Source organism: Sorex araneus, chromosome 6 (genome assembly GCF_027595985.1).
Source record: "Sorex araneus isolate mSorAra2 chromosome 6, mSorAra2.pri, whole genome shotgun sequence".
Lineage (NCBI taxonomy): Eukaryota > Metazoa > Chordata > Mammalia > Eulipotyphla > Soricidae > Sorex > Sorex araneus.
Window position 1 is genome coordinate 105322263 of NC_073307.1, and position 72089 is coordinate 105394351.

The window sequence follows — 72089 nt, forward strand, 5'->3', positions numbered from 1 at the left end:
TGGTGCCTGTTCCAGCAAATCCATGAACAATGGGAGGACAGTGCTACAGTTCTACAGTGCTACCCACCTTTTGCACATATCTCCCATCCAGAGCTATCCCTTCCAACCATCATTGTCATAATGGTCCCTTCTCTACCTATGGGAAAACTTTTACATTTCTGTTAAAAACTGTCGAGAGTTCTTAATACCTAAACCTTAACTTATAACTGAGAAGCTCTTACATGTCACCTCTAACAGATAGGTAAGTTCCCTGAATTTAAAATCCAGACTTTATCTATATAAATTCAAAGAATTTCAACAATTAATCATAAATATTTTCTTTAAAATTGCTTATATGTATGGCTCTATCTCATCAATGAGCATCTTTCATTCTGCTTGGACACAGTTTACAAATAACTCAATTTCTAAAGGTTATCTTTCTGCATCCTACACTGCAAGCTGATAATGTTTTGAACATGGATCTATCAAATGAATATCAGTTTTAATGTACTAAGTGGAGTTTTAATTTGCCACTATTTCCATAGGAATATGTAGAATTAAATCTTGAAAATTTCCCATTCTTACCTTTGACTCTCTCCCCCTAAAGGTATAGATTTTTTTGACTGATAATTGTGTGGAGAGAAATATGGAGATAGATAACTTGAATGAGTTGATAATAGTACTTCATCCATACGAATTTTGTGTAATATTGGGCTTACTGCTGCTGTAACCTAGGATAATGAAGAGAATTTCTGCTGAGCCAATTAATGATATCTTCTGTAATACAACAGGAACATATTCTAATGCTTTAACTTTCTTATAGGGACACACTATGAAAATTTGTATTATACCTCCCAATGCTTCATTTCCACTTAAATAACAGAAACAAAGCAACTATTCTTTTCTCATGAGAAGTAGTTCTATTAGCATGGTGTAGGAGCAATGCCTCAACACTTTTCTGGACCTCTTATCTAATATTGCCAGAGAAGTGAAATTAATCTTTTAAAATAGAAATTTCCCCAATTCAACAATGATCATGAATATAATGTGTGTTAAATTTGAAATTATATTATTATATTAGGTGATCAAGTGATCAAATAATTAAATATTAGAATACAAATTTCTTTATGCTTATTTTGGATTTTTTACATGTGAGCTTTGATCTGTATGAACTTATGAATTCTCATTTGAAAGTTATTTGTCATAAACAGCTGTTTCAATGTCATTTTTTAAAACATGGTCCAGTGAATTAGTTTTTGATTTTGAAGGGTCCACACCCTGCTCCTATGTGGTGCCAGAGACAGAGACCAGGACTTGTCTGGTATGGGCTCTATCACTTAAGCATCTCTCCAATTATTGATTCATTTCTTTCTTTTTTATTTTATTTTATTTAATCACCATGTGGAAAGTTACAAAGTTCTTAGGCTTATGTCTCAGTTATACAATGCTCAAACACCCGTCCTTTCACCAGTGCCCATATTCCACCACCAAAAACCCCAGTATACCTCCCACCCCCTACCCCCCCACCCCCGCCGGCGTAACTGATAAATTTCACTTCATTTTCTCTTTGCCTTGATTACATTTCATAATTCAACACAAAACTCACTATTGTTGTTGGAGTTTCCCCCCAAAAAATACAGCCCTACTGAGAAGGAAGCATTTGATAATTAGTTTTCTATTGCTGAAAATGAAGAGATATGCAGTTTAGGATTTCTGTATTTTAGTATTTTAGTAATTAAGTTCATTGGTTCATTTCTAACTAGACATGTCTGTATTTACCTCAGGCAGTTAAAGGAGTTAGTCAAAACAAACTGCCTGAAAAGACTCTGAAATTTATTGGAGATAATTTTCTTTAACTCTTCTTTCCTCCATGCAGTTTAAGATTATGATTTTATCCCAAGGATGTACAGCAGTGGGCCATAAAAAAAATTCTACCTCTGATTTAGCTGTGAGGGGAGTACAAGGGTTTTTCTGTCTTTTGACCAGTGCCATTTTTAGTGATCCCCATGTATATATAGCTATTGTCTAGCCAGGCTAATATAGTTCTTAGTTGCCCTGTTAAAAAAGAAAAAAAAAAGCTGCCCATTTATGAAGAGTTAGGGTATATATGAATGGACAATAGACATTGACTGCTGAAATCTCTTCTACCCCAATCTCTTTCTATCTCTCCCTCTCTCTCTCTCTCTCTCTCTCTCTCTCACACACACACACACACACACACACACACACACACACACACAAAACCTTGTAACATAATTCTGTAATAAAAACTACAGATTCATCACTGTATCACTGTCATCCCATTGTTCGTCGATTTACACAAGCGGGCACCAGTAAGGTCTCTATTCCTCCCTGCCCTGAGATTTTAGCAGCCTCTCCTTACTCGTCTTTCCCAATGATTGGAGGCTCTTTCAGGGTCAGGGGAATGAGACCTATCGTTACCGTTTTTGGCATATCAAATACGTCATGGGTAGCTTGCCAGGCTCTGCCCATGTGGGCACAGATTCATAAAAATTTTTTTTGTTTAGTTTTGGCTTAGATTTGGTTTTTGGAGTATACCCAGATGTATTTAGGGATGTCTCCTTGTGGTGCTCAGGAGACCATACATGATGCAGGAGTTCTCACAGGGGACAGCTGCATATAAGACAAATACTGTAACTTCGACATTAACATTTTGGTATTTTATGAATAGTTTTGTGAAATATAATTTTAGTGTTTTTTCCATCTTAGTTACATTTATTGCATAATCTATTATTTTCATTATATTAAGCAAATAAACACGACCTCTGATAGCCTAATTCTCTCTCTTGGACAACCTGACAAACTACAGAGAGTCTATTGCCCGCTCAGGAGATCCTGGCAAGCTCCCTGTGGCATATTCATATCCCAAATACAGTAACAGATATATACATATCTCTCAGAGAGCCCAGCAAGCTACCGAGAGGATCCCACCTGCACGGCAGAGCCTGGCAAGCTACCCGTGGCGTATTCGATATGCCAAAAACAGTAATGATAGGTCTCATTCTCCTGACCCTGAAAGAGCCTCCAATCGTTAGGAAAGAGGAGTAAAGAGAGGCTGCTAAAATCTCAGGGCTGAGTGTAATAGAGACATTACTGGTGCACGCTTGAGTAAATCAACAAACAATGGGATGACAGTGATACAGTGATAGTAAGCAAATGCTTACAGATTGTACATATTTCCTGTTTTCTTCAATCTTTACCAAATACGCACCACTTCATCAGTGTTTTTAGTTCTTTTAGAGCATTGAGCTTTTTTGAGGTGAATTTACATATCTTTTTTCTCTACTTTTCCTAATTTAAAAAAAATTAACATGCTTGAGTTTATTCTCATCCATGAATGTGTGCTGTTCCTTTTTGTAGTTTTATTGATATATAATTGACAAGTAAATAATGCATGTTTAAAGTGTATGTGATTATTTGATATACATTTTTAAATGTTTACACAATTAGGTTAATTAGAAAATACATAATCTAATATAGTGATATTTTTTGTGTGGGTATATGGTAAAAAGAAACTTAAAAGTTACTGATAGTAAATTCCAAATATACATTGTAGTAGTTTTTGCTGTAGTCATATGCTGTTCATTTGTTATCCAGAATGTATATTTACAAAGGAAATATGTACTCATTCAATATCTACTCCATAGATATCCTCTGTTCCAGGTCCCTGGCATCAACATTTCATGGGTTTAACATATTATTTTGACTGTCACATGTAAGTGATAGCACACAATATTCATCATTTCTTTATGGCTCATTCACTTAAATACCCTTTCATTCATATGAAATGAATGAAATGGCAGGATTTTCTTCTTTCTGGTGGCTAAATAATCTTACGTTTTTCGTGTACATGTGCTATATACTGCAACCATTTTTCTGTTGATGAGCACTTGGGTTATTTCCATTTTACTTGTCTATTTTTAATAACCAATGAATTTGAGAATTCAGGTATCACTTCAAGAGACTGATTTTTCCCCACATCTTTATTAACATTTCTATCATTTACTTTTTCAGTAATAACTCTGTTAATAATCAAGATACTGCACTGTGTTCTTGATTTATATTTTGCTGATCAATAATGGGATTTCATTACTTTTGAATTTATCTGTTGCATGTTTAAGGGGGAAAGCCTATTTAGATATTTGCCAATTTTTAATAAGATCATCTTTTTGCTTTTGTAGTAAATGAGTTTCTTATATGTTTCAGATATAAACCCCAAGTCAAATATGTTTTTCAAATTTTTCCTACTCTTCATGTTATCATTTTGCTTTAATGTTTCCTATGCTATGCAGATACATGATAGTTTGGTGTAGTCCCACTGGCTTAATTTTTGTTGTTGAAAGAGTTCTTTCAGTACCATATGTTTAAAAAATATAAATGGAACCTTTTCCCTATCTTTCTTCTTGGAATTCTACAATTTCTTGTCTTATTTTAAAATCTTATCTTTTTTTCTTTTTGCTTCTACTTTCTCTTCTACTTATACTTCACAGAATTTTCACTTATGATGTTCTAAATACATGAAAAAATGGGAACATGCATATGTTTGTATATAATAATGTATGTTTAACAAATTGCCATTGCTACAAATAAAATGTCTACACTCTTTGTGTCCAAAGAACATATATTTTCTATCAAAAAAATATATTAAGAAGACAGAAAGAGTACAGCAAGTAAAGTACTTGCCTTGCATACTGATGACCCAGTTTTGATCTCTATATTCCCATAGAGTTTCCTGGACCTCGCCAGGAGTAACCCCTGAGTATAGAGACAGGAGGAAGCCCTGAGCACCATGTGTGATCCCCAAACAAGCAAAATGATTATATTGTCATTATATGTTTACTAGGCTAATGGCATGTGAATGGAGATGAGACATTTTCTTTTTTTTTTATTTATTTTTTTTTATAATTTATTTATTTTTAATTAGAGAATCACCGTGAGGGTACAGTTACAGATTTATACACTTTTGTGCTTATACTTCCCTCATACAAAGTTCGGGAACCCATCCCTTCACCAGTGCCCATTCTCCACCACCCGTAAACCCAGCGTCCCTCCCACCCTCCCCACTCCCATCTCCCCCCCACCCCACCCTGCCACTGTGGCAGGGCATTCCCTTCTGTTCTCTCTCTCTAATTAGCTGTTGTGGTTTGCAATAAAGGTGTTGAGTGGCCGCTGTGCTCAGTCTCTAGCCCTCATTCAGCCCGGAACTCCCTTCCCCCACAGGGCCTTCAACTACAATGTAGTTGGTGATCGCTTCTCTGAGCTGCCCTTTCCCCGAACGTGAGGCCAGCCGCGAAGCCATGGGGTCAACCTCCTGGTACTTATTTCTACGGTTCTTGGGTATTGGTCTCCCACTCTGATATTCTATATACCATAGATGAGTGCAGTCTTTCTATGTCTGTCTCTCTCTTTCTGACTCATTTCACTCAGCATGAAACTTTTCATGCCCATCCACTTAACTACAAAATTCTTGACTTCCTTTTTTCTAACAGCTGCATAGTATTCCATTGTATAGATGTACCAAAGTTTCCTCAACCAGTCATCCGTTTTGGGGCATTCGGGTTTTTTCCAGATTCTGGCTATTGTAAACAGTGCTGCGATGAACAGACATGTGCAGATGTTGTTTCGATTGTACTTTTTTGCCTCTCTGGGATATATTCCCAGCAGTGGTATTGCTGGGTCAAATGGGAGCTCAACCTCTAGTTTTCTGAGAGTCGTCCATACTGTTTTCCAAAAGGGCTGAACTAGCCGGCATTCCCACCAGCAGTGTAGAAGGGTCCCTTTCTCCCCACATCCTCTCCAACAGCAGTTGCTTTTGTTCTTTTGGATGTGTGCCAGTCTCTGTGGTGTGAGGTGGTATCTCATGGTTGTTTTGATCTGCATCTCTCTGATGATTAGTGATGCAGAGCACTTTTTCATGTGCCTTTTGGCCATTCGTATTTCTTCCTTGGTAAAGTTTCTGTTCATTTCTTCGCCCCATTTTTTGATGGGGTTGGATGTTTTCTTCTTGTAGAGTTCAACCAGTGCTTTATATACCATTGATATCAACCCCTTATCTGATGGGTATTGTGTAAATATCCTTTCCCATTCTGTGGATAGTCTTTGTATTCTGGTCACTGTATCTCTTGCGGTGCAGAAGCTTTTTAGTTTAATGTAGTCCCATTTGTTGATCTCTGTTTTTACTAGATTGCTTAGTTCCGTGTCACCTTTGAAGATACCTTTATCTTCAATATCGTGGAGGGTTTCGCCGACCTTGTTTTCAATGTACCTTATGGTTTGTGGTCTAATGTTGAGGTCTTTAATCCATTTTGATCTGACTTTTGTGCATGGTGTCAGGTCAAGGTCTAAACCCATTTTTTTGCATGTGGTTGTCCAGTTGTGCCAGCACCATTTGTTAAAGAGGCTTTCCTTGCTCCACTTCACATCTCTTGCTCCCTTATCAAAGATTAGATGGTCATACATTTGGGGTTGTGTGTAGGGATATTCCACCCTGTTCCATTGGTCTACGGCTCTGCCTTTGTTCCAGTACCATGCTGTTTTAATTGTTACTGCTTTGTAGTAAAGTTTGAGGCTGGGGAGGGTGATGCCTCCCATCATCTTTTTCCCAAGAATTGTTTTAGCTATCCTTGGACGTTTGTTATTCCATATGAATTTTAGGATTGCTTGATCCATTTCTTTGAAGAATGTCATGGGTATACTTATAGGGATCACATTGAATCTGTATAATGCTTTAGGGAGTATTGCCATTTTGACAACATTGATTCTCCCTATCCATGAGCAGGGTATATGTTTCCATTTCCTCATGTCCTCTTTGATTTCATGGAGTAGCGTTTTGTAGTTTTCTTTGTAAAGGTCTTTTACTTCCTTGGTTAAGCTGATTCCAAGGTACTTGATTTTCTGGGGCACGATTGTGAATGGGATTGCTTTTTTCATGTCCCTTTCCTCTGCGTCATTGTTTGCATATAGGAAGGCCATGGATTTTTGGGTATTGATTTTGTAGCCTGCAACTTTATTGTATAAGTCTATTGTTTCTAAGAGTTTCTTAGTAGAGGTTTTAGGCTTCTCTAGATATAGTATCATGTCGTCTGCAAATAGTGAGAGTTTGATTTCTTCCCTTCCTATTTGGATGCCCTTAATCTCTTTTTCTTGTCTAATAGCTATCGCAAGTACTTCCAGTACTATATTGAAGAGGAGTGGTGAGAGTGGGCATCCTTGTCTTGTGCCCGATCTCAGAGGAAAGGCCCTTAGTTTTTCCCCGTTGAGGATTATGCTTGCCGTAGGCTTGTGATAGATGGCTTCGACTATCTTGAGGAAAGTTCCTCCAAACCCCATTTTGGTGAGGGTTTTCATCATGAAAGGATGTTGGATCTTGTCAAATGCTTTCTCTGCATCTATTGATATGATCATATGGTTTTTGTCTTTACTTTTGTTGATATGCTGGATTATGTTGATTGATTTCCGAATGTTAAACCATCCTTGCATCCCTGGGATGAATCCCACTTGGTCGTGATGTATGATCTTCTTGATGAGTTGTTGGATCCTATTTGCTAGTATTTTGTTGAAGATCTTCGCATCGGTGTTCATCAGGGAAATTGGTCTGTAATTTTCTTTCTTAGTGGTGTCTTTGTTTGCTTTTGGTATTAGGGAGATATGTGCTTCATAGAAACTGTTTGGGAGAGTTCCTGTTTTTTCAATTTCCTGGAAAAGTTTGAGGAAAACAGGCAATAGGTCTTCTTTAAATGTTTGGAAGAATTCGCCAGTGAAGCCATCTGGGCCTGGGCTTTTGTTTTTGGGGAGGTTTTTGATTACAGTTTCAATTTCCTTAACATTGATGGGTCTATTCAGGTATTCCAGGTCTTCTTTCTTCAGTGTTGGGAGATTGTAGGAATCAAGGAATCCATCCATTTCTTTTAGGTTCTCCTTTTTTGTGGCGTAAAGACCTTCAAAGTAGTCTCTAATGATCTTTTGAATCTCACTGGTTTCTGTTATGATGTCCCCCTTTTCATTTCTGATTCGATTTATTAGAGTTTTCTCTCTTTCTTTCTTTGTGAGTCTTGCTAGCGGTTTATCAATCTTATTTATTTTCTCAAAGAACCAACTCTTTGTTTCATTGATCTTTCGGATTGTTTTTTTGGTTTCGATGTCATTAATTTCTGCTCTAATTTTTATTATTTCTTTCCTTCGGTCTGGTTTGGAGTCCTTTTTCTGGTCCTTTTCTAAGGTCTTGAGTCGTGAAGTCAAGCTATCTATGTGGGTCCTTTCTTCCTTCCTGAGGAATGCTTGGAGAGCTATAAATTTTCCCCTTAACACGGCTTTAGCTGCATCCCATAGGTTTTGGTAGCTCGTGTCTTCATTCTCGTTAGTTTCTAAGCATCTTTTGATTTCTTCCTTGATTTCCTTCCTGACCCACTCATTGGCCAACATTGAATTGTTTAGTTTCCAGGTGTTTGATTTGATTTTCCGTGTTTGTGAGTGGTTAGCTTCTATCTTCAGCGCATCGTGGTCTGAAAAAATGGTTGATACAATTTCTATTTTTCCGATTCTATTGAGGTATGTTCTGGGGCCCAGTACATGGTCTATTTTAGAAAATGTTCCGTGTGCACTGGAAAAGAATGTGTATTCTTTCTTTTTGGGGTGTAAGGCCCTGTATAGGTCTATTAGGCCTCTCTCTTCTATTTCTTCTTTCAGAGTCAGTGTTTCCTTGTTGAGTTTTGTTCTTGTGGATCTATCTAGAGGCGATAAGGCCGTATTGAAGTCTCCGACTACAATTGTGCTGTTAGTGATGTCCTCTTTGAAGTCTGTTAGGAGTTGTTTTAAATATTTAGCCGGTCGTTCGTTAGGAGCATATACGTTTAAGAGTGTGATTTCTTCCTGTTGTACATATCCCTTGATAAACAGAAAATGACCTTTGCTGTCCCTTTTGATCTTTTTCATCCTAAAATCTATGTTGTCGGATACCAGGATGGCCACTCCAGCTTTTTTAAGGGGGTTGTTTGCTTGGAGGATTGTTTTCCATCCTTTGACTTTGAGTCTATGTTTACTCTGTTTGTTCAGGTGTGTTTCTTGCAGGCAACAGAATGTTGGGTTTAATTTCTGGATCCATTTAGCCACTCTGTGTCTCTTGATAGGTGCATTTAGGCCATTGACATTGAGAGAGATTATTGTGATGTGGTTTTGTGTCATCTTTCTGTGGGATTTGTTATTCTTATGGGGCTCCTCCTTGTCTTACAGTAGCCCCTTTAGACCTTCTTTCAAGATTGGTTTTGAGTCTATGAAGGACCTGAGCTGTTGTTTATCCGAGAAGTAGTGTATGGTTCCTTCGAGTTTGAGTGAGAGTTTAGCCGGATAAAGTATTCTTGGTGAGGCATTCATTTCGTTGAGTTTTTTCACTATGTCCCACCATTGTCTTCGGGCTCGGAGGGTTTCTTCTGACAGATCGGCCGTAAATCTGAGGGGTGCTCCTTTGTATGTGATTTCCTTCCTTGACCTTGCTGCTTGCAGAATTGTGTCTCTATCCATGGTATCCGTCATTCTGACTATGATATGCCTTGGGGTCTTTTTATTCGGGTCTCTTTTTGCTGGTACTCTTCGGACTCCTTGTATCTGGATGCCTGCCTTGTCCAGCTCTGGGAATGTCTTAGCAATGATATCTTTGACTGTGTTTTTTTCATTGGGGTTGCTTCCCTGCGGTTCTGGTACTCCAATGATTCTTATGTTGTTCCTCTTGAAGTCATCCCCCAGGGCTCTGATTCACTCTATAGCTATTTTGAGGTCTTTGGCCATGATTTGTTGTTGTCTATAAGCTTTCTGCAGGGAGATGAGACATTTTCATCTAGAAGTACAGATATTGTGTAAAAGTCTGATTTCCTTTCTTATTCAGAAAATAAAAGGTAAGTCTTTTAACTGCCATGGTAAAGGGAAGTGGTCTCATTGAACTGGTGAATCCAAGGTTGTTTATAAAGTATAAATTGACTTTTAAGATAAATTAAATATGGAAGGAAATCAGGTACCAATAGTCATTGACATATGATAAATACCACAAACAGTTCTGCATTGACTGATGTGGTCACTGAATGACTCAAGATGACCAGTTGGATGGGTAAATAGCTAATATAATAACTATAGTGTAATAATTAGTAACTAAATAAACGATGAATCAGATATTGTGATGTTATATAACAATAAATTGTGTCATATGAATTATAATATAATTATATTATATAAATATAAATATGACCTAATAAATAATAGAGCTATTTTATCTTGCTGTGATCTCTTGTCAAAGAAATTTGGGTCCACCAATGCATCCATTAATCAAACTTTAAATATACATTTAAGTCTATGTATGTTTTCTATATTATTGGTGATAGAAATTTATTTTTTCTTTTTATTCCTTCTTAAGTGACTCTACTTACCCACATTTTATTTTTCTTTATCAAGATTAAAAAATAAATTTTAGTTCACATCATTGCTTTATTTTACCCTACACTAATATTTACCCTTTATATTACATTAATTCATTAATATTTATCATATGCAAATTTGTAAAACATTGCTCACGCTATTAGTACATGTTAGAACCTGAACTTGATGCTATTAACAAATTAATCAGGCAGTCAGAGTGAAAATCCAGAACCTTACAAAGATATTGTAGAATTCCTGGTTCTACTATGATGTATAAACTACTGTAATGTTTGGATATGAAAAAAAAATGCTTTGAATATTTTTGAAACATTCAAAATATTTTTGAAATATCTTTAAAACATTTTTAAAACTAAAATGTATAAAACTAAAACTACATTTTCGCACAGCCGGGGCCGGTGCTCGGCTCCGGCCGGCCGGGTTTTCGGCCCGGGTGCCCATGCCTCTGCAGAGCCGGTGGATGTGGAACGAGCGGGAACCAGAGACAGCTTTAGGAATTGGGGTTCCAGCAAGTGCTTGCACCCATGTATGGAGACTGTGAACTAACTTTGGCTACATGCTGTTCCAGGAAGGGAAATGATTCATTTTCAAACTTAAATCTTCGCGGACTTAATTACTATAATACAGAAATTGTAAACCGCGCGGCCGCTACCACAGCCCTGCAACATTTTATCTTCATTCTCATCAGTGGAAAACTTATTATCAAATATTTCCCCGTTAATAGAGCTGTATTCTTAGGGGATAAATTCCAACAAAAATAGTGAGTCTGTTTTGAAACTCTAACAACAATAGTGAGTTATGTGTTGAAATCTGGAATGTAATCAAGGTAAAGAGAAAAGGAAGTGAAATTATCACTCATGTACGGGGTGGGTTGGGGGGTGAGGGGTGGGATGTATACTGTTTTTTTGTTTGTTTGTTTGTTTGTTTTGTTTTTGCTTTTGTTTTTGTTTTTATTGGTGGTGGAATATGGGACTAGTGAAGGGATGGGTGTTTGAGCATTGTGTAACTGAGATATAAGCCTGAGAACTTTGTAACTTTCCACTTGGTGATTCAATAAAATAAATTTAAAAAATAAATAAATAAAATAAAACTACATTTTCTAGTTTTCATTAAAGTTTCATAATAGTATAGAATAATTATAAAGAATTTTGATATCTTAATTTATTGAAATAAAAAATATATATAATATCCTACTCTGAGAATTTAATTTTTCACTGGATGACTGATTAGGCTTTCACTTAAAATTATAATGAAACCAAAAACCATATATCTAATTAATAAGGAATTTTTTTACACTTTCTTGGGAGCCCCTGGCTGCTAGTACAATCTAATAAATACTATTTTATAGTCTAATATACAATATTAATTTAAAGAACTAGTGTAACCAATCTAATATTCAGTTTTAATCTAATACGCACAATGAAGTTGCCCTGGCCATCAGACTCCAGGTTTGTATCACTGGGCCCTCTTTGGAAAGAGCAGATGAATGACTTTGTCCCGAATCTGTTTTGTCTTTACTCCATAGACAATAGGGTTGAGTGCAGGTGGAATAATTACATAAAGATTAGCAAACATGATGTGAAAAGTAAGGGGCACATTATGTCCAAAGCGATGTGCGAGGATAGAAAAGAATGCTGGTATATAGAACATGAGGATGACACAGACATGGGAGCCACAGGTGCCAAGGGCCTTCTGGCGGGCATCTTGGGAGGGTAAGTGAAAAACAGCACAGAGAATAAGAGTGTAGGAGAGAGCAATCAGGATCACATCTGTAATCACTGTCATAATAGGAACACAAAAACCATACCAGATATTAAGGGAGATATCAGCACAAGCAAGCCGGGCAACACCTATGTGCTCACAGTAGGTATGACGAATGGTATGAGTCCTGCAGAAGGGCAGGCGATTTACAAGGAAAACACAAGGAACAAAAACACAGAAACTTCTGAGAGAAATTCCCACAGCAATTTTGAAAATGGTCCTGGGAGTCAGAATTGTGGTATATCTCAAGGGCGAACAGATGGCCACATAACGGTCAAATGCCATAGCCAGCAGTATAGCTGAGTCCAAGACAAAGCTATAGTGCAAGAAGAATAACTGGGTAAGACAACCTGGGAAACTGATTGTCTGGGGACCAAGCCAGAAGATCGTAAGGGTTTTGGGAATACATGTGGTAGACAGTACGAGGTCAGTAACAGCCAACATAGAAAGGAAGAAAAACATGGGTGCATGAAGACTACGCTCTACTGCAATGAGGTAGAGAAGGATGCTATTGCCTACAATGGCCACAAGATAGATAAAGAGGAAAGGGATGCTGATCCAGATGTGGTAGTCCTCAAGTCCAGGGATTCCCGTAAGGGTGAAGGAATCTTTGTTGTAGTCACTCAGATTGTACATGATCATCAAGGGCTGGTGATTTGCTTCCGTATCCTGAAAATAAACTATGTAGAATGAACATGAGAGAGAGCATTGTTTAGTAATCCTCCCTAAGTCTCCTTTGTGCCAGGTTTCTTCTTTCCTATTGCCAAGAAAGAATCTTTATTAAAAGCAATACTCGTCAGGAACGATGTCATAGAACCAGTACTCTGGGTTAAACCCATTCATTTACTCCATTATCTTCTTCAAATTATTACATAAGATATTGTTTACTTATTTGTTTTCCCAGGATCAATGCAATTGATTACTATAACATATAAATATATATTACATCTATAAACACGTTTAATCATATACAGAAAGAAGCTAAGAACTTAAAGTAGAGAACAATTGAGAAAATTGCTAAAGGTTTCTATTATGCGTCAGACTTTTTATGTAGTATTATCTCATTTGAAACAACTCTAGATGTGAGCAGAGAGAAAGAAAGAAGTACATGTTTGAAAGAGAAGGCAGGCTTCTCCAGAGTGGAAATAGGCAAGCAAGAAATGTTGAGACAAGAAAGTGAAATACAGGGGGCCGAAGCAATAGCACAGCGGGGAGGACATTTGCCTTCCACACGACCAACCCAGGTTCAATCCCTGGCATCCCATATGGTCCCCTGAGCACCACCAGGAGTGATTCCTGAATGCAGAGCCAGGAGTAATCCCTGAGCATCTCCGGGTGTGATCCAAAAAGCAAAAAAAAAAAAAAAAAAAGTGAGATACATATTCAAGAGAGAATACTGGCTTGAAGAGCAAGCCAAGGGTTTGTGTTCTTGCAGTAGGTATGTAGAAGCGGGATTTCTGGGTCACGTATGTTTTAATTCCCTGAGAAGTTTCTGTACTATTTTCCTCGGGAGCTGAACTAATTTATATCCCAATCAATAGTGTTTGAGGATTCCTTTTTCTAAATAGCCTCTCCAGTACCTATTTCATCTCACAGTTACAGCATGAATATTTTATTATTGTTTTAATTCCCTGATGTTAATTCATAATTAACATTTTATGAACCTGTTTTCCATCTTTATGTATTGTTTGATGGAGTATCTATTTAGCTTTTCTCCAGCTTTTGATGGGATTGTTTTATTGGTGTTGAGTTCATGAATTATTTCCATAAGATATCAACCCCTTGACAGAAACATGGTGCACAATATTGGGAAGTGTTTTGCTGATAATTTCTTCAGTATGTTTTATAGTTTTGAGTATAACATCTAAGTCTCTAGTCCATTGTGAGTTAACTTTTATGTATGGTGTGAGGATGAAACCAGTCTTATTGTTTTGCATATTGCTGATTTTTCTATATACCATTTACTAAAGAGAACTTCCATTTTCCATTTCATGCTCTTGTTTCTTTTGGTGTTAATTTACTGCTTTTCTATTTGAGGGTTTATTTTTGTGCATCCACTTCTAAACCATTCCCTTAATTTAACCCAAGACCACACTGTTGTTTACTCTATCTTTATTATGTAGTTTAAAATCAGGAATATGTTATCCTCTATTCTTTTTTTCCTCAGAAATACTTTCGAAATCTATGAGGTCCTGTGTGGGGACAGTCTCATGGACAGTAAGTGTCATCCATTGAGACTAGCCAGTTACTGCAGGTGTAGTACTAGTGTGTGTTTCTCTGAGAGGGTGCAAATGAGGTGCAAATAGGTTTAGGTTGCAAATTGGATAGTTACCAAGAGGAAAATGACAGGAAAAATGGTCGTTTCATTTCTTTACTTTATAGGAATTATCTCTGCTTTATACTGATTTCATAACCAAGTTGGTTAGGTTTGATAAAGAGGGAATGAATTTTTTTTCTAAATTGAAACACTGTGGTTTACAAACTTGTTCATAACACAGTTGTTTTAGGTATTCAGTGCTCCAGCATCAATCTCAGCACAGGTGTGACCTTCCCTCTGTCATTGTTCCTAGCCACACCCAAGCCTACCCCCTTAGTAGGCACAAAAATCATTTTTGTCACTTATTTTTTATCACTTGTTACAATAAAATAAATAATTGAATTATAAAAAACAGTTCAATGAAAGAAAATTTGTAAAAATTGTTAAATCTAAAAAAATTAAAATACTTTGGATATTTGGAAAGGTAAGACAAAACTAGAGCAATTTTATGGCACTAAGAATCTGAAAGACATGATGGGTATTAGTATAAAAGTAAACTTCTGCCTAACATGGGAGAAAATAGAATACCTGAAACAAATTCATTACAAGCAAGAAATTTAAAAGTTATCTAAAGATTTATCCCAAGCAAAAGTCTTGTTCCCAAAGATTTTATTGTTCCACCAAGCATTTGGAGGTAACCTATTAGTTATTCTTCTCAAGCTCTTTCAAAAAATAATTTTTCAATGAAATGATTCCAAGCACTTTTATTAAGGCCAATAATAACCTGACACCAAAAGAAGAGGCATCACAAATAAATATACATAAGTATATATATATATATATATATATATATATACATCCTTGTGAACATAAAAGCAAAACTCCTCAAAAAATAGTAAATCAAACTCAAAAATACGTTAAAAGTTTCATCACACATCACAATCAAGAGGGATTTATTCTAAAGATGCGAAGCTAGTTTAATCTGACCACATATTAATGTAGTATGCCATATATAGAGAGAGAACACTTTGGCGAGATATTTTTCCTGAGATTTGTTATACTTGCAATAACTTCTTTAATATGTATTTTCTCTGCTAAAATCTATAGACTAAGATCACGCCAATTCTATTTATTCTTGAGGGTCTTTTGTTCAATAGTATTCTCAAAGTCTACACAATGGTACATATCATTAAATCATGTGACCCACATAACCAGGCAAGTATCACCAACGGGACACTCAGACACCCTGAGCACTCTTTGGTAAGCAAAAAAAAAAAAACTGCAGTAAATGTGTAGTATTATTACTAATAAGTCAATGCAAAAATAACATTGACATTGTCTCTGAAAATATCTGAAATTATAAAATAAATTGACATTATTGCAAACTTAAAGAAAATAAATCTCTGAAAACTGAAGCCAATAATATACTAAACCAAGAAAATGCTAAAGCTACTTTTACTGAAAACAAAAACATGAGCATTATTATATCCTTTTAAGTATTATTGCTAAGTAAGTTTTATACAGAGACATAAAATGTTTTGTGATTATGTTTATTCCTTTTCACTAGACTTAGGTGAAAATTTCTTCAGAAAGCTTTGTCTTAATTTAGAAGTATATGTCCCTTACACAAAGCCTTAGAATGACTTAGATTCTAAAGAAGCACTTACAGTAGTTTATAGCATTGGCCTATCTTCTATTTCTCTTGCATATAAGAACCTTTTTGTATTTGTAGCTTTATCTGCTGACTCTTGTTCAATTTCTGTACCTTTTAAATTTAATTGAATAAATATTCAAATCACTGTACACAACTTCCTTTTTGATGTGACACTACCTAATCAGCAAGATTTCTCCCATCCCACCTTTGATTTCCTTTCTATTTACTCTTGGCTCCGTTTAAGTGCTATTAAAGGAACAAATGGATAAAGTAATAAACAAATGAATGAATTAAAGCATATGTGCATTTACACAAAACCCCAAACAAATCCAATCCAAGGTAAACTCTGTATAAAGTCACATACTAGCTATTGCTTAAGAAGCTGGGAATCAACGTCATTATTTGTACTTGAATTTGGTCCATGCCTCTCTCTCATTTTTTCGTCTTACCAAACAAGTTATATGATCTCTTGAAAAGGCCTGTTTCTCGCAGAATTTTTATGGGGATTATAGGAGGAAATAGCCTTACCTCAGTGACTGGAAAAGTAGGTTAATCTTTCAATAAATAGCAACTATTATGTAATATCATTATTATTATTACTAACACATGCAAATACACTTGAATGACAGAAACTCACGCTTGACAGAAAAGTTTCAAATCACATGGAGACCACAGCCTCTGCTTCTAGCTCTCAGACCATTTGGTTTGGGCTATGTCCTCAGGAAAACCCCAGTCTTCCTTATTCTCATTTTCTGCCTTTTTCAAATCGACGTGGTGACCACTAAAACAGTGACCATCGGACACCTAGGTCTCTAGCTTCCATTTCACAGGGGAACCTGGACTGCTCCTCTTCTTGGGTTCTCTGCACAACCTTCAGTTTGACTCCCCAATATCTGGCCCTGAGCTCAGCCTTTGGCTTTCCAGCTACTCTCATCTTCCCCAAACACTACCACTCACCAAACCCAAACTTGTCATGACAGAGAATTCATGAGATCACTCCTCTTATTCCTCTACCTGGGCTTGAGAAAGGTCACTCAAATACACTGAATCCTGAGTCACCAATGACAAAGGCCTTATCTGTGGACTTCCAGACTATGCTGTGAACACAATGCCAGAGATATATTCCCTGAAATCCCAAGGTCTCAAAGGCTGAGACAGACAAGTCCCTAAAGGCACAATTCTCCTGAGGCAGGCAATATTCTGAGAAAGATTTTTCCAGAGTTTTCAAAATGATGAATGTGCTCTCCACTGTGGCAAAAGCCATCTGTTGGGAAATCTCTCTGTGTTAGTTGTTGCTAACTAACAACTAACAACTTTGTTAGCATGTATGAAAGACTTAAGTAGACTTAAGTATGTCTGTAAATTGTTTTTGTTTTTTTTTTTTTGCTTTTTGGGTCACACTCACAATGCACAGGGGTTACTCCTGGCTCTGCACTCAGGACCTGATGGCGCTCAGGGAACCATATAGGATGCTGGGAATCGAACTCGGGTTGGCTGCGTCCAAGGCAAACACCCTACCCATTGTGCTATCATTCCAGCCCTGTAAGTCTGTAAGTTGTTTTCTTAAAATGCAACATTTTAAGTATAATAATGAATTTAGTATAAGATGCAAAAGAATCTAAGAAAGATGTATGAATTTTTTATGTCTAATTAAAGCCTACATCACTCTCTGGTCACAGAATCTCCTGCCCCTGCACCAGGCTGTCTTCACTGGGCCCCCCTCCCAGAGGGGGGTGGGTTGAGTTTCCCTCCCCGCCCCAAGCGGAGCCCCAAAAACCTCTGTCCCTCTTGGAAAGCCTGGCAAACTACCCGTGACATATTTGATATGCCAAAAACAGTAACAATAACAGGCCTCATTCCCCTGACCCTGAAATAACCCCCAATACAGCAGCGTTGGGAAGGACGAGTTAGGAGAGGCCACTATGCTCCTCATGTTCCTGGAGCAAGCAGATGCCATTGGACTACACTAGCACATGACACGGACAAATGGAGACATTACTGGTACCTGCTCGAGCAAATTGATGAACAACGGGAAGACAGTGATACAGTGAATAAAAGCCTAAAAAAGGAATAACCTAGTTATCAAATATCATTCATATTGGTCAAACATTAAATTTTGATATAAATTCTTAATATACACACCCTTCAGAGTAGTACACTTAGACTTCAAAAAAATCCTCAAAATCAATTTTCTCCTTTAGTGAGCACACTAGTCCTGTGTCACTTTTGATTTGGGGTCCTTGTTGATCAATTTAATTAACTCATCTAAAGCCATAATAATGTTTCTCGTCATTTTTCTGAAAAGAGAACTTACAATAAAATAAATGCTTGCTGATATAACATACAAGCTGTAGAAACCTGAAGTCCCTGGTTTACTCTTCAATCTCTTACCACTTAACATCAAAATATTCAAAATTTCAGACTAATGTCTTTGAAATTCCAAACGCAGATTATTCTTGTCTAAGACCAATTGTTTTCTTTCTAGAACAGTCTCCTTTTTCTTTCCTTCTCTGACTCAACTTAAGGCTTATATCACCTCATTTGGAAAACTATTGAACATTTCTATGCTTATTGTTGTCTTAGCACTAATTATATCATTTTACATTATCTGTTTAGCTCTCTGTTTCTGTTTCCCAAGGGCAGATCTCTTGATAACAAAACTTTCTTAATATTTGCCATGGATTTACATTATTCTCAAAGCATTCATTAAATCTGTGCTCCCAATTACTAGTGACAGAAATATTGCTATCTCTTTTCACTACATTTATTTATATAGTATGTTATGTATTGAAGTTATTATTATAATCAGTTAAGTGGAAATTCTGTAATTCTCATGTATTTGTAAAAGGTATCACTGTATCACTGTCATCCCATTGTTCATCAATTTACTCGAACAGGAACCAGTAATGTCTCTATACACTCAGCCCTGAGATTATAGCAGCCACTCCTTACTTGTATTTCCCAATGATGGGGGTTCTTTCAGGGTCAGGGGAATGAGAATTATTGTTACTGTTTTTGGTATATAGAATACGCCACAGGTAGCTTGCCAGGCTCTGCCGTGCGGGCGGGGTACTCTCAGTAGCTTGCCGAGCTCTCCGAGAGATATGTATATATCTGTTACTGTATTGGGGATATGAATACGCCACAGGGAGCTTGCCAGGATCTCCCAAGTAGGCAATAGACTCTGGTTATTTTGTCAGGTTCTCCAAGAGGGAGAACTAGGCTATTAGATGTTGCGCAGCCACATTGTGGGAGCTTGGTTTTATAGTCTCTGGATGTTGTCTGTTGATGGGATTACACGGGCGCTAGGGGCAGTTTCTGGGTGTGACTGCCTAGCTATTGGAAAATGGGGGATCTGGGTGGAAGAGGCCCAGTCCTGAGCCAAGCAGCCTTGGAGATCTCAGTCCCGGGTCCCGCACACCTGGGTTCCTCCGCCGGCTCCCCCATGTGTGAGGCTTATCTGAATGTGTGGAGAGTGGCCCTGAGCATGGCCGTGGCTGGATTCTGGAGGTCCTCAACTGTCAAGGCTCTGCTCAGGAGATGGGGGGAGGGAAACGCAACCCTTTGAAAAAGGTATGAAATCCATATTTTATTTATTTAGTTATTTATTGCTTTTGGGGCCACACCCAGCAATGCACAGGGGTTACTCCTGGCTTTGCACTCAGGAATTACTCCTGACAGTGCTCAGGGGATCACATAGGATGCTGGGAATGGAATCCAAGTCGACCATGTGCAAGGCAAATGCCCTATCTGCTGTACTACTACTCCAGACCAGAAATCTATAATTTATATCATTTACAAATATACTCACTCTTCAGTTCTTGTCACACTGTCATACACTTGCTGGAGTACAAATAGAGAATTATGAAGATATTAAATTGTCAAATCTTAAGAGGAAACACTAATATTTTATGGTGATATTAAAAAATAAATTAAGGCAAAATGATAAAAGCATGCCTTGTTTTAACTTTTTTTACATTTTATTTATTTTTTTGTTTTGTTTTGGTTTTTTGGTTTTGGGAGCTCACACCTGGAGATGCACAGAGGTTACTCCTAGCTCAAGAACTCAGGAATTACTCCTGGCCATGCTCAGGGAACCATATTGGATGCTGGGAATCGAACCTGGGTCAGCTGCATGCAAGGCAAACGCCTTACCCGCTGTGCTATCACTCCAGCCCCTATGTTTTATTTTGATAGCTTTTTCCATTCTGAACCTCTTTCTCTATTCTGACTTTTCCCAAGAAAAATTTATATCCCATTACTGTATTTAAAGAAACTATTTTTTGTGATCTAAGAATATTTGCTGTTCCAGCCCGCCCCTAACCCCATAAAACACACCCTCAACCCGCCCCCAGCGCCATCTTGCTGCACTCAGCAGTAAAGAATCCTGGCCAGCAGGCACCGCAAGCTGGAGAATACTCCAGACCCCAGACCAGGCGAACAACACTGGGGTGCCGCAGATGGAGAACGTGTAGAGTCCCTGCTTTCTCCAGATGGAATCCGGCGACACTGAGTTTCTACTGACACTGAGTTTCTACTAACATGGCTCTGGTATGTGGGGACCTGGAATATTTCTCCACACCAGGTAACCATTTCTGATATACAAAAAACCGCTTAGGAACGGCTCCTCCGCCCCTGAGCGGCCATGATCCCAGAGGCACACAAGCCAATCTTGGGAACGCAGTGGCCGCTGGCAGATATACTCCTGTACTGTGAACTAAGCTACGGCTCCCTTCCGCCCCAGGAGAGGATGAATTTTTGTCCCTCGGATTTTTCCCCATTGCAGCAGCATGGTGACTGCTACCTTTCAGAGCCAATTGGACATAAAGGTAGGAGCTTGCAGTGATGGGGCACAAGGCAAATCTCACGATATGGGGGCAGAACCAGCCCTGCTTCCTGTCCAAATGAGACCCCGAGCAGCAGCCCATAAACAGCTCCTCCACTCCTAATAGCCATGATCTCAGAGGCACACAAACCAATCTCGGTACGCAGCTGCTGCTGGCAGAAATACCTCTGGACTTAATTACTAAAATACCAAAATTCCAAAACCACACAGCCGCTTTTGCTGCCATGCAACATCAGATGCTCTTCACTATCAGCAATAGAAAACAAGTGATCTAATGATGCCTTTTCGGCAGGTCTGATTGCTGGAGAGGAAATTCCAAATAATAATAGGGGGTTCTCTGTCAAAAGTTTAATATAATCAAAGTAAAGAGAGAGTAAAGTGAAAATCATCTGCCACACAGGGAGGGTATACACAGGAGGGGGGGAGTACTGGGGGTCTTGGTGGTGGAAGATGTGCACTGGTCAAGGGATGAGTGTTTGATCATTGTATGACTGAGACTTACCCCTGAAAGCTATGTAACTATTCTCACGGTGATTCAAAAAGAAAGAAGGAGAGAAAGAAAGAAAGAAAGAAAGAAAGAAAGAAAGAAAGAAAGAAAGAAAGAAAGAAAGAAAGAAAGAAAGAAAGAAAGAAAGAAAGAAAGAAAGAAAGAAAGAAGAAAGAAAGAAAGAAAGAAAGAAAGAAAGAAAGAAAGAAAGAAAGAAAGAAAGAAAGAAAGAAAGAAAGAAAGAAAGAAAGAAAGAAAGAAAGAAAGAAAGAAAGAAAGAAAGAAAGAAAGAAAGAAAGAAAGAAAGAAAGAAAGAAAGAAAGAAAGAAAGAAAGAGAAAGAGAGAAAGAAAGAAAGAAAGCGAGAAAGAGAGAGAGAGAAAGAAAGAAAGAAAGAAAGAAAGAAAGAAAGAAAGAAAGAAAGAAAGAAAGAAAGAAAGAAAGAAAGAAAGAAAGAAAGAGAGAGAGAGAGAGAAAGAAAGAGAGAGAGAGAGAGAGAGAGAGAGAGAGAGAGAAAGAAAGAAAGAAAGAAAGAAAGAAAGAAAGAAAGAAAGAAAGAAAGAAAGAAAGAAAGAAAGAAAGAAAGAAAGAAAGAAAGAGAAAGGAGTAACCCCTGTGCATCGCCGAGTGTGACCCAAAAAAAGCAAAAAAAAAAAAAAAAAACCAAAAAACTTCCCTTTTTGTCAATGGAAAAAAATAAAGAATATTTGTTGGAGGCTGGAGCGTTGGTACAGCAGGTAGGGCATTTGCCTTGCACGTGGCGGACCAGGGTTGGATACTCAGCATCCCATATGGTCCCCCATACACCGCTAGGGGTAATTCCTGAGTGCAAAGCCAGGAGTAATCCCTGTGTATCGCCAGACGTGACCCAAAAAGAAAAAAAAAAAAAGAAGTAGAAATAGAAGAATATTTATTGGTTTTCAGTTTTTATTTTGTTAATGTTTTAATTTTGTTTATTAAAAGTATTGAAGAATCTAATTGCTTACCTTCAAGTTAATTTTAACTTTTGGGAAATGCTTATCTATGTTTCTATATAGATTTTATTTATTCATATAAAATATTTTGGAAACAGCTATTATTTGAGGAGAACCAATAGTGTTAAATATAGTACAAATACCATGGTTCATATGTGGACTCTAGGATCGAAGGACATTTTAATGCTGTTACTTTGATATGTGTATGGCCTACAAGGTCAGAGGAAGAAAACACCAAAAAGCCAAAATTCGTTGATAAAATATAAAAAACAAGCCTGTGGTTTTTAAAAACATGTTTCACATGATGCGATTCTCCTGTCTTCAAAGCCCTTCCCTTGCATATTGTCTGAATGTGATGATTAAAATCAAGCAACTATATGTTTGGTATAGTATTATATTTCTTTGGAGGCAATACCTTAAAAGCATCAAAACTTCCTTCTGGCTACTGCTATTAAATTGTCCTTTTATGAGGGAAACCAGCCTCTGTAATACTATTATCCTCAGACAAGCTATATGGGGAGGAATTGAAACCTCTGTCAGCAATACCCATGTGACTACCTACGTAGACTCCCCCTCCCCAACTCCAGTCAAACCTTTAGGTAGTTATGATCCCAGTAACATCTTGATTCCAACCTAAAATGAAGATAGACCCCACACATATTAGTAGGTCACTCCAAACCGGAGACAGAGAACCATTTGTGATTTTACACTTATATTTTTACATTGATGAATTTGGAGACAGTTTGTTACATTGCGTGAATAACTGATAAGAAAAGAAAACAGGTTAACTTTTTTGTTAGTTTGTTTTTGTTTTAGGCAAGAGACTCTGTCACAGTCTCTTGCCCTGGGCCTGACTGTCTTCACCGCAGTCCCTCAGAGAGGATGGATTGAATTTCCCTCCTGGCCCCGAGCACAGCCCCAGCAGCTGAAGACTTCCAGAACCCAGCCACAGTCATGCTCGAGGCCCCTCTCCACACGTTCGGACGAGCCTCACGCATGAAGAAACTGGCAGAGGAACCCAGGTGTGTGGAACCCGGGGCTGAGATCTCCAAACCTACTCAGATCGGGACTGGGCCTCTTCCGCCCAGATCCCCCATTTTCCAATAGCTAGGCGGTCCCACCCACAAACTGCCCAGGCAAGGTGTAATCCCATGAACGGCCAACATCCAGAGACTATAAAACCAAGCCCCCGGAAGACATCTTATAACCTAGTCCTCCCCTTCGGAGAACCTGTTAAGCTTCTGAGAGTTTCCTGCCTGTATGGGAGAGCCTGGCAAGCTCCCCATGGTGTATTCATATGCCAAAACCAGTAACAATGATGTGGGTCTCATTACCCTGACCCTGAAAGAGCCTCCAATATGGCACCATTGGGAAGGACAAGTAAAGAGAGGCTTCTAAAATCTCCGGGCTAAAATGAATGGAGACATTGCTGAGACCACTCGAGAAAGTCGACAATCAACGGGATGAAAATGATGATGATGATGATTGTTTTGGGCATACACCCAGAGGTGCTCAAGACTTACTCATGGCTTTGAAGTAAGGGATCATTCTTGGCAGGGCACTAGGGATCATCTAGGATGCTGGGATGGAACTGGGATTGGACACAAGCAAGGCAAGTGTGCCCTTCTGTAGTATTTCTCCAGCCCTGAAAATCAGCTAACTTGACCTCATCCTATTTATTTGTTTTATATGGAATAATCTTAAATGAAGTTTGTGCTAAGTCTTTGAAGAAAGCCAGGGATTTTAATGAGTATTGCATTGAATCTGTGTAACTCTATAGGAAAGTCAAGAAAAAAATTCACCATTTATGGGGTTGAGGAATTGTATTTGATTGTAAATCATGTTTTTTATGCTCTTGCATAGTGAAATAATTCTATTTTATGCTGGGTTGTTGAATTATGTGTGTTGATTTATGTGTAGAAATTAATAATAGACTACACTAAGTAGTCTCTTGTTTAGTGGTGGAATTTATCCCACCATTGGGATAAACTGAGAGTACTGTGTGAGTAATTCAAGCTACAAGGTTTCTTGTGAAAATGCCCACCCTTGGTAGGTTGTATATTTTCCAGTGAAACACAACATTGTGGGTATAAGAAGTTAGTGAAATGTAAGTCCTACTCAGAGTGCAAATAAAATGGGCAGCATAATTTAATGGTAAATTTATGAATAAATATATGCTGTAGCATAATAATTATATTGACATTGTGGATTTCAACATATTATTACATAGTGATATTGAGTTACTATACTTTTATGCCATAGAAGAAAAGTTATTCTTTCAATAAACCTGCTTATAAATCCAACAGATTTCGAACTAAACAAAAAATTGCAAAGGATGCAATGCAAAAATGTAACTTAGCTTTTAAGTTTGGAGTATGAGTATGTCTTTTAACTAATTTTTGATTGATTAATGTTTTCTTGTTTTTTGGTTTGGAGTCACAACCTGAAGTGCTAGGGGCTTTGGGAAAGGTTCAAAGTGCTTTGCAGTAGCTTCCAGTGGTTTCCAGACCCAGAGATCTTTGCAATTACCCTTTTTATCCAATTGTCATCTATCATTTTACTCAGATTTTTATATTGATTCCTATTACAACAGAATGAACTTATGTTGTTTCTTTAATTATTATTTGTCATTCCCAAGCAGATAAGTATCACAGAAGCATAGAAGTTCTTATTTATATAGTAATATTTATATCCCTAATGATTATACCTGTGTTGTTGGGTTTTTTTGGTGTGTTTTTTTTTTTTAGGGGCAGGGGGTATTGAATCACCTTGAGATACACAGTTACAAAACTGTTCCTCACTGGGTTTCAGTCATAGAATGATCCAATACCTATCCCTTCACCAAAGTACATCTGCCACCACCAATGTCCCCAGTTTTCCTCCTGTCACCCTCCTCCTTGTTTGGGGAATATAAAACTTATCAATAAATAATTTTCACTCACATCAATAGATAGGCATAAAAAAGATTTATTGAAAGCACTCTGGTCATAGTGTACAGTATTTTATCATTTCTAATATTAGAAATATGGATGCATCATACATGAATGTGGTACTTTAAAATAATGTTGACCCTCCTTCTCTCCTCTCCTCCCAGCAAAAATGTGTTCTACTGTTGGTCTGTGCTGCAAGCAAGAAAAAAGTTTTTATAAGCACTCAGGTCAGGGGGCTTAAATTCTAATTTTGGTGTCCAAATGAATTGACTTGGGGTCTTTTCTGTGGATTATGGAAAATTCAGATCTTTTCTCAGTTCTCTGGCTATTTTTCAGGTGTGTTCTCCTGAAAATTGCCTAATGTCTGCAGCTCATTTTCTCAATGTGTCACAGAGACTAGAAGCTATTTCTTCTTCTAGTGCTGGTGCCAACAACCCTGGTAGTGAAAAGCACACTAAACTTTATTCCTAACATAACACTGTTGATACAACTCACTGTGTGAGAGAGATTTGTGTTGGAAAGTATGTGGCTTCTTTTAGTTCAGGTAGGGTGCATTTAACGTATTTAAGTATTTAAAAATACTTAAAATAAAATGTTATAATTGTCCCAATTATAATCCTAATCCTCTAAGAAATTTCTCATGGCTTTTTGTTATGTTTAGCTCTTATTTAGTCTTGGTCTCACAATACGCTTTCTCCACTGTATCAATACCTCAGAGTTTAATTTGGATGTTTTCCACTTAAAGTAATTCAGTTCTTTTTCCCCTTTCTTCTTCTTCATCATAATCTCCACAGCCACATATTACACAGAAATGCAAGCCACCAATGAATTTTCTTACCGAAAATCATGTGTTCACATACCATTTTTGTGACACCCAAAAATCCAGCAGGGGGGTTTTACTTTACATAATATAAGCATTTTAAAAGAACTCTAGCTACATTTACAGACACTACCAATTTTTACTAACATTTTGATTTATAGTGAAAAATTACTTTCTGTCTTTGGAACAAAACAAAAGTGCGATCTTATCTCTGATCTGCTTGGTCTTTACTCCATAGACAATGGGGTTGAGTGCTGGAGGGATAACGATGTAAAGGTTGGCAAACATGATGTGGAATGTGAGTGGGACATTGTGTCCAAAGCGATGGGCAAGGATAGAGAATAAGGCTGGTATATAAAACATGAGGATGACACAAACATGGCAACCACAGGTGCCAAGAGTCTTTTGGCGGGCATCTTTGGAGGGTAGGCGGAAAACAGCAGAGAGGATAAGAACATAAGAAACACAGATGAGAAGAGCGTCAATGATGACTGTCATGACAGGAACAGAGAACCCATACCAAATGTTGATGGTAATATCAGCACAAGCGAGCCGAGCAATGCCCATATGTTCACAGTAGGTGTGGCGTATGACACGGGCCTTACAATAAGGTAGGCGCTTGAGCAAGAATATTACTGGAAATATGAGCCAGAAGCTTCGGAAGATGATGGCCACGGCAATCTTGATAATGACCCTGGGGGTCAATATGGTGGCATATCTCAAGGGAGAACAGATGGCCACATAGCGATCAAAGGCCATGGCCAGCAGAATGGCTGAATCCACAACAAAGCTATAGGAAGAACATTTGTGTAAGGCACCCTGCAAATGTGATTACTCGATTCCCAAGCCAAAATATACTAAGTGCTTTAGGAACACCAACTGTGGCCAAGGCGAGATCAGTCATGGCTAGCATGGAGAGAAAGAAAAACATGGGTTCATGAAGGCTCCGCTCCACTGCTATCAGGTAGAGAAAGATGGAGTTTCCCACAATGCCCACAATATAGATGAAGAAGATAGGTATCCCTATCCACACATGGTATTGCTCCAGGCCTGGGACCCCCACCAAAATGAAGTATTCTGGATTATAACCGCTCTGGTTGGCAATAACCATAGTAGATTAGAGTTGCACCAGTCTCAGGTCCTGAGGACAGAAGGTAATAAAATATAGTTAGGTTCACTTAAGCCACTTTGACTTGTCACTCTATCAACCACACAGTGTTACCTATTTCTAAGAACAAGGAGACCCTATAGTTTGTCAATCAACATAATGAATTACATTTGAAGTGAAAAACACTGATCTTAAAATAAATGCAGTAACCATGTGCAAAAGAGAATTTCCCAAATCTATTGAAATGAGTAATCAGCCTAGTTCAAGAGATATTTTTTCTGTCTCTGAAAACTTCTACTGATTTGTATAATCTTCCCAGGCATTTTTCCAGATAAAAATACAAATATAAATTTTTATACACATACACTTCATGAAAATTATAAGATTATAGTGAATTAAGTTATAGATTAATTAAATTATATTTTTATGACCTTATGCGCATTATTGGTAATATCTTCTTGCTTTCACATCTCTTCTAGGGAAATTATGAAGTCTTTGCAAGGCTATTTTATGCCTCTGACTATGATTATTACATATTTTGAGGTCAACAAAAACCTATTTATTGCCAGTCAAAAACCTTTTATTGCCAATCAAACACCTATTTCAATTTCACAAATACTAGCTGAGTTCCTGCACTTGAATTCCTACATTATAGTAGGTAAAATGTATACTTTTAGTATGAAATAAAAAAGTTCCCATTACCTAGTTTTCCTCCAAAGAAAAAAAATATACAGTACCTAATACTCTCTATACATCTGTAAAATATCCTAATAACCTGACCTTGAAATTATCAGTCAAAATTTCTGCCCGACGGGATTCTTTGTTTGTGAGCATATTCTGTTATATATAGACACATAAATATTTTCACAAACAGCATACAGACACTGAAATCTTACTTCTTCTCTTATTGTTTTAGCTTCTAGTCTATAATCAATTGATGAATTGCCAATAGTGATATTGATTCCTAGATTTTTCATCTTTTCCCACTGATTTCATAAGCATTTGGGTTGTTCATTTCTTTTAATCTTATAATCTTATATGCACTCTGATTTCTTTTTCAGTCCTCATTCATTTTATTAATTTATATTCATCCTCTCAAAAATCCTAATAAGAAACAAAATTTTCCCTTCTCTCACTCACTTTCTCATGTACACATATGTAGATGCACAAAAGATTACATTATATCTTAAATATAGGCAAGGAGTGCAAATATGGTCTGGTGCCAAAAAGCTAGGTGTATCCATATCTGTTCCACAGTTGAATAGTTGTGTGAGCTTGGGCAAACTTCTTGACCATTTTGATTCTATTTTATAATTCCTTAAGAACAAATTTACAGCTCTTTTAGGACAAAGTAAGAAGCTCTCCAAAGTGGCTCTTAGTGCAGGAACTATCACTAAGAAGTATTATATACATGTTATTAATATTTTGATAATCATTAGCAATCAGAAAAAACATTGAAGAAAACATAAACAGAACATAAAATAGACACAGAAACAGAAACATAAAAATTAACAAAAGCACTTATACAAATATACCCTCTTACTTTAACCCACCTTTAAGAGAGACTCTCTTGTTATGTATCTGACACAGAAATTGTTTGAATAATAAATTATATGGCTATTGGTAACCCAATTGTGTAATTGTTTATCTCTTTTTATCTTTCGTCATTATTAGAAGTAACACATATTCAAATACAGAGGCCCCTAATCAAGGCTTATAAATAAGGGCTGTTCAACAAAGTCGTAGTGTTCAATCCATGGCTCCCAAAAATAGAATTCAAAATCCATTGTCTTCATCATTTACTCCAAACCCTAGTCCCAAAAGAACCCCTCCTCTAAAGAGTCAGCACTCACCTAAGTTTGAGGCAGAGTCAGAGATAGAAGAGAGATAGCACACCAGTACAGGAGAGAGACAGGCACACCAGTAATGTGCAAAACTGTGGTGACAGGCACACCAATCCCACCAACGTGAAGGGGAGAGTAAAGGAATAATAGGCAGGTTGGTTCTCCGCTCACTTATCTTTTCTGGGAGTTTCTCTGTGTAGAGAAAAGGCAGGTAGCACCTGAGGGACCCTGACACCCTATCGTCTCACTCTCAAGGGAAGATTACAACAAAATTTGGTTTAATCTCCTCAGGTCTATGAGTTAACACTCTTGGGGACTGCATTTCTCTTGCTTAGCAACTGTGTGTGGCTGGATGGATCTGTGGAAATATGGCTATGTCTGTGGATGCCAGTTTTATCACCATGTATTTTAATTTTATGCCTTCCCTTATTAAATATCTGTAAAGACACAATCATGTGTACTAATATAGGAGTGAGACATATTTAAGAATTGGCAACATCAGTAGCTAGCTGCCTTATAAAACTGCTTCTGATAATATGGATGTGAGCATAAAAATAAGGACCATGGGGCAAATGTTACAGTTCAAAAGGCTGGTGGGCAGACTTTGCATGCCTGTCACCTGGGTTTAATAACCAGTGTTCTATGGTTCCCAGAGGCCTACAGGGAGCTTACCCCAAAATAGGCTAAGAGTGGACCCTGAAGACCATTGAGAATGCAACCAAAAGAAAAAAAAGGCACCACAAAAAACTAATTAAAGGCAGAAAACAGGGGCTGGAGTGATAGCACAGCAGGTAGGGCATTTGCCTTGCACATGGCCGAACTGGGTTCGATTCCCAGCATCCCATATGGTCCCTTGAGCACCGCCAGGGGTAATTCCTGGGTGCAGTACATCATCGGGTGTAATCCAAAAAGAAAAAAAAATTAAATTTAAATTTATATATATATATATATATATATATATATATATATATATATATCAAGGGTAGGTTGGAGTGATAGCACAGCAGGTAGGGTCTTTGCCTTGCATGCGGCCAACCTGGGTTCGATTCCCAGCATCCCATATGGTCCCCTGAGCACCGCCAGGGATGGTTTCTGAAGAGCTGGGAATGGTTTCTGCAGAGCTGGGAATGACCCCTGTGCATTGCTGGGTGTGACCCAAAAAGCAGAAAAAAAAAAAGGCAGAAAACATCTGTCAAAAGTATATCAGTGTTTTGTTTAACATACTATATGCTAGTTTAACATACTATAGGCTGTATACTATTTCTTGGGCCATTTTCAGAGGAATAGGAGTTAAAAGTTCTGAAAATTTCCAGTTTTCACCATAGACTGTTGCTTTGCAGAGATAAAGATATTCATTTGACTATCAATTGTGTAGAAAAAACCTGGATATAGGATACTACCATTGCTTGAATATGAATTCCTAGTCTACAACTAAACTTAGAACTTAGAGCTCACTTTTGCTACAATATAGGATAATCAAAGTAGATTTCTGGTGAACCAATTACTGATTTCACTAAAATAAAGTTGAAATAAGTTTTTGGGCCATGACATCCCATTAATTCTCTTGACTAAAATGTAGATTATGCCTCACACCCATCACTTCCACTTAAATAACAAACCAACAACTCTTTAGCACCTGAATGATGGCCAGAGCAATAGCACAGCAGGTAGGCCTTGCATGCCAAGGCTGACCCTGATTCCATCCCCAGTACCCCAAATGGTCCCCTGAGCCCACCAGGAGTTATCCCAAAGCACCACTGCCCACCCCCCACCAAAATGTAAGATGGCTCTGTTATTATGATGTAGAATTGATGCCTCAACAAACATTAGGCCTTGCTATTTAGAAATAAATTTACTCTTCTAATACTAAAATTACTACAATTAAGGTATTACAATGTGCTTAGATTGAAATTATGTTAAGATTTTATATTAAGGGATTAAATGCTTAAATATTAGGGAAAAATCTTTATGCCTTTTTTTAAGTTATGTAGATAGAATACCTTTTTAAGTATTTTTACCTACATATATCTTATCTGCTATGTGAGCTTCATTAAATATTATTTCATAACCATAGACAATTATTTCTTTATTCATTTCTTTAAAAATAAAGTTGAGTATTTAAGGACCACACCCAGTGGTGCCTACTCCTGGCTCTTTGCTTAGGTATTGTTCCTGTTGGTATTTGAAGGACTATATGTGGTGTCAGGTATCAAGGTCAGCAACCTACAAGGCAAGTTTCTTAACCTCTGCACTATCTATCCAGCCCTCATAGATTTTTCTAAAATCATTTAACTATACTTTAACTGTTGAAGGATACACTCTGCAGTACTAGAGAGATATTCACTGCAGAAGATAGAAACCAGGACACTATGGTGTGTACTCTATCATTTGAATAATCTCTCTTGCCATTAGACCCTTACAAATGACACTTGATTATCACTCCTCTAGGCAGATAGAGGACTGGGGGGAAAAATACCTGTACTGTTCTAGAGTAACAGAATATATGTGAATGGAACAAAAATGATGCAAACTCATTTTCATGTAAGCAGGTAGATTAGAGAAGAGCCCCCACATACACACATCATGGCAGTGAAACTTCTGTGAAAAAATAAAAGCTAGCAGTGCTAAGTGTGACCCACCTGTGGATACAGAAAGCAAGACCTGATAATATTTCTCCAGCAGCAGACCGTGAGTAGAGGAGACCCCTCCCTACAGAAAGGGCCTGAAGGAAATTACTCAAGAACCCTCAATTCCTTCCTTTAATCTGATTAACCTTTAGCTAGCTAAAACCAGAAGGTTGGATTCACCTCCTCTGAAGATCCAGTAGGAACAAAGGTCAAGAAAAGGAGTTTCGAAGAAGACCACTTCCAACTCTACCTCCTTAGCAACAGCCCCACCAATTGACTCTTATCCATCTCGAAAGTCCCATATGGGGGTGGATTGGAGAAACCCTTGCACAAAGAAAGACAGCTTGAAGAAAGAAAGGGTGCCTGAACCCATGTGCTGCTCTGCCCACATGCCTGAGCACATGAGTGGCCCACGTCTCTCCTCTTGAGTTGTGTAGTTTCATGCTTTCATATATAATGCTGGGATGTGTGTAAGTGCTCTCTGCATCTCGGGAGAAGCCCATGTTCTCTCTTGAGTGCGTTACTCTCTCTCTCTCTCTCTCTCTCTCTCTCTCTCTCTCTCTCTCTCTCTCTCTCTCTCTCCCCCCCCCCTCTCTCTCTCTCTCTCTCTCTCTCACACACACACACACACACACACACACACTACACACTTTCTCTTCTTCCCTTTCCTAAAAGCCTCCAAATAAAATCTCTTTTTACCAGATTATAGGTAACTGGCATGGTATCTGAAAATCTAGTCTAATTAGTTATAGAGAAATCATAATTTACTGCTGCTATAACTTAGCATAATTAAAATTGGATTGGAGAGATAATATAGTGGATAACGTGCTTGCCTTGCATGCAACATATATGGTCTCATGAGCTCCTCCAGGAGTGCCTGAGCGGAGAACCAGGGCTAAGCCCTGGGTAGCCCCAAAACAAACAAAAGATTAGCACTGTTGCACTGTCATCTGTTGTTCATTGATTTGCTTCCACAGGCAACAGTACTGTCTCCATTGTGAGACTTGTTGTTACTGTTTTTGGCATATCAAATACCCCACAGGTAGCTTGCCAGGCTCTGCTGTGTGGGCAGGATACTCTCGCTAGCTTGCTGGACCCTCCGAGAGGGGCAGAGGAATTGAACTCGGCTGCATGCAAGGCAAACGCCCTACCCGCTGTGTTATCTCTCCAACCCAAACGAAAGATTAAATGAATAAAATGCAATTTGGATATTGTTTCCATCCTGCTTAAATTTCCTATGGCTTTTCAATATTTTTATTATAGTAAGAAAACTCTTTAATAATTGGGATTTCCAATTTTCTAGAGTCTAACCTCTACCAAAGTTACCCCACTTCATGATTATTTCCTGTTCTTCTAAAGCTTTGGATTTTTTTCAGCTCTCTTTACAAATGCTAATGCATGCTTTTTTAACTTAATTTTTAAAAAATTAACATGTAGAGTTTATTCTATCCGTGAATTTTTGTTTTTTCTTCTTTCCAGCCTTATTATATAGTTGACAAGTAGATTGTAGATGTTTAAACAGTATAATGTGAAGATATGTACTACATTATAAAATTACAAAATCAAATTAAATATGAAATATGTATCATATATTGATATGGTGTGTGTGTTTGCATGCTAAGAAAGATTCAGGGTTACTATTGGTAAATTCCAAATTTTCAACTCAGTATTATTAGTTGTAGTCATCATGCTGTGAACTAGTTTACCAAAATGTATTTATCTTATAAAGGAAAGTTTCTACTCTTTCATATCTTCGGTTTCCATACCATGGCATATTATTTGACATATTATTTACGTTCTCACGTATAAATTGTGAGTTTCCCAACAGAAAAACATGGTTGCGAGGGACTCAAGTGTTCAGTGACCAAGAACCGTTACTCCAGCTGGCCCAGGTGGAGTAACGGATGGACAAAGGATAGGGGAATAGGGGAATGGAGAAACAGGGCCCCAGGCTGGTTGGTAATCAGTTTATTTCTCTTTCTACCCAGTATTCAGACAGTCTCTCACCCTGATCGTTCCATTCTAGGCCAGGTGTCCCAATGTGGAGTTCTTCGGGTGACCTCCTCGGACCTATCTTGGCATTAAAATCACCAACAATGATCTTGTAGAAGGTGTGGTCTTCTTTATAGAACTTCTCCAGTTCCATGTAGAACCTCTCAATTTCTTCTTCATCATAGTTGGAAGTTGGTGCATAGACGATGAAGATAGAAACTGCAGGCAGTAGCCACATCTATTCAAGCGTAATCGTCCAATTCGGGTTGTTAGGCCTTCGAATGAATCTATGCTCATGACCAAGTTCCTGTTGACAAAGACACCAACACCATCAACGCCTCTGTTGTCGCATGTTCCGAGGAACAATTCTTCTCCAGTGTCGAAAATGGCGTGATGTGATTGATGTCTCCTCATTTCAGTCAGTTATTGTGGAACTACCAACTAAGTGACATGTGAATGGACATTGTAAATTATTCTGGATGTAAAGAAGCCATGTAAAACTCGTTTGCTTTTTATTTTTTATTCAGACAGAGCATAATGAATATGGAACACCCTGTTGTAAGGGAATAGGGTGGTCACTAGATCCATGATTCAAAGAGGTTGTTTAGAAATAAGAAAAAGCATTTTAAGGTAGACTAAGATGAAAGGAAACCAGGTACCAGCTGTCACTGACACTCATAAACATCAAAACAGAGTTCTGCATTGACTGATGTAGTCACTGGATGACTCATTAGAACATGTTAGACTACTACTATAAAATGTTATTTCCATTTTGATGACTGAGTTTTCCCAGACAATGCAATTGACTGATGCAAGCATGTGAGTATAGAGCAAAGCATATAAACACATCCAGAGATAGAAAGAAACTACAAATTGTAAGCAGGGCATAATCAGCAAAATAAGGGGAAAAATGCATACTGTGGGTACATAGTATGTGTCAGACCCCTATAAACTATTACCTCATTTAGAACAATTTTCTGAGATACGTCTTTTACCACCCCTATTCATGTTTTTTATAATAAACTGAATTTCTGGTAGATAATGTCACCTAAGATTTTATCTTTTGGAGCCAAGGTCATTAGATTTCTCAAGCAATTGAATTGCATACTGCTGTCTCATATCAGGCAACGGCCTCAACATACAATTAAAGGACAAAAAATAAAAAGATGTATGGGATGAGAGGAATACTGAGATACAAATGAGAGAGCGAGAGAGTGAGAGAGAGAGATGTAGACATATATGTATATATATAAACATACATACATATATAGGTGTGTATACATACAACACATATATATATCCACACATATACATATCCACACATATATATGAACGAAACTATTTTTTCCAACATACCAACTCTACTTGACTTGTAATGATTTTCTGGATATCCCTGACAGTACAGGGCCTTGGGATTTACAGAACAGAAAGTACTGTGAGACTGCAGTTTTTCCTACTTTGCCATAGTATATACTATGAGGTAATAGAATATAGTATGAAGAAGTATAAGTAGCTCAGCCTCCAAGCTATCCAGGATTTAAAGAGGAAGTTGGTTCATGAATAATTTTCATAAATACAAAGGTGACCTCTCTTGGGAAGCCCAGCAAGCTACCCGTGCATATTTGATATGCCAGAAACAGTAACAAGTCTCATAATAGAGACATTACTGGTGCCCGCTCAAGCAAATCGATAAGCAACGGAATAACAGTGATACAGTGATACAAAGGTGACCTCTAGTGGAAGAAATATGAAATTTAAATATTTCAAATTCTATGTGAAAATAAAAGCAAATAAGAAGTCTCCATAACATACTTTATATTCTGTCTACATACTTTAAGAATCTACAATATGCTATACAGATTTAAGACTCTTTATATGAAATGACTTTTTTAATGTGCTTAACAATCCTACAAGATGGGCTAAGAATATTGTCCACATTTTAAAGAAAGAGAAACCAGTGAATTAACCAGTCGAATAACTCTACAAAAATTGTACGATGAGAAAAAGCCATACTAGGAGTGAAAGCAAAATAGTTTTTTCCTGTTTCTGTGCTTGTAACCAAAAACCTTTATGGGGTCTATAATAAGATGTCATATCTATAATATCTATATGAAAATATAGTTCAAAGTCACATAAAGTAGCCAGCAAACAGAAATCACATCACTTATGATTATAAATGTATGTTTCTTGATACGCTAAATAAAAGTGTAAAAAACTATGTGTAGACATCTTTGATGCCTCAGTTATCTAAACTCAATATTCTTCAGAAATAACCTACTAATGTAGCCATATTTTCTTCTTTCTTATTATAAAGTTTTATAAAACTTCTTGTATTTATTCTTTTTAAAAGCACATTTTTAATTTTTAATTACAATAAGCTTAAAATCCCTTGTGATTCACCTACCCAAGATGTTTTCCTCAAAGTAACATTATGCAAGATTTTATCTTATTACTCTCAAAGACCTAAATTCAGGGTTATCTCTTTTTTTGTTGCTTTTTTGGGGAGGGAGGTATTTTATTTTTTATTGAAGTAACATGCGTTTTCAAGGGCCTACTGCTTACATAAATGTGAACACAAAAGTCCGAATATCCCTCCACCAGTCTATTCAATCGTTTGAGGTCACTTCCCACATCATACCAGAATAGACTCTTATGTCATCAGAGTTGAGCTCTTATTTTCATTGGATATGTTTATCCCTTGATTTGTTTATTTATATGTACATATGAGCAAAATAATTCAGAATTTGTTTTTCTTCTTTTGACTTACTCCATTTGACCTCATGTTCTATACATGCTAGAGCAAAAGTCAATACTTTGTATTTTCAAATAATTGAGTAATACTCCATTGCAAATATACATCTGTCAATGAACACTTGAGTGTTTCCAGATCTTAGCTGTGAACTGCAATAAACATTTACCTTTTTCTAATTGAGTTTTTTTTTTTTGGTTGTTGTTCTTGGAATAAATTAGTAGACATTAGTTTGTTGGACATGTGATAATTTAGGTTGGGTTTTTTTTTTGTTTTTTTGTTTTTATCACCATGTGGAAAGTTACAAAGTTTTCAGGTTTATGTCTCAGTTATACAATATTCAAACACCATCCCTTCACCAGTGCCCATATTCCAACACCAAAATCCCCAGTATACCCCCCACTCCCATCCCCCACCCCCAACTAATGAATTTCACTTCATTTTCTCTTTACCTTGTTACGTTCCATATTGCAAAACAAAACTCACTATTGTTGTTGGAGTTTCCCTCCAAGAAAGACAGCCCTACTAAAGAAGCATTTGATAATTGGTTTTCCATTAAAAGATTGTATGTTTTCAGTTTTTAGAAAAGGTCTCGTGGCCGCGTTAGCGGCTGCGCGGTTCGGATGTGTCCCAGTCCCGCAAGCCGGAGCTGTGTTAGTTGCTGCTCAGTGTTGCCAGGGCTCCATCTGGAGAAGGTGTGCTGGCTGTACCTCCTCCGTCCGGATCCCCGATGTTGCTGGCCCGGTTTTGGGTCCGGAGCATTTCTCCGGCTGCGTTGCTCACCAGAATGCCTGGCTTCTTCTCTCTGATAATTTAGTTTTTGATTTATTGAGAAATCTCTGTAACATTTTTCATGTGAGCTTAACTAATTTACATCTATTTCAACAGTGTGTAAATATTCCTTTTTCTCCACATCTTCACCAACTCCTATTGCTTCTGGTCCCTTGATAGAGCCAGTTGTGATGTGATCCTTTATTGTTGTTTTGACTTGGTTTCCATTATAATATATAATAATTAAAATTTTTTATGTGCTTATTGTCCCTCTTATGTATTACCTGGTCAATTTTTTTTTTGCTTTTTGGGTCACACCCAGCAATGCTCAGGGGTTACTCCTGGCTCTGCACTCAGGAATCACTCCTGGTCGTGCTCAGGGGACCATATGGGATGCTGGGAATGGAACCCGGGTTGGCCGAGTGCAAGGCAAATGCCGTACCTGCTGTGCTATCACTCCAGCCCCCATCTGTTCAAATTTTCCTTTTCATTTTTGATGGGGTTGTTTGTTTTACTGTTGCTGTTTGTGAATTTTTTATACATAGCTTAGATATCAACACTTTTAAGATACTTGGTGTGCAGTATTCTGGAATGTCTATATGTTTTTTAATTTTTTATTTTATATAAATAGGTTGTTCACAATAATTTATTACATTCAACATTCCAATACCAATCCCACCACCATTATTTTGAATTTTCCCATCCACCACCCAAGGCTGCCCCAATAGCAGTTCTTAGATAATTTATTTTGTATTGCTTGTTATTAATAATTCTCTAAAGATGATCAAAAACACTTTTCTTAGAAGAAAGTGTTTGAAGAATGTTTTAACTCCCCCAGAGCCATTGAGCCCTTATATAAGAATTTACTAATATGTTGTTACAGGTTGAGCCTTGTGTGCTAATGTTTTGTTACTTGAGATTGGTTGCCTTCTACCTTACATCCTATCCAATGTGTGCTATTCCTGATAGATCACTGGTATAGACTGTGAGATGTTGCTCCAGAAATTCTAAAATTTTAAATAAGGTGATAGAGTTGGAGGTGAGTTTTTAATTGAATTGTGATCTTGGAGTCTGGAGGCATTTCTGCAGCTTGTTGATCTCTTCTGAGGTTTATTTGTCAATATTTGGATCATGAGCTTAAATGGAGCCAGAGGCAGTTTCTGGGCATGAATGCCAGGCTCCAGGAAAAACAGAGGGGTGTGAGGAGGTCACCCATCTCTGACACCATGAGACCCTGGAAATTTTGGTAACAAAACCCACATACCTGAGTTTTTCAACAGTTTCATTCATGGATGAAGTTCATTCGAGCCTATGGAGTCCAGCCTTGGGCATGGTGGCAATTGGGTTCTGGAGGTTTTCAGCTGACCCAGCTCTATTGGATTCAGTGCAGGGGACTCACTGTCCCCTCCAGGCTGCCCTGAATATGAGATTCAGCCTGGCATGAGGGCTGAAGGCATCTCTGCAGTTCATTGATCACGTTCAAGATTCTTTTACTATCTATATTTTCTTTAATTTGGGGGGGGGATCTAATATCAAATCTTTAATCTATATTTGAGTTAACTTTTTCATGGTATAAGATAGATTCTTTTTTCATGTGACTTTCCTGCTTTCCCAATACCATATGTTTAAGAGACTTTTGTTCTCCATATTATGCCTTTTTTGCTATAAATTGAATGCTCATATATGTGACAGTGTATCTCTGAGCTTTCAGTTATGTTCCACTTTACTATGTCTTCATTTATCCCAATACCATACTTTTTAAAAAAATTATTGAATCACTGTGAGATAGTTACAAGATTTCATGTTTAGGTTACAATCTCACAATGATCAAACACCCATCCCTCCACCAGTGCACATTCCCCACCACCAATATCCCAGGTATACCCACCCCTTTTCCACCCTCCCCCTGCCTCTAAGGCGGACAATATTCCCCATACTCTCTCTCTACTTTTGGGCATGATAGCTTGCAACACAGACACTGAGAGGTCATCATGTTTGTTCCATTATCTACTTTTGGCATGCATCTCCCATCCCAACTGGTTCCTCCAGCCATCATTTTCTTAGTGATCCCTTCTCTATTCCATCTGCTTTCTCCCTTCCACTCATGAAGCAGTCTTCCATCTATGGGGCAATCCCCCTGGTCCTTGTATCTACTGTCCTTGGGTGTCAGCCTCATGTGATGCTACCCTACACTCCACAAATGAGTGCAGCCCTTCTATGTCTGTCCCTCTCTTTCTGACTCATTTCACTTAGCATGATACTCTCCATGTTTATCCATTTATAAGCAAATTTCATGACTTCATCTCTCCTAACAGCTGCATAGTATTCCATTGTGTAGATGTACCAAAGTTTCTTTAACCACTCATCTGTTTTAGGGCACTTGGGTTGTTTCCATATTTTGGCTATTGTGAACAAAATTATGGTATTGGAGGACTGTCCATATTGTCTTCCAGAACAATATGGACAGTCCTCCAATACCATACTTTTGTTGGCACTAGCTTTGTAGGATGGCTTTAAATCATGAGACATACTACCTCCATATTCGTTTTTCAAAGAATGGCTTTGGCTATTAGGGGTCTTGTGTGCTATCAGACAAATTTTTATAAATCTGGTTCTATTTTCATGAAAAGTGTCATTAAATTATTATAAAGGTTGCATTGAATATCAGTGAAACCAAGAGCTGGTTCTTTCAAGGGTAAAAAATTGTGAAAGACCCAAAGTAGGTTTATGAGAGAGAAAGAGAGAAAGAAAGAAAGAGAGAGAGAGAGAATTCAATCAATAGAATCAGAAATCAAAGGACAAAACATAGAACCGGCACAATTTTAATAAAGAAAACTGAGGGGAAAACATTTAGCAGGTACAATGTTGATAGAAAGTATCATAAAGAGATTACTTGAACAACTTTACACAGCTAACCTAAAAGATATGGATGGATTTTTAGAATCACACTTTATCTATATCCTCATATCCCTCAAGTAATAAATGAGATGAAAAGTCTTAGCAGAACTCCTTAGCAAAATTTTAGCAAACAAAATTCAAGAATAAATTAAAAAAACATCACACATCATGATGTGGAATCTATTCCAGAGATCCAATGACAATTCAACAAGAACAAAACAATTACTTTAATAAATCATATTAGCAAAAGGAAATATAAGATTACATCAATATATGCAGAAAAAATTATCGACAAGATTTAAGTTGTTTTTGCTTTTATGACTTTTTTAAAAGCCACTTCTCCTTACTCCAATACCACGTTGTTTTAATTGCCACCACTTTGTACTACAGTTTGAAGTTGGGCAAGGTGATGCCTTCCATCTTCTTTTTTCCAAGGATTGCCTTAGCTACTCATGGAAATTTATTTTTCCATATTAATTTCATAAGTGCTGAATTTGCTTCTTTAAAAAATGTCACGGATATTCTTTATAGGAACTGCGTGTAATTTGTGTAATGTACTGGGGAGTATAGATATTTTGACAATGTTAATACTCCTGATTCATGGGCTGGGGCAGTGTCTCCATTTCTCACATCCTCTTTTATTTCTTGAAGTAATGTCTTGTAGTTTTCTTTGTATAGGTCCTTCACCTCTTTAGTTAAGCTGATTCCAAGATACTTGGTTTTCTGAGGCACAATTGTGAAAGTAATTGTTTTAAAATATATCTTGCTTCTTTTTCATTATTTGTATATGTAAAGCCATGGACTTTTGCTTATTGATTTTGTAACCTGCAGACCTCTTTCTTATGCCTTCACAAAAGTTATATAAAAAAGGACTGAATACCTCAATATCATACCTGAATTCACAAGGTACATAGAGGAAAACATTAGCAGAACCTTCCATGACATTTAACCTAAAGGCATCTTCAAGTATAAAACACCACAGACCAAGCAAGTTTAAGCAAAGATAAACAAAAGTGACTACATTAAATTAAGAAGGAAATGGTGACCAAGATATGAAGACAGCCACAGTATCAGAAAAAGTTATTTACCAATACCCATATGAAAACATAAATATCAAAGATGTGTAAGGCATTGGTAGAACTTTACAAGAAAAAAATCATCCAACTCCATCAAAATCTGGGAAAAAGAATTGAGTAGAAACTTCCTCAAAGAAGAAATTCAAATGACCAAAAGGCACATGAAAAAATGCTCTGCATCACTAATTATCAGGAAAATGCAAATCAAAACAACAATGAGATAGCTTCTTACACCATATAGACAAGCACACATCCAAAAGAACAAGAACCACCAGTGCTAGTGAGGATGTGGGGAGAAAGGAATTCTCATTCATTAGTGAGAATTACCGCTGGTTCAGCCATTTTGGAAGACAATTTGGTTATTTCTGGAAAAACTAGAAATTGAGCTTACATATGACAGAACAATACCATTTCTGGGAAAAGATCCTGGGATCCCCAAAGGCACAGCAGACATTCCATCTGCATCTCTATGTTCATTGCAGTATTACTCACAACAGCCAGAATCTGGAAATTACCTTAGTGCCCAAGAAGAGATGATTAGATAAAGAAATGTCCGGCACATCTACACAATGGAATGCTATGCAGCCACCAGGAAAAATTAAGTCATAAAATTTGCTTATAAATGGATAGACATGGAGAGTATCGTGCTTAGTGAAATGATTCAGAAGGAGTACAGATATTGAGTGACTGCACTCATTTGTGGGATATAAAAAAATATGAGACTAATATTCAAGAATAGTAGAAATAAGGGTCAGAAGGATGGTCCACTGTTGGAAGCTTACCACAGAAGAGGGGACCAGTTAGGATAGAGAAGAGACTGCTATGACAATGACAGATGGAGAATATCACTCTGAACAAGAACGAGTGCTAAAAATAGGTAAAGGAAAAAAACAGGATAACGTTTCATACCTGTGTCACAAATCATAATGCCCAAAAGGAAAGAGAGAGAAGAAAGGAGAAAGAGAGAGAGAGAAAAGAGAGAGAAGACTGCCTGTCATAGAGGCAGGCTGGGGGTGGGGGTGGCAAGAGGGAAACTGAGGACATTGACAGTGGGAAATGTGCACTGGTGAAAGACAAGATTTGAAACATTATATGACTGAAACCAAATAGCAAATAACTTTGTAACAGTGTATCTCAAGGTGACTCCATTTTAATAAATTATAAAAGCAAATAAATAAAAAGCCATTTCTCATTAAAACAGGGATACAAAGAACTTACCTCAAAATAGCAAAAGCCTTGCATGACAAATTCATCACTAACATTTTACACTATGGCAAAAAAATGAAAATTTTTCCTCTGAGATCAGGCATGATTTCTACAAGTGCAAAGATCATGTAAAATTTGTTCACTATAGATTTTTGGACTTAATAATATTCTCAACATCCTCACAAAGTTGACATTTAGAACATACATAACATTAAACATTTGACTCACATTGCCAAGCCCAGCATTGCCAAAAATGACCCCAAGATACTCTTAAGCACTGAAGGCAAAAGAAAGAAATTGCTCAATAAATACTTATGTAATAAATTATCAATTATGAGTCAATGCAAAAGCAATAGTCGTATTGCCTCAGCAAAATATCTGAAATAATTAAATAAATGCATATTACAGAAGTAAAGGAAAATAAGCAACGGCAAACTGCAATCAACAATATGCTCAGGGCCAGAGAGATAGTACAATGGTAGGGCATTTTCCTTGCCTAGGCTGACCCAAGTTCAATTCCTGGAACCTCAAATGATCCCTGGATCCATGCCAGGAGTGATCTCTGAGTGTAGAACCAGGAGTAATCCCTGAGCACTATCAGGTATATACCAATAATAAGCAAAAATATAAAAATATGAGCGGGATTATCTAATATTGCTCAGGAAGTTTTACCTGTAGACATAAAATGCTTTTATGATATGCCTACCTGTTCTAGCACAGTTTAGCTGAAAATTTCTTCAGAAAACTGTTCCTAGCCCCCGCGTTTCAGTCCTCTTGAACACAGTCTCAAAACCACTTAGGTTCAAGAGGAGCACTTATCTTAGTTTATTGCATGAATTTGTCTATTTTGTGTCTCCCATGCATATGCCAGTTTCATATTTATGGCATTCTAGTTCAATTATAAAAAAGCAGTCAAGGGGCTGGAGCCGTAGCACAGCAGATAGGGCGTTGGCCTTGCACATGGCTGACCTGGGTTCGATTCCCAGCATCCCACATGGTCCCCGAGCACTGCCAGGAGTAATTCCTAAGTGCATGAGCCAGGAGTAACCCCTGTGCATCACCGGGTGTGACCCAAAAAGCAAAAAGAAAAAAAAAGCAATCAAGTGTAAATGGATAAATATTATTCAAACACTGTATACAACACCTGTTTAATATAACACTTTTATGTCATTCGACATCTCTCCCCATTCCACCACTATTCTCCATTCTACTCTGGTTTATTCAGGGCAGTTCAAGGAATAATTGACTGAAATAAGTGAACAAGTCAATTAAAATACACAAATTTCTATCTATACACTAGAAATCAAACACAAATTTCCATATAGACACTTGAAATCAAACACAAATTCTGCATGAAATTACATACTACCTACTGCTTAAGAACCTGGAATTTAGAATCTTAATTTGATCTGAACCTCTCTTTCTTTATTATACCAAACAAGTTATCTTATTTCATTAAAATGCCCGTTTCCTCATAGAATTTTTTTGTGGAGATTGTAAGAGTAAGTTCTCAGCTCAGCGAGTGAAAAAGTATTAAGCTTTCAGTAAATAGCAATGGCTTTGTAATATCACTATTATTAGAAACCCATGTTTACTCTTGGATGGCAAAAACAACCTGCCAAAAAGCTTTCAAATCACATGGAAACTACTGATTTGGGGCACAGTCTTCTATTTCAGGCTCTCAGACTGTGAGGACCCCGCCCTGTCCAGCAGGTAGGACCCTTTGTGGGGCTGAGGAGGGGACGCAGCCGAATGAACAGACGCAGAGACAGAAGGAGGAGGAGAAAAGGAGAGAGAGCGCTTTATTCACTGGCAGCTACAGCATTTTATACTTGCCTGCTGGGAGGCAGGTAGTGGTATGCGTGCCCAGACCCCGTACAAACAGTAGTCAATCACAGATCGTGACATGTTCATCTATCATGTCAGGCACAGGTGTCAGCTAGTGGAATGGTAAGGTCAGTAAGGTCAGTAACGGCGACCTTGTTAGGGAAGTTTTAATTAGGCCCCTGTTTGAGAAGTGCCAGGCTCTGCCTTACTTGAAGATAAGAACAAGGATTGAAATATGGCTTCCTACATCAGACCATTTGGTTTAGGCTGTGTCCTCGAGAGAATCCCAATTCTTGTTCTCATTTCTCCCTTCCTTACTTCAATTACCTTGACAGTTAAAAATCCGACCCCTAGTCTGTAGACTCTGTTTCATAGGGGATAAGGACTAAGGCCTCCTTGTCTTTTCCTTAACCTTTCCTTGCTCCTCTTAGTCCTCTCTATGGTCTTTAGTTAGGCTTCCCCACACCTGGAAGCCTAACTAGTCTTCCCTTGACCTTCCCTATTTCTGTCCTCCCCAAAGATCAACATTCAGCAAACTCCATACTCTTGATTGCAGAGAGCTAAACAGAAATGTCACCTTCATGCAATAACTGTTCTTATTCTTCTCCCTGGGCTTTCGAGAGAGAACTCAAGCTTGTAAACTCTGGATAGGTCAACGGCATTTGCCAAATAAATGAATATTTGATTGTGCAGTGAATACAGTTGTCTATCTTCTGAGAATTCAAAGTCCCAAACGCTGAGACAGAAGTCCCTATGCCCCTACCGAAACAGAATTTTTTAGAAAAGGAAGTTTTATGAGTAAGAATTCCCAGAGTTTTCAGACCACCGTATGTCCTTCACTGTTGCCAAAGCCATCTCCTATGAAATCTCTCTGTGCTTGTTCTTGTGGGTCTTAGTGTGTTTTAAAAAAATCTTTGTGGTGGGGCCAGAGCGATAGCACAGCGGGTAGGGTGTTTGCCTTGCACGCGGCCGACCCGGGTTCGATCCCCGGTATCCCATATGGTCCCCCAAGCACCACCAGGAGTAATTCCTGAGTGCAAAGCCAGGAGTAATCCCTGAGTATCGCTGGGTGTGACCCAAAAAGAAAAAAAAAATCTTTGTGGGTATTTTGTATATACTATAATTTTTCAAATCTTTTTTGCATGCAAAATCTAAATAGATAGAGATTCATATTCTTCTAACTTGTTCAAACAACAAAGGATATATCCTAGTTATCAAAAATTGTGTTCTGATCAAATATTTAAATTTTTATATAAAATATCTGCATAAACCTCTCAAAGAAATTTATTTAGACTCCAAAAAAAACAATCTGTGAAATTGGACATTGTCTGACTAAAACCTGACCATGAACAGTTTTGCTTTTATTTTCTTTTGGGTCACACCTGTCAATGCACAGGGTTACTCCTGGCTCTGCACTCAGGAATCACCCCTGGCAGTGCTCAGGGGACCATATGGGATGCTGGGAATTGAACTTGGGTCGGCCGCATGCAAGGCAAACACTCTACCTGCTGTGCTCTTCCTCCAGCCCCCCATGAACAATTTTGTAACTGTGTATTTCACAGTGATTCAATTGAAACAAAAAAATCTGTAAAATCAATTTCTGCCTTTATTATTTTTACACTTCTTAGTTTCTTGTCAATTATGCTTTTGGGTCCCTCTTTGCTCAATTTTATTCTCTTTTGAAACCATGATAATGGTTACGATCATCATTTCTACAGAGGGTACATACACCTTTTAGAATTAAAAATAACGTGTAAGATGAAGGAATAGTAAGCCCTTCAGTTCCTTACCAGTTACATCTACTAACACTCAAACCCAAATAATAACAAAACGTCAGACTAATCTTTGGGGAGTTCTAAGTACACATTTTAATTTTATATACATCATCCATTTATTTGTTTCTATAATACTCTCCCTATCCTTTTCCTCCTGACTAATATCATCTCATCTGGAAAATCACTAGTTCAATAATTTCTATATTTACTATAGCCTTAACAATAATAATACTGTTTCAGAGATCTGTTTAATTCTGTTACTGTTTCCAAAAGGCAAGTTTCTTGATAATAAAACTTCACTCTTCACATTTACTATTGAATTTCCATAATTCTCAAAGTAGTTATTTAAAATATGAAAGTCATTTAAAAATATTAGTTAAATGAAAATTTCATATTTCATAAGTTATCTGAATAAAGCTTGAAATATAAGGGTCAAGAAGACAGCACAGTGGGTAAGGTACTTGCTGTGTGTATAGCCAATCAAGGTCACATCCCTAGCTTTGTATATGGTCCTCTGATCATATCATGTGAGTGACACTTAAAACCAAAGCCAAGAGTAATCCCTGAGCATTGATAGTTTTGATCCAAAAATGAACGACTAAAACGAGCATTTAAATCTATAGTTATGTTATTAACATACTCTTTATATTTATTTCTGTTTTGCTTTTCAGTCACACCAGCGTTGCTCAGGGGTTACTCCTGGTTCTGCAATAAGAAATTAGTCCAGGAGATGCTCAGGGGACCATATGGGATGCCAAGGATTGAACTGGACCGGCCTTGAGCAATGCAAATACCTACCCATTGAACTATCACCCTGGTCCCTTTACTAACATACTCTTTAATCACTCTTCCTTTCACAGTCTCCTGGTGATTGTTGCCTCACTGAAGTATAGAACAATGCAGATCATAAAATAAATACTATTGAATTCTGAAGTTCTGGAGAAGCACTTTACTACTTTACGGTAATATTTAAAAGTCTGAATTAGGAACCAGAGACATTGTACAGTGGGTAGGACACACGCTACCAGTCCGAGTTCAGTACCTGGTATCCAATATGTTCACCCAGAGCATTTGCAGGAGTAATTTTTGAGTGCAGATCCAAGATTAACCCCTGAGCGTTATTGGGTATGGCCCAAAGCAAAAAAAAAAAAAAAAAAACAATTAAAATATACAATAGAAGTTAAAATTTCACAAGAGGGCTAGAGAGACAAGGATTTTCTTCTTCACATGCAGCCAACCTCAGTTTGGATCCTCAGATTCACATGCATTTCCCTGAGCATTGCAGAGATTACTCATAAGCACAGAGCCAGAAATAAACAGCCTGTAAAATGGAAAATTACAATAGAACAACTTGACAAAATTGAAGATATTTGAAAACCTTTTATTGTAATATTTTGATTGTTATTTCAGATTGTTATTCTGAAGTTCTGGAGAAGCACTTTACTACTTTATGGTAATATTTAAAAGTCTGAATTAGGAACCAGAGACATTGTACACTGGGTAGGACACACACTACCAGTCCGAGTTCAGTACCTGGTATCCAATATGTTCACCCAGAGCATTTGCAGGAGTAATTTTTGAGTGCAGATCCAAGATTAACCCCTGAGCGTTATTGGGTATGGCCCAAAGCAAAAAAAAAAAAACAATTAAAATATACAATAGAAGTTAAAATTATTAGTCCAGCTATTCTATCTCAAGTCATTATTTTTAGAAAAAAATCATATCCCAAGAAAATAATTATTAGTAGAGAAAAAAAACAAAGGGTATATTTTTATGTGAACTTAAGAACAGATATTAATTTCCAGTTTTTATTCTTTTATTTTTATTTTTTAAATAAAAGCTCTAATTGTCACTCCCACTTTGATTTTATTTTTGGAGAGATGCTCCCCTATGTCTCCTAAAATTGCTTTCTTTTTTTCTTTTTTTTTTAAATGAAACAGTTTTTTATTTTTTTTTAATTGAATCACCATGTGGAAAGTTACAAAGTTTTCAGGTTTAAGTCTCAGTTATACAATGCTCAAACACTCATCCCTTCACCAGTACACATATTCCACCACCAAGAATCACAGTATAGCTCCACCCCACCCCCCCACGTCCCCAGCCCCCCACCCCGCCTGTGTAACTGATAAATTTCACTTTACTTTCACTTTACTTTGATTACATTCAATATTTCAACAAAAAACTCACTATTATTGTTTGGAGTTTCTCCCCCCCTAAAGTCGACCTGCTGAAAAGAAAGTATTTGATAATTTGTTTTCCATTGCTGAGAATGAAGAGATATGAGGTCGAGTAGCTGCACTAGCGGCCACAGAGTTTTGGATTTCTGTATTTTAGTATTTTAGTAACTAAGTCCAGAGAAATATCTGCCAGAAATTGCATCATTGGAAACTTGTACTTGTCAGCTATGTTATATTCCACATATGAGTGCAATCTTTCTATGTCTGTCTCTTTCTTTCTGACTCATTTCACTCAGCATGATAATTTCCATGTTGATCCACTTATATACAAATTTCATGACTTCATGTTTTCTGACAGCTACATAGTATTCCATTGTGTATATGTACCAGAGTTTCTTTAACCAGTCATCTGTTTTTGGGCACTCTGGTTTTTTCAAGATTGTGGCTATTGTAAACAGTGCTGCAATGAACATAGAAATGCAAATGTCATCTCTACTATACCTTTTTGCCTCTCCGGGATATATTCCCAGGAGTGGTATTGCTGGGTCAAATGGAAGCTCAATTTTTAATTTTTTGAGAATCGCCCATATTGTTTTCCAAAAGGGCTGAACCAGTTGGCATTCCCACCAGCAGTGAAGGAGAGTCCCTTTCTACCCACATCCACGCCAACAGCAGTTGCTTTTGTTTTTTGGGATGTGTTTATTTATATAGAATATTTTTAAACAACTACCATGCTGAGTAGAATCAATGATACTAAAGATAGTTTGGATAACATGTTTCATTTGTGCATCCTAAGGCAAATTCAATACTGGTAACCTGATATGTAAAGAGCCCACAGGGTCTGACAAAAAAAAAAAAGAAAAAAAAATCAGAAAGCCAAATTCAGGAAATTATAACTATAAGCAACAAACTATTTATTTTTAAAAATACATTTACAAAGCTTGTGTTGCCTCTGTTGTCAGTTGTATGTGGGTTAAATTTATTGATTGGAATCTAATAGAATGTTTATGTAGTAATCTATGCTTTATGACACTAGGCCATAAGACACCAAAATGCCCTTTGGCTCTTAAATTGCCTGTCTTTGAGAAAAACAATTCTCCATACAATGAGGAACCTCATATAAGCCATATCCTTCAGACAAGGAAGGAATTGGAGCCTCGCTTGGTGACTGAATGTGACTGCTTTGAAAGTAGATTCCCCAACAATAGGCATGCTTTTGACAGCTGGAATCCCAGTAACACCTTGACTTCAACCTACAGCCCCAAACCAAATAACCTTGATAGGTCACGCCTAATTATAACTATGATTATATTATTATAATTGTGTAAAACTAATTGTGGCTCTAAATATTTTTTAAGTTTGCTAACTTTGGAAAATATATGTTTCATTGCATAAATAACTGATATGAAAAGAAAACCAGGTTATCTTTATATAGTCAAACCAATGAATAAGGAACTGAGGTCAAGGAAAGAAACTATAATTTTAGTCACTTGGGCTATTTTAAGATAATCAACTATAATTCTACTTGAATAACATTTTTTGATTATTATCAAAGAGATAATGTATAGAAAGATAAGATATGCATAAAATGCAGTAATACTACTGGCAAAGGTATCTATAAAAATATTTCAAGATCATTTTTGTACTTCCCAAAATTACTAAAACTAGCAATTTATTACATTTGGATTAAGCTAGATGCTAAATATTTAGCTGATAAATATCTTTTGTATCCACTTGAGGACATAACGTACGGTCAAAGGTCTAAGACACAAAATTGGGGGCTGGAGCGATAGCACAGCAGGTTGGGTGTTTGCCTTGCACACCACCGACCTAGGAATGATTCCCAGCATCCCATATGGTCCCCCGAGCACCACCAGGAGTGATTCCTGAGTGCAGATCTAGGAGTAACCCCTGAGCATCGCCAGGTGTGACCCAAAAAGAAAAACAAACAAAACAAAAATAAATAAGTTATATTAAAAAAGGAATAAAATTGTGGTACAGAATGAAAATTATAAAAAACACAAAGAAATACATCAGAATTGTTGAAAAGTAATGTTATATCCTAGAGAAAAAGTTATTAAGCACCTTAATGCCTAGGAGAGAGAGACAGACAGACAGACAGACAGAGAGACAGAGACAGAGACAGAGACAGAGAGAAGTAAGGTACCTGCCATAGTGGCAGGTTCGGTAGGGAAGGAGGGAAACTAGGGACATTATACACCTGTGGAAGGATGGATGTTGAAACATTGTATGACTGAAATTTAATCATGAAACAGCTTTGTAATGATCTATATCATGGTGATTATATACAATAAAAATTTTTTTAAGATATTGAACAATAGATTAACTTGAATAGATTGTCTTCAGTCTTGAATATTACTTATTTAGAGGAAATTAAAATAATTCAAATGACATATAAAGAAAATATAGAGTAAACATTTGTTCACTCTTAACAATAGAAGACACTGAGTAAACCTTTGTGTCCAAGCAAATTATATGCTAACACTTAGAACTGTAAGTAGATATGATGTGCAGAGAAATGTGTACTACTTAGGAGGCCCAGATACATTTAATCAAGTGATAGGAAATGAAACTGCACAGGTAAGCAAGCAGTATATCCCTCATTAATTCTTGTAATCACATATTCAAACATTAAACAGAACATACATATTGAGCACATACTAGAAGCAAGATCCTATGCTAGATACCAGGAACTCAGTATGGTGCCTTAATCCCTCTAATATCTCTTTGGCAAAATTGACAAATACTATACAGTGCCTCCACACATGGAGTACCCAATCCTTTGAAGTGTTTTTTGAAGCATTATTTTTAAAATTACCACCTTATTTAAAAAATTACTAATTATTAAAAAACTTACTAGATTTTTGTTTAAACTAATCATGGAGAAAGAATTGTGACTGGTAAAGGCAGTTAGTTATTTTGGAAAAGGATGGAAAATACTCTTTGTAAAAGATATTTGAAAGGTGTTTGCTCTAAGCTAAAAATGAATAAAGTGTAGGGGCTGGAGTGATAGCACAGCGGGTAGGGTGTTTGCCTTGCATGCAGCTGACCCGGGTTCGATTCCCAGCATCCCGAATGATCCCCTGAGCACTGCCAGGAGTAATTCATGAGTGCAGAGCCAGAAGTAACCCCTGTGCATCGCCAGGTGTGACCCAAAAAAAAAAATGAAAAATGAAAAATAAAGTATATTGTTGGAGTTCTTCCTGGCACAGCTCCCTGACCATCTATAAGCTGCTCGGCTTGTGCAGAGAAAGGCCCCAAGACCTGGCTGTGATGGAAGTGAGCTGCTGCCAGGAAAAACAGCATCCCTAATGATTAGCAAGGCTCATTGGCCTTGCATTTTCCTGTGGCTGGGGTTTGAGATAGGAAGAGTCAACGCTCGTAGTGTCTGTAAAGTTTATTTACTGAAGGGATGCGTGTTTAGACATTGTATGACTGAAACCCAAACATGAACAATTTAGTAACTGTATATCTCATGGCAACTCAGTTAATTTGATGAATACATAAAAAGAATTAATTCTGGCTAAATTTACTAAAACCAATATCCCCCTTTTAATGAAATATAAACATATATTAAATCTTCAAGATGCAAACTTCTCACATGTATGTGGAGATTTTATCATTCTCATAAATTCTTAAGTTTGGTTGTGATGTGACATACAGATAGTGCCATTTGACCATTTTTTTGGATATCACATGAGTAGTACTTATTTTATTATTTCTAATTAATGTATAACATGTGTTATTATACAGATATGGCTGAGGCAATTTTACGTGTTTTCAAAGAGATAATAGATTACTGGGGGAAACACATAAGACCTTAATAGTACCAGGATTTATGAGCCAAGGAGGGTGCTAGTATGATTAAAAGGACAGAAATTTAAAGTGGAGCTGTAGTTTGAAGGAAAAAACAGAATTGTGAGCAAACCATGCAAATAGAAAGATGCTACATAGAGGGATATTATCTCAAATGTGAATAGTACATGAAAACATAGTGAGAGATAAAAAATTATCTGTACCTTGTTATGAGCAGAACTGTGAATGTGGCTGAAAAGTTGGACAGGTGAGATTAGAAATTTTTTAGACCTGTGCATTGCTAGTTGCTGGTTCTTATGCTGAAACCTAAAAGATTAAGGAGATGATGAAAAGTTTTACTTTTAAGTGCGGTAGAATAAAATTGGCACATTTGAAGATTTTATTTTATCTGCCATTCATTCTCTGGAAAAAAGATTTGGAATAAAGCTTAAGAGGGAGAAATAGTTTAAGTAGTATCAATAGTATTCATATTAATAGTACGCTAATTATAAATATTGGTAGTTCCAAAGCAACCGTGTGACACATTATAAGACACTTCCTACCTATTTTTCATAATTACCGCACCATATTTGATGGAGTTCAGACAGTAGGCAACAAACCATATAATAGTAATATATCATCACATGAGTAGTAATTATTTTATTATTTCTCATATTATCACATGAGTAGTACTTATAAAATACTATATAAAAACAGTAATGATAGGTCTCATTCCCGTGACCCTAGAAGAGCCTCCAATCATTGGGAAAGATGAGTAAGGAGAGGCTGGGAGGATGGAGATGTTAAATCTCAGGGCTGGGAGAAATAGAGATGCTATGGTGCCCGCTTGAGTAAATCAACGAACAACAGGATGACAGTGGTACAATGAGACAGTGATTGATAGTATTAATAGTACTTGAAATAAAGCTTAAGAGGGAGAAATAGTTTAAGAACTTCCAAAATAGTACAAAAGAAATAATGATAGTTACATATGCGCAAAAAACTGGGGGATAAACTAAGTTTCCCTCCATGGTTCATAGTTGAATGTAGGATGAGGCTATTGTATCTCTAAAATGCAAACTGGAGGCACTCACTCTTATGGTTTTAGATATTTTCTTCAATTTTGATACCTAGGTATCTCTGTGGAGACAATCTGATCCAAGGTAGTGAAGCAACAATGGTATTGAGTGGATTTGATTTTGGTGTTTTGTTTTGTTTTTCTTTTACATTCTTTTTTTTTTCTTTTGAGTCATAGGTCCCTGTCTGCAGTTTTGCTGGATGTAAGTCCAAGAACCAAGTCCCGGAGGTCACTCACTGGGGACATTCTAGGAGTAATAAATGAATCCTGGGCTCATTGTGTCTTTGTGCAGTGGGAATTTTCCCTTTCGTGGGTGAGGGAATGCACGCAGGTGACTGAGCCAGTTGATACGTGGAACATTTTCAGGGTCCTTGTACATAGAGATATACAGCAGTGACAGTACCCATCTCAATCGCAATTGCCCAATTCTGTGACTGCACGAGGTAAGTAATTTTTTTTCTAGAGTTCATTTTCCTGACTACTTTTTTTTTTTTTTATCATTTTCTCTTCTCCCTGTGACCACTGTAGCAAGTTCCGCCTACCTCTAGGTCCAGCTTTCTATTGTTCTTTCTCAGGAGTCATGTCCACTCCTGTACTTACAACAAACCTTTCCTGGTGATATTGTGCAGTAGTGATTTTCTCATTCTATTGCCTACTGACCATAACAGTGGAATGAGTATTCCAGCTTTTCTGAGGCCCTGAAAAAAGACAGACTTTAAACAGTCCATTGTAAAAATGTTTTGTCCTTTTAACTAACCAAGATAAGATTCCAATATTTATGAACCAGTGAGATAATACAATTATTCAGCTGTGTGCATGTGGCTGACCTCAGTTCAATATCCATCACCATGTGGCCTCCCAATCATCATTTCTTGGCAGCCCAGGGCTGCTGAGGGTTGTGCATTGAACTATCTGCTTAATTGGTAAAAAAACTGAGAATGACATCCTAAGCATAGCTTGGAGGTTCCCCCCCACACACAAAAAATTATATATATACATACATGGATAGATATAGATATATATATACGAAATGTGCCTACGTGAGTGGTCTGGGGAAAGGAAGTCTTTATTTGTGTTCAAGTTAGGGATTCTTTGGGTCTCTCTCAAATGTATCCTCTGTGAGCATCTAGGTCATGCTCTGACTCCTTGGTTGTCTGTCTATGACAGCCAGGCTCTTGAAAACAACATCTTTATTTAAAAAGCTTGAGAAACCACATTTAAGATGTTATTAATTAGGCCAACAAAGTAAAATCTTCTATCTTTCTTTCAATGATGTTAAGGAGAAATCTTACTATGAAGAATAGCTCTCTACATATACATAGATTTATTTTTTATTACATAAATTTATTTCCATTTTTTAAACCCCTTTTCTTTAGTAAAAACAACTTTTTACTTTTGTTATACAAATGCACAGCATCAAAGAACATTTCAAGTAATTTTACTAGTACCAAACTCTCTGGTTTGTATTGAAAATTCGAAGGAAAATTTCAAATGCCTCATGAACATGGCTCACACAACCATTATATTACTATCAATGAGAAGCAATAATAGGTAAATTACTCAGAAGAAAAAGATAATAATTAAGTAACTTTTGATCCAGAGAAAGAATAAAGCAGGTAAAGCTTCTATTTCCATTGCTGTTCTGAGTTCAAACCTAGTACCACATATAGTATCCCTAGTATGTCAGAAATGATCTCTGAGAGGTGAGCCAGGAGTAAACTCTTAGTACCACAGGTGTGCTCCTTCCAAATAAATTCACATGTATATATTAAAGAATAACTTCTTATAACATTTTCTATAATAAAACCCAATTTCATAAAATTTTTGCCACATATTTAACAATAGAAAAATATATTAAATATTTCCCCAGTAAAAATAGAGATTGACAGATCTATAAAAATGAAATACCAAGATAATATTAGTTCACTGCCAAGATGATATACTATTGAATTACACTGTGCTTTATCTACCGGATAGCCTATGAAGATAACTTCAAACAATCTATATGTTGTAAAGTATTACAATAGGTAATATATACATATGAACACAGGATTGCTCTTATTCAACAATGACATCAAGCACAGCCTTATTTTTGGCCTCCTAAGAGGTGAATAGGAGACCAGGGCCCACTCCTGGTAATACTCAGCACCCAGGCAGGAGGTTCATTACTAGGGCACAAGGATGCAGCATTGCTCAGGCCTTGTGGTGCCAGGGACTACCAGATCCACCATACGAAGGAGTGCTTGTGGTCTTCACTGCCAAACATGGCATGGGAGGCTATGCGGTATTGGAGATAGAGTCTCTGTGCACTCTAACCCCTGTGCTAACTCCCCAACACAAAGTATAAGCTTTTTAAAAATTTCTTCCATGTAACAAAAAATAATAAACCTACAAATAAAAGTAATTAAGCAAACATGTATTCTACATAAAATAAACAATATTTCTGTCACTGTCACTGTCATCTCGTTGCTCACCAATTTGTTCGAGTGGGCACCAGTAACATCTCTCATTGTGAGACTTATTGTTATCGTTTTTGGCATATGGAATATGCCACAGGTAGCTTGCCAGGCTCTGCCGTGTGGGTGCGATACTCTCAGTTGCTTGCCGGGCTCTCTGAGAGGGGGAATCGAACACGGGTCGGCCGCGTGAAAGGCGAACGCCCTATTTGTCTTTATTAATTGAAAATGGACTTTATCACTGTGCCTAAGTTAATACTGTGATTTACATATTTGACAATGGAATTTCAGGAATATAATGCTCCAGCTTCAGTCCCATCACCAGTGTCTATATGCTTCCACCAAAGACCCTAGTTTTCTTCTGCCTCAGGCACATTTTAAAATTTAATGGTTGTAGTTTAGATCTCACCTTATAGAAGTGTTGGCTCTACTGGTTTAGATACATAGATAAATAGATACTTCACTTCTGTACCACAGAAAAGCCCAAGGTCCCTGACCGTTGTCCATCTGTTACTTCTAGACTGCCTCTTGCTGCCCTCTCAATTTCTCTGCTTCCCTGACATTTTTGCTTCTGTAATATTGAGCTAAGGATTTGCCTGCCATGAGAAGTCAATTTTTGTTTTATTATTCTATATACCACAAATTAGAGATAACATCCATTATTTATCACTGTCCTTATGACTTACTTCACGTAACGTGAGATCCTCCAGTTCTATCCATGTAGCCATAGATTGCATGATTTTACCATTTTTATTCTATTGGGTATATATGTATATGTATAAGTAATACATATATATATATATACACACACAAAGCTACTTATTACGATGGCATTATATATATATACATACATATATATATATATATATATATATATATATATAATGAGCTCGTGTCTTTCAGAGGAATGTTTTTATGTCCTGGATATAAATACAAAAAAGTGGAAAAGTGGAATTGGTCATTCATATGAGAGCTCCATTTTTTAGAACTGTCCATAATATTTTCCACTGGGGATGAACCAGACAACATTTCCACCAACAGTTCTCATGAGTTCATTTTTCATTGCATCCCCACCAACACAGAATGTTTCTAGTCTTTCGGGTATGTGTGAGATGAAAGCTCATTGTCATAATTTTCTTGATAATAGTGATGTTGGACACCACTTTTATGTGCCTACTGGTCATCCATGTGTATTCTTCAGAGAATGTTTTGTTAATTTTCTTTTCCAATATTTTATGAAGTTATTGGATTTACTATTGTTGAACTTTATGAATGCTTTATATATGTTGGATATTTACCTTTTATTTTGTATATTGTGTGCAAGTATTTTCTCCTATTCATATGGGTAGTTTTTCATTTTAGACAACAATACTTTAGTCATACAGAAGCTTTTTAATTTGAAGTAGTCCCATTTTTTTACTTTTATTGTCTTTACAGGAGAATCATTTTATTGAAAATGCCTTTGAGGTAAATCCTACAGCATTTTGCCTATATTTTTCTCAAAGCATTTTATGACTACTTTTTTAAATTTTCAAAGTTACTTATTATGATGGAAGGATTAGAAATATTTTTCCAATTTTCTGTAAAGTGTCTAATTTTATGGGTCTATGTGTCCTTTACATAGTCCCTTTCCAGAGATGAAATCCATTTCACATGAGGTTGAGGATTTCATAAAATCCCTGCAAGAAGTGATTTATAGAAATTTGTCTTTAGTCTCTAAGGTATAGAAGCTTCGACTAATTTTATTCAAACACTTCCCTGTACACATACACACAAAAGTTTAAGGAATTAAAACCAAAAAAGAATTTATCAAATCTACCTTAAGTTTAAATAAAAAACTTGCTTGTTGAAGTTTCCAATTTTGTCTATAATTTCCATTTTTTAACTTTTTTAAAATTTGCATCTTCTTAAAACAGAAACATTAATTTACACATTTGGCAGCACTATTTTATCTGTATTTTTGACTTGTTTAAACTAATTAATTCTGATCATGTTAATTTAAAGTATTAATTTAAGATGTACTCATAAAAATATAACATAGAAACAATGTTTTTCAGTAATCTTGGTAACCTTTAATGTACGAATTCATCCTAAATGTCAGGAAAAGTACTTGTCATATATTTAACTAGTCTCACACTTTTAAAAGAGCAGTTTAGGGGCTGGAGCGATAGCACAGCGGATAGGGCATTTTCCTTGCACGAGGCCGACCTGGGTTCAATTCCAAGCATCCCATATAGTCCCCTAGCACCACCAGCAGTTAATTCGTGAGTGCATGAGCCAAGAGTAACCACTGTGCATTGCCGAGTGTGACCCAAAAAGCAAAAAAAAAAAAAAAAAGGGCAATTTACCTGCTATGTCATGATGCCCCAAAAGAATTTAATAAAATATGCCACTCTTGAAACTTTTTTGAAGCAAAATATATTTTTATTAACATTTATAATTTTTAACTAATTTATTTTTTAATTAGTGAGTCACCGTGAGGGTACAGTTACAAATTTACCCATTTTCGTGCTTGTGTTTCCCTCATACAATGTTCGAGAACCCATCCCTACACCAGTGTCCATTCACCACCACCAATGAACCCAGTATTGAAACTTTAAAACAAAACGCATCTGCATTTAATAAATAATAATTTTCTAGACAAAAAGAAAAGACTCTTTTGCTACCAAGGATTACATATATTGGAACCCAATATTATGCAGTATTCCTTTCTTATAAGCTTTAATCTCTTTTCCTTTGTACATACACACACACATACACTCATATATACACATATATAGTATGTACCAATAGATGTTTTGAGCACCATGTATACACATATTTTGAGCACATATATACACATATATAGTATGTACCAATAGATGTTCTGAGTGCCATAGAACAATTGTTTATAAGTGTGCGTACTAGGTAACAAGATTATTTATTAGTAAAATAAAATAAAATTTTTTATAGTAAATTTGTATATTTATAAAGATTCAGAATTTTCTTTTCTGTCTTAAACTGCTTAGTCAGAGAACATAATTCATTATTGCAGGTTTTAACATTTGAGGGCCAAAGAGATAGCTCAAGAGGATGCAAGCATGCAAGCAGACCAGTCCAGGTTCAGTTCCTGCAACACATTGTCCCCTGAGCACCATATGGAGCAATGCTAGCACAGAGCTGGAGTAATCTCCAAACATGACAGGTGTGACATCCTTAGTACTTCACACCCAACAACCTAGTCAGCTAAGAATCCTTAGAAAGGGATTTCAAGTCTCCTGAGCATTGTTAGAAAATTCCCAACAAAAAAGAATGATTTGGTTCTTTGAAGGATTTCAATCTTTCTCTATAAAGCAGAACTCTATACACAAATATGTCCATAGTCAACTTCCTAGGAGCTCAGTAACTCAGATTTTTACATTGCAGATGTATAAATCTACTGGGAGCTAATAAATACTGGCCAAATGAGCTAATAAATATTTGAAGGGCTAGCTCTTTACTTCTTTTTTTCCCTGCAGATAAGTGAAGAGTGTTGCATAAAACCATTCAGAAATGACAACTCTCAACAATGCCACTGTCAATTATGATATGTTTATCCTCACTGGCATCCCTGGCCTGAAGGAGCTGCACCTGTGGATCTCCATTCCCTTCTGTCTGATGTACTTGGTGGCTGTGTCAGGAAATGGCATGCTGATCTGTGTGGTGGCCGTGGAGCGCAGTCTTCATGAACCTATGTATCTCTTCCTCTCCATGCTGGCTTTTTGGGATCTGGTACTCTCTACATCCACAGTACCCAAAGCCCTCAGTATCTTCTGGTTTGATGATATAGACATTTCCTTTGGTGGTTGTGTGACCCAACTCTTCTTTATGCATTCTGCCTTCATGGTGGAGTCAGGCATTCTCTTAGCCATGGCTTTTGACCGCTTTGTGGCCATTTGCTACCCATTGAGATATACCACCATTCTTAGTCTTGGTGTCACTGGCAAAATAGGAGCTATTGTTGTGTTCAGAGGTTTTGCGACTATTTTCCCCATTGTCTTCCTTGTACTGCGTCTACCCTTCTGCAAGACAAATATCATTGCCCATACATTCTGTGAACATATAGGGTTGGCAAAACTGGCTTGTGCTGATATCACCATCAATATTTGGTATGGAATCTCTGTGCCTTTTCTCTGTTTTGTGCTAGATATGGTTTCAATAGTCATCTCCTACGGGCTGATTCTGAGAGCAGAATGCCATCCCATGATGCTCGGATGAAAGCACTCAGCACCTGTGGCTCCCATGTCTGTGTTATGCTCATGTTCTACCTTCCTGCGACTTTTACTGTCCTAGTTCAGCGCTTTGGCCGAAAAATCCCCAAACATGTCCACATCCTGCTAGCCAATCTTTATATTCTTGTTCCTCCCATGATGAACCCAATTATCTATGGAGTAAAGACCAAACAGATCCGTGAACCTGTGACCCTTGTGTTTTCTTCAAAAGGGAAATGTTGTTGAGGATTATTAGATTTTGTGATTTCTTATAGGTGAAGGGAAAAAAATTCTTGTAGAAAAGAGGTGTTGTCATTTAAGATAAGTTCTGATTACCGCATGTATGTATATTTTACTAAATAGAGTAAATTGTATTTACTCCATATTGTATGGCTCATTTCAGAAATAGATAATTCAGTGAAAATTAGTATATTCTAGGTATAAAAGCTATTTTAAATATCCATAATGTGCTTCAGTATTTAATAACAATTTTCTATTTTGTACTAAAGTGGAATTTATTTTTAAATTATTTTTAAATTACTTTTATTTTTAAAATCACATATTCATCTACTATTCCAGTTTTACATCTTGATGTGCCTTCAACAGGTACATTACCACAAATTAAAATGAGCTAATGACAAAATTGTTTACAAATGAAAGAAAGGTGGAGCCTCCTCATCCAGCCCCCCTCATTCACAAAAGAAGATACTAACAGCCTTTTTATGCACATGCAAATACCTGGAGACCAAAATAGAACACTCTACAGGAACAAAAAGATAAATATTTCCGTAACTAGATATTTGGGGGGGGGGAAGGGACAAGATCATTAAGACATGTGGATAGATAAATTGTCTTGCATTCTAGGTGGCCAATGCAACCCTCATTCGGGCAGGGCAATCCTCATTCACACTTTTTTAACATTTTATGTCACAGGATTGTTGTATGAGAATCCAGTGAAAATTGGATACTAAAGCACTTTATAAATGAGAAAAATTGATACAAATGTTTCATTGTCTTTGAATGCCATATTTCCTAGTCATCCTCCTTATAGTCAGAGGTTAAAAATTGAAACAAGCAAGAATCCCTTCCATGGGACCTTTGTCTACAGAAAAGGCCTTCTTTGTCTTTCCTCCTTACTTTTCCTGTCAGTAATCTTTGATCTAGCTACAATGAAGTGTCCTCCCATGGCCTGTCTCTATCAGAGGTGCACCCTGAATTCAGGTAACAATTGACATTATTAGTACTATTCCATTTGCATTGCCCATAATTCAGACATTGCACTTTTTTTTTTTATTTTTGGGTCACACCTGGCAGTGTATAGGAGTCACTCCTGGCTCTGCACTCAGTAATTAGACCTGGCGGTGCTCAGGGGACCATAAAGGATGCTGCAAATCGAACCTGGGTTGGCCGAATGCAAGGCAATCGACCTACCTGCTGTGCTATCGCTCCAGCCCCATCAGACAGTGCACTTTGAATTCTTCAAAAGGCTTTATGGAAACAGTCAAGGAATTTTATCTTTCTCTTTAACCATAAAATTTTCTCATTCTTGGTTGATTGCTGAAATTCCTTAATGAAGTTATGGTATGGAGAAAATGATTTTGATTATTTACTAGTAATATTTCTCGCTTTTAATATTATTTCCTGTTCAGGAAAAGCATCACACCCAGCGATGCTCAGGGGTTACTCCCAGCTCTGTACTCAGGAATTACTGCTCCTGGTGTTACTGGAGGGACCATATTGGATGCCAAGGAAAGAAGCCTGATTCCCCGCATAAAGGCAAACACCCTCCCCGCTCGACTAGTGCTCCAGTCCCAAGGTTTTCTCATTTTTTAAAAATCCAAAAATGTCAGAACAGTGGGCAAGAGCAAGAAGTAGAAAATAATTTAGATCTAACTACTAAAATCCAGATGAGAAGACTCCAGAGACTCTTTATCTAAGCTTTTTGGGTTTTTTTATTTCTTTGTTTGGGGCCACACCTAGCAGTACTCATGGCTTTCTCCTAGGTTTGAGCTCAGGGATGACTCCTGTCTGGGCTGCTGGGTTTCTGGGGATCAAACCAGGACTGGTTCCGTGCCCACACCTGCTGTACGATTGCTCTAGTCTTGAATATGTCAGTGTTTTGCAACTTCTCTTTGCCCTCACTCAACATTGTAAAGGCTAATCTGAGGTAGGTGAAGCTAAAACAAACTAGTGTTGAGGCTTGTAGTATGGAAGGTGTGACAAACCCTTCCTGAAAGAAGCTGCACAATGCATTCTTTTGTCTCTGATTGGGCCAAAGCAGAAGTTTAAGAATACTTCTCCACTGAAAGGACCCAGGACTCTCGGTAGATAGTCCAGCCAGTGAGAGAACAATAGACTCCTTGTCAACTTTCTCCTTGCTCCTCAGCACCGTACTATGAAACACACCTCATGAAGTTACTCTACTACTTTTCACACATGCAAAATATATTCATTGTATGTTTCTCAATTGTGCATCCTTGCTATTTTCCCTCATGTGAATATTTGTGTTGACTGAAAAATCTACTAGAATTTGTTCCCTCACTTTATCTCCCTCAGCATAACACCAGACCCCCAACCCCTAATCCTTGGACCTATTCTCCAGGCCATGTTGGTGGATAGCCTTCCCGATTTAAGCTGCTTTCATTTCCAGTGAAGCCCTTCTTTTCTAGAAGATGCTCCTTTGTAGGATGACAAATACACAGATCTGGATTTTAGAACTTGAGACTATGAGCTTGTCTTTACTTTAGAAGATATTTTTCCATACAAGTCTCTACAGAAACGTATTCACAAGGAAACACAGCAGAAGCAAGTCTTCCTGATATTTTGAGGAAAAAACAATATTTTTTGGTGTTTCTCAACTGTGTATAAATAGGACATTGTATGCACATAGGAGTAAGAATCAGATGTGGGAAATAAGTTATTTGCTTTTTAAAAACAAATCAAACTCTGTCTCATCCAGAATACTTTTGTGTGCACATTCATGACAAAATTGGTAACATCAACTTTTATTGAAATTTATAATAAAATGTAATGCCTATCACAGGCTCTTTACAAACCTCAAGTTTTAGTAGCCTTTTATTTTTATTCAACCTTGTAAATCTTAGTTGGCAGCTATTCCAAAGCCTATCCCTGTCTCTCCTTCCCAATCATGCACTGCAATCACATAAGAGCAAATGCCTGAAAGGGCCAATTAAAATAGTAAAATAATGGACAGTAAGATAATGGACTCCATTACCTTACCTTCCCAGAAATTCTTCCAAACTCAGAAATAATTGTCCTTGAGATAGCAACAGCAGTATTCACAAAAGAGTTTCTAGGAAGTCAAATAATGATACCTGAGGCTCAATGTGGGATGAACTACACTGATGCTTATAAGTGTAAGGCAATTAGAGCTACTGATTTTTTGACAGCTGGCCTTAGTATGGTAGTGGGAAAACTGAGTTTTAATAGTTTTTGACTCGTGTAATAAAACTACCTCTCTCTACAGATTTCATGCTATCAGTATGATGATATGATGCTGATCTGCTTGCTGGTCAAATTCCTGAAAATTAATCACTTGACTCTTATAAGCATTGTAAGCAGTCTCTAGCACCATTGCTAATTAATCGTACCTTTTACTAGGCTTCACAAGAGCAAGTAGAATGAGCTTGAGAATTGGCTTTGACTTATTCTAGGAAAAATGTGAAATAGTGATATCTCTGTACTAGAAAAACCCTACCTCACAGATATATAGAATGTAAGTGATACCAAAGACTAGAGTCAGACCAATTATATTTTGTGTATTAGTTAACTTTAATGAATTGAGATATAAATGACATAAAATTTACAATGTTCATGGTCTAAAAAGATTTATTGACATACTTTGGCTTATGATACCATAGTTTTCAAATGCAGAACATTATAAAACAGCATCTAGACATCAAATTGAAATAAACAATTAAAATATACAATAGAAATTAAAATTCCACAAGACAGCTGGTGAGACAAGAAGTGTCTTTGCATGCAGCCAACCTCAATTTGGATCCTCAGATTCACATGCATATTCCTGAGCATTGCAGAGATTACTCGTAAGCTCAGAGCCGGAAATAAACAGCCTGTAAAGATATGTGGAATAATAAAATAGAACAGCTTGACAAAACTGAAGATTTCTGAAAAACTTTTATTGTAATATTTTGATTGTCCCCAGTCCAGCTATTCTGTCTCAAATCATTGTTTTTAGAAAAAGATCATATCACAAGAAAGCAATTATTAGTAGAGAAAAAAACAAAGGGTATATTTTTATGTGAACTTAAGAATAGATATTGATTTCCAGTTTTTATTCATTTATTTTTTATTTTTTAAATAAAAGCTTAATTGTCACTTCCACTTTGATTTTTCTTTGGGGAGATGCTCCCCTATGTCTCCTAAAATCACTGTCATTCCCTTCCTCATCTATTTGTTCGAGCGGGCACCAGTAACGTCTCTCATTGTGAGACTTATTATTACTGTTTTTGGCATATCAATACGCCACAGGTAGCTTGCCAGGCTCTACGTGCGGGCGCTATACTCTCGGTACCTTGCCAGGCTCTCTGAGAAGGGCGGAGGAATCGAATACGGGTTGGCCGAGTGAAAGGCGAACACTACTGCTGTGCTATCGCTCTAGCCCTAAAATGGCTTTGTTTATTTATATAGAATATTTTGAAACAACTATCATCCTGACTAGAATCAATGATACTAAAGATAGTATGGGTACCATGTTTCATTTGTGTATCCTAAGGCAAATTGAATGCTGATAACCTGATATGTAAAGCCCACAGGGTCTGACCAAAAAAAAAAATCAGAAAGCCAAATTCAAGAAATTATAACTATAAGCAACAACCAATGTGTTTTTAAAAATACATTTACACCCCAAAGGAGAGAGAGAGCTAAAGGGAATGCCCTGCCACAGAGACAGGGTGGGGCAAAGGGGATGGGGTGGGGGTGGTGGGAGGGATGCTGGGACCATTGGTGGTAGAAAATGGGCACTGTGGAGGGATGGGTACTCAATCATTGTATGACTGAAACGTAAGCATGAAAACTTGTAAGGCTATAACTTTATTGCAAGGTGATTCACTAATAAAATTTTTTAAATAAAATGAAAAAAATACATTTACAAAGTTTGTGTTGCTCCTGTTGTCATTTGTATGTGGATTAAACTTATTGATTGGAATCTGATAGATTCCATCCAATTCCATCCAACTCATGTAGTAATATATGCCCTATCACACTAGGCAATAAGACACCAAAACGTCCTTCTATCTCTCCTAAATTGCCCATCTTTGAAAAGAACAATTCTCGATACCATTAGGACCCTCATATAAGCCATACCCTTCAGACAAGGAAGGAATTAGAGCCTCTCTAGGTGATTGTATGTGACTGCCTTGAAAGATTCCCCAACAACAGGCATGCTTTTGACAGCTGGAATCCCAGTAACACCTTGACTTCAACCTACAGCCCAAAACCAAATAACCTTGTTAGGTTACACCTAATTATAACTATGATTATATTATTATAATTGTGTAAAACTAATTGTGGCTCTAAATATTTTTTAAGTTTGCTAACCTTGGAAAATATTTGTTTCATTGCATAAATAACTGATATGAAAAGAAACACAGGCTATCTTTATATAGTCAAACCAATGAATAAGGAACTGAGGTCAAGGAAAGAAACTATAATTTTAGCCACTTGGGCTATTTTAAGATAATCAACTATAATTCTATTTGAATAACATTTTTTTGAAACCACAACAAAAAGATAAGATATATGCGTAAAAAACAGTAATACTACTATCCAAGGTATATATAAAAATATTTCAAGATCATTTTTATACATCCAAAAATTATTAAAACTAGCAATTTACTACATAGGGACTAAGCTAGATGCTAAATATTTAGCTGATAAATATCTTTTGTATCCACTTGAGGACACAACGTACTAAGGTCAAAGGTTTAAGACACAAAGTGGGGGCTAGAGCTATAGCACAGCAGGTTGGGTGTTTGCCTTGCACGCCGCCAACCTGGGTTCCATTCTCAGCATCCCATATGGTCCCCAAGAACCACCAGGAGTAATTCCTGAGTGCAGATCCAGTAGTAATCCCTGAGAATCACCGGGTGTGACCTAAAAAGCAAAACAAACAAAACATAAACAAATAATTTATATTAAAAAAGAAACAAAATTGCAGTACAGAATGGAAATTATAGAAAACCCAAAGAAGTCCACCAAAATTGTTGAGAGTAATTTTATTACCTAGAGAAAAATATACTAGGCACCTAAAGGCATAGAATAGAGAAGGAGAGAGAGAGAGAGAGAGAGAGAGAGAGAGAGAGAGAGAAGTAAGGTACCTGCCATAGTGGCAGGTTCGGTAGGGAAGGAGGGAAACTGGGGACTTTATACACCTGTGGAAGGATGTTGGAACATTGTATGACTGAAATTCAATCATGAAACAGCTTAGTAATGATCTATATCATGGTGATTCTATACAATAAAAAAAAATTTTAAGATATTGAACAATAGATTAACTTGAATAGATTGTCTTCAGTCTTGAATATTACTTATTTAGAGGAAATTAAAATAATTCAAATGACATATAAAGAAAATATAGAGTAAACATTTGTTCACTCTTAACAATAGAAGACACTGAGTAAACCTTTGTCTCCAAGCAAATTATATGCTAACACTTAGAACTGTAAGTAGATATGATGTGCAGAGAAATGTGTACTACTTAGGAGGCCCAGATACACTTAACCAAGTGATAGGAAATGAAACTGCACAGGTAGGCAAGAGGTATATTCCTCATTAATTCTTGTAATCACATATTCAAACATTAAACAGAACATACATATTGAGCACATACTAGAAGCAAGATCCTATGCTAGATACCAGGAACTCAGTATGGTGCCTTAATCCCTCTAATATCTCTTTGGCAAAATTGACAAATACTATGCAGTGCCTCCACACATGGAGTACCCAATCCTTTGAGGTGTTATTAGAAGCATTATTTTTAAAATTGCCACCTTATTTTACAAAATACTAATGATTTTAAAAATTAGTATATTTTTGTGTAAACTAATCATGGAGAAAGAAATGTGACTGGCAAAAGAGTTAGTTATTTTGGAAAAGGATGGAAAATACTCTTTGTAAAAGATATTTGAATGATGTGTGCTCTAAACTAAAAATGAATAAAGTATAGGAGCTGGAGCAACAGCACGGTGGCTAGGGCATTTGCCTTGCACTTGGCCAACCCAGGTTTGATTCCCAGCATCCCATATGATCCCCTGAGCACCGCCAGGAATAATTCCTGAGTACAGAGCCAGGAATAACCCTATACATCGCCAGGTGTAACCCAAAAAGCAAAAAAAAAAAAAAAAAAGAATAAAGTATATTGTTGGAGTTCTTCCTGTCACAGCTCCCTGACCATCTATAAACTACTAGGCTTGTGCAGAGAAAGGCCCCAAGACCTGGTTGTAATGGAGGCGAGCTGCTGCCAGGGAAAACAGCATTTCCCAGTGATTAGCAAGGCTCATTGGCCTTGCATTTTCAGGTGGCTGAGGTTTGAGATAAGGAGAGTCAACACTTGTAGTGTCTGTTTATTGTTTATTGTTCCACCTCTGTATTATATCATATAAATCCCTTGACACCTCCTAACACTCTCAACTATGTAACTATATAATTCTTCCTTTTCCTGTCTCATAATCCACATGTAATGCATTCTTTTCTGCTCCTATATATCCATTGCTCTCCTAATAAACTTTGTCATATGACGACGACAAGTATACAGCCACATGTATGGATGGCTTTGTCTTGACCATGCTGGATGTGTGAGTTCTGAGCACCCATTGTCTCTGACTAGAAGAATGATCCTGTTTCCTTGGTCCAGGTAGTTGCAGGACAACTACAATATATTATATGTATTGAATTCTGATTCTATGTCAAATACAGAGCTAAACACTTTGGAAACATGATTAGCTTTGTTCCTATCTCCCTCTGAACGTGGTCCCATAATACAAAGGGAAAAAATAAGGTATAAAATTTGTCCAGAGTTTTTCAGCTGTTTGGTGTAGAAATGTCTAATTAGGAGTATGGGTAAAATTGTCTGCCATAGAGGCAGGGGGAGGACTGGAAAGGGGAGGGATATACTAGGGACATTGGTGGTGGAGAATGTGCACTGGTGGAGGGATGGGTGTTTGAACATTGTATGACTGAAACTCAAACATGAAAGCTTTGTAACTGTATCTCACGGTGATTCAATTTAAAAAAATGTCTAATTAGATAGTCTGAGTCCTGAGCCCTCAGACACAGAAAACTGTGCAAATTTCCTTAGGCAAGACAGATACAATGTGAATATGAGCTCCTCAGAAAAAAGATTTTGGTTTTGTAAATAAATAAATATAAATAAACTTCATATTTAGAAAACATAAATAAATATTGAGTAGAAGTACTAAAAGGGATGGGTAATAGAATCTTTTTTTTTCTTTTTTTGGAGGTCACAACTGGCAATGCACAGGGGTTACTCCTGGCTCATGCACTCAGTAATTACTCCTGGCTGTGCTTGGGGGACCATATGGGATGCTGGGAATTGAACGTGGGTCGGCTCCGTGCAAGGCAAACACCCTACCAGCTGTGATATTGCTCCAACCCCCTAGAATCTGAATTTAGATTCTACTTTGCTATATATTTTAGTATTCATACAACTACCATTAATAGTGACAGTCTACAGGATAGTACGGATTGTGGAAGGCTGAGGACAAAGAATTATTTCGAACCATTTTATTTCTAATTATAATAACCATAATATTTCTAGTTATTTCTAATTATTTCTTCCTCACCCTTGCTTCTACTGTCCTTGGGTATTAGTTTGATGCTATGTTTTTTATATCCCCAAAATGAGTGCAATCATTCTCGGTTTGTTCCCTTCTGATTAATTTCATTCAGCATGATGTACTCCAGGCCCATCATTTATGAACACATTTCATGACTGTTTTTCCTGGTGGCTGTGTAATATTCCATCGTGTGGATGTACCATGGTTTCTTTATCTAGTCATCTACTCTCAGGCACTTGGTTTGTTTCCAGATTCTGGCTACTGTGAACAGTGCTGCAATGAACAGACAAGTACAGATAGCATTTATTTGGGTCCCTAGTATATATTCCCAGAAGTGGTATTAGTGGGTCATATGGAAACTCAGTTTCTAATTTCTTGAGGAACGCCCATTCAAGTGATGGAGGGGGAGGGTCGTTAGGCTAGAGGAGTTCACTGTGAGGGTGATCGCTGGAAATGATCACTCTGGAGAAGAACTGAGTGCTCAAAGTCGGTAAAGCGATCAACATGAAAACCTTTCTGTGCCTGTGTTGCAAATCATAGTGCCCAAAAGGAAATAGTGAGAGAGAAAGAAGAAAAGTGTCTGCCACAGAGGCAGGCTGGGGAGGGACAGTGACAGAGGAAAACTGGGAACTTTGGTGGTAGGAAATGCACACTACTGAAGGGATGCGTGTTAAACATTGTATTACTGAAACCCAAACATGAACAATTTTGTAACTGTATATCTCATGGCAACTAAATTAATTCAACAAATACATAAAAAGAATTATTTCTGGTTAAATTTACTAACACCAATATCCTCCTTTTGATGAAATTTGAACATATATTGAAAATTCAAGATGCAAATTTCTCACGTCTGTGGAGATTTTATCATTGTCATAAATTCTTAATATTGGTTGTGATGTATGCTGCCCCGGGGAGGGGAAAGGTTTTTCTCTCTCGGCCTTCCCTTCCCTAGTGATGTGGTGACCGCCATCTTTTTTTTTTTTCTTTTTCTTTTTGGGCCACACCTGGTGATGCTCAGGGATTATTCCTGGCTCTGCACTCAGGAATCACTACTGGCGGTGCTCGGGGGACCATATGAGATGCCAGGGAATGAACCCGGGTCGGCCGCATGCAAGGCAAACACCCTTCCAGCTGTGCTATCACTCTGGCCCCGAGACCGCCATCTTATAAGGTCCACTAAACAGAGGTACGAGCTTGCCATGATGCAACTTCTAGCAGAAATTTCTCTGGACTTTAATTACCAAACTACCAGAAATCCAAAACTTCATAGGCTCTTCATTCTCAGCAATGGAAAACAAATGATCAAATGATGACTTTGGGGCAGGTCTGATTGTTGGGGTTAAATTCCAAATAATAACAATGAGTTTTCTGTTGAAATATTAAATGTAATCAAAGTAAAGAGAGAGTAAAGAGAAAATCTTTAGCCACACAGACAGGGTAGGGGGTTGGATGGGGGCTATCCTGGGGTGCTTGGTGGTGGAACATATGCACTGGTGAAATGATTGTTGTTGGATAATTGTATGACTGAGACTTAAGCATGAAAGATCTGTAACTTTCCACATGGTGATTCATTAAAAAAAAGATAAAAAAAGATTGGTTGTGATGTGACATACAGATACTGCCATTTGACCATTTTTTTGGATATCACATAAGTAGCACTAATTTTATTTTTTCTAATTAATGTAGAACACGTGTTATAGATACAGATATGGCTGAGGCAATTTTTAAGTGTTTTCAAAGAGATGATAGATTACTGGGGGAAACACATGAGGCCTTAATAGCACCAGGACTTATGAACTTAAAAGCACCAGGACTTATGAGCCAAGGAGGGTGCTAGTATGATTAAAAGGACAGAAATTTAAAGTGGAGCTTTGAAGGGAAAAAAAGAATTGGGAGCAAACCATGCAAATGTAAATATGCTACAGAGTAATATTATCTCAAATGTGAATAGTACATGAAAACATAGTGAGAGCTGAAAAATTATCTGTACCTTGTTATGAGCAGAACTGTGAATGTGGCTGAGAAGTTGGACAGATGAGATTAGAAAGTTTGGAGACCTGTGCATTACCTGTTGGTGGTTCTTATTCTGAAGACTAAAACATGAAGGAGATGATGAAAAGTTTTGCTCCCAAGAGTGGCAGAATAAAATTGACACATTTGGAAGTTTATTTTAGCTGCCATTCATTCTCTGGAAAAAAAGATTTGGAATAAAACTTAAGAGAGAGAAATAGTTTAAATAGTATCAATAGTATTAATATTAATAGTATTATAATTATAAATATTGAAAGTCACAAAGCAACGGTAAAACACATAATATACTTCCTGCCCATTTTCCATAATTACCACACCATATTTGATGGAGTTCAGACAGTAGGCAACAAATCAAGAGAGTTTTATATATATAATATATATGTATGTATATGTATATATATCAGAGAGCCCGGAAAGTGACCGAGAGTATCCCACCTGCACACACAGAGCCTGACAAGCTACCCATGGTTCATTCAATATGCCAAAATAGTAAGGATAGGTCTCATCCCCTGACCCTGAAAGAGCCTCCAATCATTGGGAAAGATGAGTAAGAAGAGGCTGGGAGGACTAGAGAGGTTAAATCTCAGGGCTGGGAGGAATAGAGATATTACTGGTGCCCACTTGAGTAAATTGACGAACAACAAGATGACAGTGATACAGTGAGACAGTGATTGATAGTATTAATAGTATTTGGAATAAAGCTTAAGAGGGAGAAATAGTTTAAGAACTTCCACAATAGTGCAAAAGAAATAATGATAGTTACATATGCACAAAATACTTGGGGATAAACTAAGTTTCCTTCCATGGCATAGTTCACAGTTGACTGTAGTATGAGGCTATTGTGTCTCTAGAATGCAAACTTAAGGAGGCACTTACTCTTATGGTTTTAGACATCTTCTTAAATTTTGTTACCTAGGTATCTCTGTGGAGACAATCGATGCAGGGTAGTGAAGCAACAATGGTATTGAGTGGCTTTGGTTTTAGCTTTTTGTTTTGTTTTTCCTTCTTTCTTTTTTTTTTTTTCTTGGTGAGTCATAAGTCCCTGTTTGCAGTTTTGCTGGATGTAAGTCCCAGAGGTCACTCACTCACTGGGGACTCTCTAGGAGTAATAAATGAATCCTGGAGTCATTGTGTCTTTGTGCAATAGGAATTTTCCCTTCTGTGTTGAGAGAATGCATGGAGATGAATGAGCCAGTTGATACATGGAACATTTTCAGGGTACTTGAACATACAGATATACAGCAGTGACAGTACCTGTCTAAATCGCAGTTGCCCAATTCCGTGACTGCACCAGGTAAGTAATTTTTTTTATATAGCTTATTTTTCTGACTACTCATTTTCATCATTTTCTCTTCTCCCTGTGACCACTGCCTACCTTTATATGCAGCTTCCTAGTGTTCTTTCTCAGGAGTCATGCCCACTTTTGTATATACAAACCTTTC

At 37.2% G+C, this 72089-nt stretch overlaps 2 protein-coding genes and 1 pseudogene across 2 annotated transcripts; 1 reads left to right on the top strand and 2 right to left on the bottom strand.

Annotated features, from left to right (window-relative positions):
- Window positions 1–11874: 11874 nt before the first annotated feature.
- Window positions 11875–12822, bottom strand: LOC101550384 (olfactory receptor 52H1-like). Its single transcript, XM_004621247.1, has one exon. The coding sequence runs from the start codon at window positions 12820–12822 to the stop codon at window positions 11875–11877; it is 948 nt and encodes a 315-aa protein (XP_004621304.1).
- A 13493-nt stretch (window positions 12823–26315) lies between these two features.
- Window positions 26316–32446, bottom strand: LOC101541750 (olfactory receptor 52H1-like). The gene is given in 3 exon segments (XM_004621214.2): window positions 26316–26940; window positions 26942–27240; window positions 32426–32446. Coding segments are annotated over 3 exon segments (945 nt in total).
- Window positions 32447–59078: 26632 nt separating this feature from the next.
- On the top strand, window positions 59079–60022 carry LOC101541487 (olfactory receptor 52B2-like; annotated as a pseudogene).
- Window positions 60023–72089: the final 12067 nt, after the last annotated feature.

Excerpts from the sequence above, each read along its gene's own strand:
- LOC101550384 (XM_004621247.1), bottom strand. The coding sequence starts at position 12,822 with ATGATCATGTACAATCTGAGTGACTACAACAAAGATTCCTTCACCCTT.